Source organism: Erythrolamprus reginae, chromosome 8, assembly GCF_031021105.1.
Source record: "Erythrolamprus reginae isolate rEryReg1 chromosome 8, rEryReg1.hap1, whole genome shotgun sequence".
Taxonomy (NCBI): domain Eukaryota; kingdom Metazoa; phylum Chordata; class Lepidosauria; order Squamata; family Dipsadidae; genus Erythrolamprus; species Erythrolamprus reginae.
In genome coordinates, this window is record NC_091957.1 from 16,394,013 (window position 1) to 16,454,960 (window position 60,948).

General features: G+C 45.0%; 3 protein-coding genes across 6 annotated transcripts in view; 1 reads left to right on the forward strand and 2 right to left on the reverse strand.

Annotated features, from left to right (window-relative positions):
* PLEKHG5 (pleckstrin homology and RhoGEF domain containing G5) overlaps nt 1-1,894 on the reverse strand; it is a 40,458-nt gene extending 38,564 nt beyond the window's left edge. The window contains exon 1 of the mRNA XM_070759033.1: nt 1,672-1,894. The gene's annotated coding sequence lies outside the window, so the exon portion shown is untranslated. The remainder of the gene's footprint in view (nt 1-1,671) is intronic.
* Nucleotides 1,895-19,556: 17,662 nt separating this feature from the next.
* On the reverse strand, nt 19,557-41,885 carry NOL9 (nucleolar protein 9). The gene is made up of 12 exons (XM_070759040.1): nt 41,608-41,885; nt 39,429-39,657; nt 37,739-37,866; nt 36,285-36,423; nt 34,493-34,589; nt 34,114-34,211; nt 32,504-32,665; nt 31,079-31,361; nt 28,553-28,664; nt 24,791-24,974; nt 23,258-23,391; nt 19,557-19,853 (listed from the first exon to the last, which is right to left on the reverse strand). The coding sequence occupies exons 1-12, from the start codon at nt 41,773-41,775 to the stop codon at nt 19,737-19,739; spliced, it is 1,851 nt and encodes a 616-aa protein (XP_070615141.1). The 5' UTR covers nt 41,776-41,885; the 3' UTR covers nt 19,557-19,736.
* Nucleotides 41,886-45,107: 3,222 nt separating this feature from the next.
* ZBTB48 (zinc finger and BTB domain containing 48) lies at nt 45,108-59,623 on the forward strand. Of its 4 annotated transcripts, none has more exons than XM_070759036.1 (11): nt 45,108-45,262; nt 47,089-47,745; nt 48,820-49,106; nt 50,242-50,353; nt 50,617-50,709; nt 52,196-52,282; nt 54,282-54,436; nt 54,522-54,658; nt 56,216-56,380; nt 57,247-57,335; nt 59,295-59,623. In XM_070759036.1, the coding sequence occupies exons 2-11, from the start codon at nt 47,095-47,097 to the stop codon at nt 59,586-59,588; spliced, it is 2,070 nt and encodes a 689-aa protein (XP_070615137.1). In that variant the 5' UTR covers nt 45,108-45,262; nt 47,089-47,094; the 3' UTR covers nt 59,589-59,623. The 4 variants fall into 4 exon arrangements, with proteins under 4 accessions (XP_070615137.1, XP_070615140.1, XP_070615136.1 ...); XM_070759039.1 differs by having other exon boundaries at nt 57,247-57,331; XM_070759035.1 differs by having other exon boundaries at nt 45,170-45,262; nt 48,817-49,106.
* Nucleotides 59,624-60,948: the final 1,325 nt, after the last annotated feature.

A 60,948-nucleotide genomic window follows, 5' to 3' on the forward strand; every position in this document is an offset into this window, starting at 1 on the left:
TCCTTCCCAATAGCATTTAGACTTATCTACCACTCCATAATGCTTTTCCAGCCCTCTCTAAGCAGCTGACAGAATCAGCCTCTTGCTCCCAACAAACTGAGTCCTCATTTGACCCACCTTGGATGGACGGAAGGCTGAGTCGACCTTCAACCGGTGGTGGGATTTGAACTGCTGAACTACAGCTAGCAGTTAGATGAAGGAGCCTGCAGTGCTGCACTCTAACCACTGCGCCACCCCGGCTCTTAAAGCTTATAGCATAACAGAGCAGAACAAAATAACATAGCATAGCATAACATAACATAATATAACATAAAACATAACATAACATAACATACATAACACAACACCACAACACAACACAAAGGCCCCAAATACTTTGCTCAAATTTCCATGGAGATTCTCAGTCATCCAGGCCATAGTAAACACCTTGGCCAACATTCCAACATATGACCCCCTTCTCCAATTTCAAAATTCAGTTTTTTCCCAGCCAATCCAGATCAGACAGCCTCCCCCCCCCATTTTTCCAAACTTAAAAAGACCCTCCCAACCCCCCCCCCCCCCAGAACATTCCTCCACATCCCCTGGTAAAATTGGAAACAAAATCTTCTTCCTTCTTGGTTGATGGTTCCAATTTTGATTCCCTTGGCTGTTTCCTTTGGAAAGAGATTTTATGGGGGGGTTTTCTTTCCAAACCAGCCTGGGCAGAATTCCCAAATCCCATTCTGCCAGAAAGAGGGAGGGGGGGTTGTCTGCTCTCTTTAGCTGCCAATAAAATATGATAGGAACACACACAACGGGCTTTAACTGGGTGGAGGCTGGGCACCCCTAATTCTGCCATCTGCCCAGCCAGACTCTGGTGGGTTATACTACCTACCTACCTTCCTTCCCTCCTTCCTTTCTTTTTCTAGCCCTCCTTCCTTCCTTCCTTTTTCTAACCTACTTTCCTTCCTTCCTTCTTTCCTGCCTGCCTGCCAGTTGCCAGCCTTGAGAGATCCATCTGCACCCCCTCCTCATTTCAAACCCAATCCATGCACAGATTGGGGGGGTTGAGAGATGGATTGAGGCGTCCAGAAGGAGACCCCCCCTCCTTTCCCAGCACCCCAAAATCCCCCCATCTGCTTTATTGGGAACCTTAGGTAGCACCCGGGCCCAGCTAAACAGAAGATCCGTACTCTCTCCACGACCCCACTACCCCTGCCCTCTCCCGGCTGGGGTGAGGAGACCTCTGACTCCCCCAACCTGTCCAGACAACCTCTGGGGACGCTGCCTTCTTTCCTTGCCCACCTACCCTCTTCATCCTTTCAAAACATAAAAAGTCCAATGAATAAAACCCCAGCCGTGTCTAGGAAAATCCAGGTTTATTTGGGAAGGGGGGGAGAGACGGGGTTCAGAAGAGAGACCCCCTCCCCTCTCTCTCTCAGGACCCCCTCCCCAACTGCTTTCTTGCGAGCCCTGAATCGCTTCTCCCCGGCTGACCCGCGTTTCCACCAACGCGCCCGATCTTGGAAGACCCCCGATTCATCTCCACCACCCTTTCCCTCCTCCCCTCTCGGCTTTCAGCGCCGGCGAGACTGGCAGGCCGCAGGCAGGCGAACAAAGGCCGGAGGGGGGGGGGAGAAGGCGGAAAGCAGCAACCCCTCCCCCCCCCCCCTCCCCCCATCCAAGACTCACCTGGCTGGAGCTTGGCGAGCCGCGCGCGGGTCGCAGCGCTTTGGATGCGGCGGCTTGCAGCAGCTCCGGGGATGCCCGCGGCTCGGTTCAACGGCGGCGATTGGGACCGTGGGGGGGGGGGGAGGTAGCCAGGAAGGGCAGCCGACAGCTGAGCCCGGCGGATCTCCGCCTGCCCGAGCTTGCAGCCCGTCCTGGCCGGGTGCCTTAAATCGCACCCGGCCCTGAATGCGTTTTTACGCGCCGGCTTGGCTGGCTTCTGTGTCTCTCTCTGGTGCTCCCCCAGCGGCCGGCTTGGGAAGCCGCCCCCCCTCCCGCTGGCTGGCAAGGCGAGCGGAGAGAGGCTGGAAGCTTGGCTCCGGGGCTTAGCAGGGATTTTAACCGGGGTGGGGGGAGAGAAGCTTCCGGGAGAGGCTAGCCAGCCGTGGGGAGGCGCTGCGCAATGGTGCCAGCTACAGCTGGAGGAGGTAGTGAGACCGTCTGCATTGTGCCCTTGCAAGCCAAGGCTGGGTTATTTGGGCGGGGGTGACTCAGAGATAGAGAAATACCCCGGGAGTTTTTAATTTCTTGCCCCCCCCCCCTCACTCACACACACAACACACACCTTCCCCAGGAAGCGAGTGTGGTTTTGCATTCCCAGAAACAAACACTGCCCAAAACGCTCCAAGGAGACGGGCTTGGGCAGCGAGTGGAAAACGGGAAATACAGAAGGTGTGGGGGGGGGGGGGTAGAATACGGATGAGGGGATGGAAACCCAAAAGACTGGGAATTGCAAGACCCCCGAACTAGGTTTGGGGGAGGCGGGTATGTGTGTGTGTGTAGAAATGAGACAAAGGGGGAAATAAAATAAAATTTATCTCTCTTTCTAAAGGGGGGTTTAAATATTTTTAAGGGGGGGATTGGAAAAGATAGTATTTTAACTTTAAAAAAAATGCCAAAAGAAGGAATTATATTTTTAAAAAAATATAGATTGTGTAGAAATGGACATGCCAACAAGGAAATCACAAGGGGAAAGAGGATTTGGATTATTTATATAAGACAGGATAAATTTTACAATTGGTTAAAAGAAAGAAATGACAAAGGAAGTGAAATTAGATAGAAATATAAGCCCCAAAGACTAGCAATACTGTACATCTAAAGAAAACTTGATTTGAAGTTGAAATAAAAATGGGCAAGCATAAACATTAACAAAATAATTTTAAAATGTACATACTATCCCTGTCCTACTGTCTTTTTTATCAATAATTTCTGTGTTGTGTTTATATAAATAAAATAAAAATAAAATGAAATGAAAAATCTCCATTTGAACTTTTGATAGAAATGGGGATGTGTAAGTATCCCAAATGTATGTTTTTGTGTTTTCTATGTGTGTATGTTTTAAAAATTTGTTAAGATTATTATTATTATTATTATTTATTTATTTATTTATTTATTTATTTATTAGATTTCTATGCTGCCCCTCTCGGCAGACTCGGGGCGGCTCACATTTTAAAAGGTTTCTTTTAAAAGGGAGGTTTTACATTTGTTTTGAGAAGGTTTCTTTAAAAGATACAGATGGTCCTTGATTTCATTCAGTGACCATTCAAAGTTACGACAGCGCTGCCAAAAGGCCTGTTTTTCACACTTACAACCATCGCAACGTCCCAGCAGTCGCGTGATCAACGTTCGGATGGCTTGGTGACCGACTCAGATTTATGACGGTTTGCAAAAACCAGGAGATGGTGAAATATACTTCTAGCCTCAGGCACAAAAGTATATCTTGTTGTGAGCCTCCCCGAGTCCTCGGAGAGGGATGGCATAGATATTGAATTAATAAATAAGTAAAATAAATTTCATAGTTAGACTTTTGTAGGTCCCAGGGTCAAGTGTGAACCTTGTGACCAGCAAAAGAAGATGCACTCAAGGGCCATGTGACTATCTTAACAACTGCAGTGATTTTCTGCAGTGATACTCAAAATGGGGCAAACTCATAAGAACCTAAGAAGAGCCCTGCTGAATCGGACCCAAGCCCATCAAGTCCAGCATTCTGTGTCCCACAGAGGCCTACCAATTGTCCTTGGGGATCTTGAGCAGAAAGAGAAGGCAAGGCCCTCCCTTTCCCCTGACCCCCAACAAATGGGACCCAAGAGAGCCCTGCCTGCCTCAACCAACATAGAGGCGGCAGATGGACATCCGTTTCAATCATCACCTATGGTACCCTTGGCATCCATGAATCTGTCTCATCCTGCCTTGAAGCTATCAAGGCTGATAGCTGTCATGACCTCTTCTGGAAGTGAATTCCATAAACCAACGACCCTCTGGGTGAAGAAATATTTCCCCTTTTTTTAATCTTCACTTTCTTACCTATGAGCTTTAAGGAGGGCCCCCTCGTCCTAGTATTGTGTGATAGAGAAAATAATTTTTCCCTATCCACCTTTTCTATCCCATGCATGATTTTATACACTTCGATCAATGCTGTCTTTCAAGGCTGAAGAGTTCAAGGTGTTGCAACCTGGTTTCATAAGGGTGGGGCTCCATTTCCTTGATCATACGTGTGGCCCTTTTTGGCACCTTTTCCGGTTCCATTCTAGAAACATAGAAACATAGAAGATTGAAGGCAGAAAAAGACCTCCTGGTCCATCTAATCTGCTCTTAGACTATTTCCTGTATTTTATCCTAGGATGGATCTCTGTTTATCCCAGGCATGTTTCAATTCAGTTCCTGTGGATTTACCCACCACGTCTGCTGGAAGTTTGTTCCAAGGATCTACTACTCTTTTAGTAAAATAATATTTTCTCACGTTGCTTCTGATCTTTCCCCCAACTCACCTCAGGTTGTGCCCCCTTGTTCTTGTGTTCACTTTCCTATTAAAAACACTTCCCTCCTGAACCTTATTGAACCCTTGAACATATTTCAATGTTTCGATCGTGTCCCCCCTTTTCCTTCTGTCCTCCAGACTAGACGGATGGAGTTCATTAAGTCTTTCCTGATATGTTTGATGCTTAAGACCTTCCACCATTTTTAAGCATAAAACTTATAACTTATTCTATCCTTCTTGAGGTGCGGGGACCAGAACTGTACACAGGACTCCAAATGTGGTCAAATTAACTGGTGTCTTGCTTAATGACAGAAATGCTGGGCTCCATTGCGGTCATTTGTTGAGGACTAGCTGCATTTAGGAAAAGCCCATCCCTGTGGGACCCGGAAAGAGACGAGATGAGTAAATATGACCAGCTGAACCGATTAAAAAAAAACCCAGAACAGTGACTCATACAGTGACAACAGGCACTCCCTTCCTAAAAAAGCCTGTCGGGTCATGATCAGTCTACACCTGGCTCCTCTGTTGTTCTTTGTTGCCACGGTAACATTTCAAAAAGGGGGGGAGGCCTGTAAAGCTCCATTTCGGAAACAGCTGTCAAGGGCTGAGATGCCAGCTTGAGATTTTCCCACAATCCTTTGCGCCTGGGAGATGCGGGAGTGACAAACACACAGCGCCACCTGTGGGCGCCAGGAGGGAAACGCAGCTCTGGGTCATTGAGGAGGAAGACCAGAATTATGTCGTGAAATTATCCTGGTGTAATGATGCCCCATGTATTTACATTAATGTAATCTATACATGTACATACATGTATAGATTACATTATACATGTGACATATAATTATTTATTTTTATTTATTTATTATTTGACTTCGGCAGCTTACAAAATAATAATAATAATAATAATAATAATAATAATAATAATAATAATAATAATGTACAAAAGATACAAAGCAATAAGAGAAGTCGAACATAATATCTAATATATCTGTATACATATATCACTGATTTCTTTGACTATGTCACAAAGGTGTTGGATGAAGGTGGTGTTGTGGATATTGCCTATCTGGACTTCAGCAAAGCTTTTGATACGATTCCACATAAAGAGCTGATAGATAAGCTAGTGAAGATTGGACTTAATCTCTGGATAGTTCAATGGATTTGCAGCTGGCTGAAGAGTAGATATCAGAGGGTTGTTGTTAATGGCGAGAATTCTGAGTAGAGACTGGTTACAAGCGGTGTGCCACAAAGGTCTGTTCTGGGTCCTATTCTTTTTAATATCTTTGTGAGTAACAGAGGGGAAGGGTTAGTAGGGAAGGTTTGCCTATTTGCTGATGACTCTAAAGTGTGCAATAGGGCTGATATGTCTGGAGGCGGCTGTAATATGGCAAATGATTTAGCTTTACTAGAACAGTGGTCAAAGCAATGGAAACTGCAGTTGAATGTTTACAAATGTAAAATAATGCACTTGGGGAAAAGGAATCCTCAATCTGAGTGTTGTATTGACAGTTCTGGGTTAGCCAAAACTTCAGAAGAGAAAGATTTATGGGCAGTGATTTCTCAAAATGGGTGAACAGTGCGGTCAGGCGATAGAGAAAGTGAGTAGAAGGCTTGGCTGCATAGCTAGAGGTATAACTAGTAGGAAGAGGGAGATTGTGATCCCGCTGTATAGGGTGCTGGTGAGACTCAATTTGGAATAATACTGTGTCCAGTTCTGGAGACCTCACCTACAAAAAGAGATGGATCAAATTGAACGTCTCCAAAGACGGGCTACAAAAATGGTGGAAGGTCTTAAGCATCAAATTTATCAGGAAAGACTTAATGAACTCAATCTGTATAGTCTGGAGGACAGAAGGGAAAGGGGGGACACGATCGAAACATTTAAATATGTTAAAGGGTTAAATAAGGTTCAGGAGGGAAGTGTTTTTAATAGGAAAGTGAACACAAGGACAAGGGGGCACAACCTGAAGTTAGTTGGGGGAAAGATCAGAAGCAACGTGAGAAAATATTGTTTTACTGAAAGAATAGTAGATCCTTGGAACAAACTTCCAGCAGACGTGGTTGGTAAATCCACAGAAACTGAATTTAAACATGCCTGGGGATAAACATAGATCCATCCCAAGATAAAATACAGGAAATAGTATCAGGGCAGACTAGATGGACCAGGAGGTCTTTTTCTGCCTTCAATCTTCTATGTTTCTATGCATGTAATGATGTAATGAATTTATCATGGTGTAAGAGAGAATAAAAATGCAGTTTTTATTCAATTTTATGAAATCTGATTAAAGCAGACAGGGGGGAAGGACAGTCTTCCCCCGCGGCTAATTTGCCGGCAGACACACAAATTACGATCTGGCGGCAGAATCCGCTGGGGAAATTGTGGGTCTCAGCATTGCTGTGCCCAGGTTCTGGCTAAGGGAAGGGCTGGCGTGCAGCCAATTCACACATTACAAGAGAGGGCTGACCTGGGTCAGATCTCTGCCTTTTGGCAGGGCAGGAGTCTCTGCAGACGAGACCGGGGAATTGTTGTGGGGTTTTTTGCGGAAGGCTTCACACAAAATGCCATGTCCCTTTGGGAGGGCATGATGGGCCCTGGCTGGGGAGGATGGGCCCGGGGGTTGGTGGTTGAGAAAAAAAAATCACCCGAAGGAATGCAAGCAGGGAACCATTCAAACATGGGAACGATTCGCTTAAGAACGGCAGAGGGGAAAGGTTGCAAAATGTTATGGCCGGCTGGTGTCCGAAAAGAGTTGGAAGGCTTATAAATCTCAATAAATAAATAGACAAACAAACAAATAAGTATGTAAGTAAGTGAAAAAGTAAATAAATAAGCAAATAAATAAAGTAAGTAAGTAATAAGTAAAATAAAATAAATGAATAAATAAGTAAAATAAATAAGTTAAATAAATAAATAAATAAAATAAAATAAAATAAGTAAGAACATAAGTACGTAAGTAAGTAAATAAGTAATAAGTAAAATAAAATAAAATAAAATAAATAAATGAATAAGTAAATAATAAGTATGTAAGATAAAAGAAAATAAGTAAGTTTTTTATTTTATTTTATTGTATATGGGACTTTAGTAGTATTTTTTAATTAATTAGATTTGTTGTTGTTTTGTTTTTATGTTCTTTTATTTTATTTATTTTATTTATTCTTTGTCCAATGTACAATACATATGGAAGAGAATAGACATTAAATAATATATATAACGATAGAAAGTAAAAAGAAGAGAAGTAGATGGGAGGGAGAGAATATATATGATATAAGAGATAAGGAGAGAATATATATGATATATATATATAATATATATAGATATAGATAAGGAGAGAATATATATGATAAATGAGATAAGGAAAGACAATTGGACAGGGGACGATAGGCACATCAGTGCACTTATATACGCCCCTTCTTGTGAGCCGCCCCGAGTCTACGGAGAAGGGCGGCAAACAAATCTAAATAATAATAATAATAATAATAATAATAATAATAATAATAATAATAATAATAATAATAAGTAAGCAAGCAAGTAAAAATAAGTAAAAAGTAAATAAGTAAATAAATAAGTAATAAATAAAATAAATTAATTAATTAATTAAATTAAACAAACAAACAAACAAATATAACATGGGGGAAGTTAGCTTAACAAAGGCCTCCCTTGAGCAGTATGATTTTTACGCATAAGAGGAGGGGGTCCACTTATTTTCCAAAGCGACCTGAAGGCAGAACAAGAAGCAACGGATGGAATCTAATCAAGGAGACGAGCAAATCTGGAATGAAAGAGAAACTTCTCAACAGTGAGGACAATTAACCTGTGGACCGGCTTGCCACCAGAAGCTGTGAATGCTCCATCGTTGGAGGTTTTTAAGGAGAGACTGGGCAGCCACGTGTCTGGAATGGTGTGGGGTTTCCTGCTCGAGCAAGGGGTCAGACTAGAAGGGCCCCGGGGTCCCTTCCAACTCTGCATTTGTTGACTTGTGTGGCAAGCACTAATGTTTAGAATCCCCATCTGGCCAGGATAGATCCCAAAGCCCATGGGGCACATTACCTTGACGGCCCTCTGGGTCTCAGCACAGCTGGGATTTTGGCACTGGGGCTCGGCCTCCTCCGCCAGGGCTTCTTCGTCTGGAAGGAAAAACGAGACACAGCTTAATAGAAACATAGAAACCTAGAAGATTGACAGCAGAAAAAGACCTCCTGGTCCATCTAGTCTGCCCTTAGACTATTTCCTGTATTTGATCTTAGGATGGATCTATCTTTATCCCAGACATGTTTAGATTCAGTTCCTGCGGATTTACCAACCACGTCTGCTGGAAGTTTATTCCAAGCCTCTACTACTCTTTCAATCAAATAATATTTTCTCACGCTACTTCTAACCTCAGATTGTGCCCCCCTTGTTCTTGGGTTCACTTAATCGGTCTGAGACGGCTGGGGGATGCAGGGAGTCCTGGACTTGTGGCCAAAACTGTCCTCCCAAAAATTTCTGTTGCTAAGCGAGACCGTTAAATTGGAGTTTTGCTCCGTTTTGCGAGAGAAAGGGGGCGTGTGTGAGAGAGAGAGAGACCAAGAGGGAGAGAAAGAGGGAGGGAGGGTAGGAGGAGAAAGAGATGGAGAAAGAATGAGGAAGAAAGAGAGAGAGGAGGAGGAGAAAAGGTCAGAGAGGGGGAGAGAAAGAAGGAAAGATGGAGAGAGAGAAAGAAAGAAGGAGGAAGGGAGAGAGAGATACAGGGAGATAGAAGGAGAGAGAGAGAAAGAAGAGAGAGGGAGGGAGGAGGAAAAAGAGAAGGAGAGAGATGGAGAAAGAGAGAGAAAGAGGGAGAGTAGGTGAGAAAGAGGGAGAAGGAGAGAGAGAGATGGAGAGAAAGGAGAGAGGGAGAGAGAAACAGAATGAGGAAGGGAGAGAGGGAAGGAGAGAGAGAGGGAGGATGAAAAAGAGAAGGAGAGGAAGAAAGAGAGAAGGAGAGAGAGAGTAGGTGAGAATAATAAAGGGAGAAAGCAAGAGAGATGGAGGGAAAGGAGAGAGAGATGGAGGGAGAGAAAGAAAGGGAGGAAGGGAGAAAGAGATAGAGAAAGAGAGGAGAGAGAGGGAGGGAGGAAGAGAGAGAAGGAGAGAGGGAGGGAGGAGGAAAAAGAGGAGAGAGTATGAAAGAAAAAAGGGAGAAAGAGAGAGATGGAGAGAAAGAAAGGAGGAAGGGAGAGAGAAAGAGAGATGGAGGAGGAAAAGGAGAATATGCAAGAAAAAAGGGTAGAGAGAGAGATAGAGAGAAAGAAGGGGAGAGATGGAGAAAGAAAGAAAGAGAAAGAAAGAAAGAAAGAAAGAAAGAAAACAAGAAAGAAAGAATGGAAAGAGGAAGGGAGGGAGACAGAAAAGAGAGATGGAGAAAGAGAGAGAGAGACGGGCTGCCCACGCTTCCAAATTTTTCTGGCCAGACCCCCCCCTCGCCCCCTTTAAAACAAAGGCCCCCTCTGTCTCCCTGTCTATCCTCCAGCACTTAGTGACAGCCCCGCTATTGGCCAAGCAGTCGGGCAAAATTATTTCTGCTCGACCATCTATTATGAATAACAAGGAAAGTGGAAACGAGACTTCGTTCAGCCAAGAAAAAGGCCACCGAGTAAGGAAATCCCAGTTGCAACACTGGGATAAACTGGGGGGGGGGGGAACAATAGGAAGGGAAGAAAGACCCCTAAATTGTAGCCAACAAGGGGGTGTATAGTGTGTTTGAACTGCTTCTCAGTACTATTGTGAATTTATATACTGCTCAAAAAAATAATAAAGGGAACACTTCAACAACACAATAGAACTCCAAGTCAATCAAACTTCTGTGAAATCAAACTGTCCACTTAGGAAGCAACACTGATTGACAGTCAATTTCATTTTGTTCTCAGCACCTTCAACTTTGTACAGAACAAAGTCTTCAATGAGGATATTTCATTCATGCAGATCTAGGATGTGCCCTTTGAGTGTTCCCTTTGTTTTTGTTGAGCAGTGTATTTTTTTTTTTTTAAAACCCTTGAGGTCATCTAGTCCAGCCCCGTCAGCATACAGGCCGAAGTGTATGAATGCAGCCACAACCACTATGTATAAAATACAATTAGGGTAGGGCAACTTTGTAGCTGCATTGAGCAGAAAAAAACTAAGTTAATTTGGATTTATTTTTTTTGACAGACAAAAGATGGATGGATTTGTTCTTCCCCTTTGGCGCATCAAGGTGGGGGGTTTGTTGCTTTTTTTAAGTGAAATTGACAGGTCAATTTCCTCAGATGGGGTCAATTTCATTCAGATCAGTTTTCTCAACTTTTTAAAACAGAGGCGACCAGTCAACTTCACCATCTCTTCCTCTCGCAATTCTAGGTGAATACAGATAGTTCTTGATTTACAACGGTTGCTTTGTCACCCACCTGGTTTTCTTGACTATGATGGGACTTGAACTCACCGTCACCTGATGATTGGCCCAAAGTTACCTACCTGGCTTTCATGCCTAAGACAGGAACTAGAACTCACTGTCTCCTGGTGATTGGCTGAAAGTTACCCAATCGACTTTCATGGCTCAGGCGGGACTAGAACTCATTGTCTCCTGGTGATTGGGCCAAAGTCACTCAGCTGATTTCATGACCAAGGTAAGACAGGAACTCGAACTCACAGTCACCTGGTGATTGGCTGAAAGTTATCTAATCGACTTTCATGGCTCAGGTGGGACTAGAACTCATTGTCTCCTGGTGATTGGGCCAAAGTCACTCAGCTGATTTCATGGTCAAGGTAAGACAGGAACTAGAACTCACAGTCACCTGGTGATTGGATGAAAGTTATCCAATCGACTTTCATGGCTCTGGCAGGACTAGAACTCACAGTCTCCTGGTGATTGGGCCAAAGTCACTCAGCTGATTTCATGGCCAAGGTAAGACAGGAACTAGAACTCACAGTCACCTGGTGATTGGTCCAAAATCACCCAGCTGGCTTTCATGCCTAAATCAGGACTAGAACTCACAGTCACCTGGTGTTTGTCCCCAAATCAGCTGCTTTCATGCCCAAGGAAGAACTAGAATTCACAGTTTCCTAGTGATTGGCCTATAGTCACCCAGCCAGCTTTCATGCCTAAAGTAGGACTAGAACTCACCGTCACCTGGTGATTGGCCCAAGTCACCCAGCCGGCTTTCACACCTAAGACAAGGACTAGAACTCACCATCTCCTGGTTTCTATAGCCTGGCGCCTTTAACCGTCAGTTCAAACCAGGCGCATGAAAATGCATATTTTATTATTTTATTTTATTTTATTTTTTAATTTTTTTTATTTATTAATTAGATTTGTATGCCGCCCCTCTCCGTAGACTCGGGGCGGCTAACAACAATAATAAGACAATATAAACAAATCTAATATTTAAGTTAATTTAAAAGACCCTAATTTAAGAGACCAATCATACATACAGACATACCATGCATAAATTTTATAAGCCAAGGGGGAAGGGAATATCTCAGTTAAATTAGTCGAAGACCGAACCCTACTTGCTTTAATCTTACAACTGCACCTCTTTTCCTTGTGAAAAAAACCCACCAGAATCTCAAAAAGTTTCGCATGTCAACCCTCCCACAACTTGGATCGCATAATTACGCCATTGTGCCTTCCTCAAAGGAGGAGGAGGAAGAGGACGATAATATAATTTTGCAAAAGAGAAATGACCCCCCAGCTGGGCTGAAATGCATGAAAGGGGGGGGGTGGCCATCCCATCCTTTCCATCACCCGTCTCCCGTCCTCTTCCGACGCAGCAACAAAAGAGGTTTTGTGAACTGCCGTCGTCTGGAGCAGAGCAACAAAACGTACAGAATTCTATGGAATGGGGAGGTCATTTAGACTGACCCCCCTGCCTCGGGCGGGAGAGCCAATCGCGAGAGAAGCGTTTTGCACTCTCTCATTGGCCAAAGAGAGTGAGAGAGAGATCCAGCCATTGGTTAAGGTGGGGTGGAACGTCTTGCAACGTTGCCTCGGAAAACGCCTTGCAAGCGCCCGGTGGCCACCTTGACTTTTTTGACCTCTCTCCCCTCAGCAAGGAGAGTTCCGATCCCGCACAACCGCTTTCCAAACCCTGCAAGAATCAGACAATTGTGCACACACACCAACCCACACACTCGTGCACAATTCTCACCATGAATAAGCTCATCCCATAGGATTTCTTCCCATGCCGCTGGTAGTCCCCGACTTACAACGCTTCACTTAGTGACCATTGGCAGTTACAACAGCACGGAGAAAAAAGGGATGAAGGGCCGTTTTCCACACTTACAACTGTTTGAGGGTCATGCCGTGAAAATTCGGACGCTGGCCTTATAAAGCGAGCCGCGTCAATATTTTTTCCAACACTGTTGAACAGTCACTCAACGTATCGTTGTCATTCAAGTACAATCTATAGTCTCTCTCCCCACCCTCACTGGAGAAGGGGGTTGGACTAGATGACCCCTCGAGGTCTCATCCTACACTGTTAATTCTGTAATTGCAGATCCATTAAGCAGTGGAACTGCCTGCTACTAGAAGTTGCAACTGCTCCCATCCCTGGAGGTTTTGCAAGAAGAGATTGGATGACCCTTTGGTCTGGAATGATGTAGGGTCTCCTTGCTTGAGGAAGGGGGTTGGACTAGATGACCTCAAAGGTCCCTTTAAACTCCATTGTTAATTAATCTTAGATTAATTAACGATTGGAAGTGTTTGCCTCCGGAAGTTTGTGTCTGCTCCAATCCCTGGAGGCTTTTAAGAAGAGATTTGTCTAAAAATTTTGATTTTTTTTTCTCCCCCCTCGCTCCCCAATTGATGTACTCTTGATCCCTGTAACAGTTAGATAAAATTTAGGATTTAGTTGATCAGTTTGGGAATTTTTGTTTCTTTGTTAAAGGGCAACTGTCATAAAAATAAGGTTAAGAAATATACATGAAATTGATATTAAGAAATATACATGAAATTGATATTAAGAAATTATATATGAAATTGATATTAAGAAATTATACATGAAATTGATATAGGGAGAAGATTGAAGCACTACAGCCTAAATGAGTAGGTGTGATTAGAAAAAGAAGCAGACTAAAAACTGTATTAGCTAATTGCTTTTTAAATACATGTAAGAAACTTGAGTAACTATTCTTGCCCAGATATCAAATGTAAAAAGGAAGCAGCACTGCATAGATTATGATTACTGTACCGATTTTTAAAAAAAATGAATTATTGTAATATATTTCAAGATCGATGGTATGTTATTTTGCATAGGTGATTGGACTGAAAACATAAAATAAATATAAATTAATAATAATAATAATAATAATAATAATAATAATAATAATAATAATAATAATAGAAACATAGAAGACTGACGGCAGAAAAAGACCTCATGGTCCATCTAGTCTGCCCTTATACTATTTTCTGTATTTTATGTTAGGATGGATATATGTTTATCCCAGGCATGTTTAAATTCAGTTACTGTGGATTTACCAACCACGTCTGCTGGAAGTTTGTTCCAAGGATCTACTACTCTTTCAGTAAAATAATATTTTCTCATGTTGCCTTTGATCTTTCCCCCAACTAACTTCAGATTGTGTCCCCTTGTTCTTGTGTTCACTCTCCTATTAAAAACACTTCCCTCCTGAACACTATTTAACCCTTTAACATATTTAAATGTTTCGATCATGTCCCCCCTTTCCCTTCTGTCCTCCAGACTGTACAGATTGAGTTCATTAAGTCTTTCCTGATACGTTTTATACTTAAGACCTTCCACCATTCTTGTAGCCCGTCTTTGGACCCTTTCAGTTTTGTCAATATCTTTTTGTAGGTGAGGTCTCCAGAACTGAACACAGTACTCCAAATGTGGTCTCACCAGCGCTCTATATAAGGGGATCACAATCTCCCTCTTCCTGATTGTTATACCTCTAGCTATGCAGCCAAGCATCCTACTTGCTTTTCCTACCGCCCGACCACACTGCTCACCCATTTTGAGACTGTCAGAAATCACTACCCCTAAATCCTTCTCTTCTGAAGTTTTTGCTAACACAGAACTGCCAATGCAATTCTTTGCCAAAAAAAAAAAAGTTTTAATCTGAAATGGTTGGAGTAGAAGGGGGGTTGGACTAGATGACCTCCTGGGGACCCTTCCGATTCTTTGTCAGAGTGTCCAGTTCTAGCCATCTCCGCCGGACTTACCCTCCAAATCCTGGGCAATGTTGAGGGTCGAATTCCAGGAGAATCTTTCCACCGTGCCTGCCTCCAGCTCCATCAATTCGGGGGGCAGCGCCTCCAACTCATAAGCCCCCCGTTTCTTCCAGTAAAGAAACATTTTGGGGAAATTGGAAGGAAAGCAACAGCCTCCCACTTGATCCCGAAAAATCTGTTTTCTCCTCCTTCTCGCGATCGTCCGAAGTGCCTTTCTCGCTAACCACTTAGGGAGGTCATTCCCACCCACCCCAAAAAGGCGAGAAACCAGGGGGGGTTGTGGCCAAGGTTTTGGGGGTACAAGGACCCCCCTCGCAAGCTGCTGTTTTCTGGGAACCGAGTCGGACTGGTGAAGAAAAGTCCACCAATGTTCAAGTCAACTCGGCTCGGACAAAGAGCTCTTTTCTTCCTTCCTCCTACGACAGCGTCCATCCGTCATGAAAGGGAGCTCAAGGCCGAGACAAGACGGACGGACGGAGGGTGGGGTGGAGGGTCTGGGAGACAGACCAGATGGGGGAGGCCTGATACCACCCCCGCCCTGTCCGAGCCACGTTCATTTGATGGGAGTTTGCACGACAAGCCAAGTTTCCCCCCCAAAAAACCAGACTAAGCCAGAATACAAGCCAGCATATGAACTGAAGACTTTGGAACGACGGGCAAATCTGAGAAGAGGCAGTCCTTTATTTTAACGACCACGGCTTTCATGACAAGTCACTGAGCTCCCCCAAAAAATATCCAGTAAAACAGATTAAGCCAGCATACAAGCTGGCATACAAGCCAGCATACTAACTGAAGACTTCATAACGTCGGGCAAATCTGAGAAGAGGTAGTCCTTCACTTTAACGACCATGGCTTTCACGACAAGCCACGGAGCTTCCCCCCAAAATACCCAGTAAAATAGATTAAACCAGCATACAAGCCGACATACAAGCCAGCATACGAACTGAAGACTTTGGAACGATGGGCAAATCTGAGAAGAGGCAGTCCTTCACTTTAACGACTGCGGCTGGCAGCAGGAATTCCCACGTTGCTAAACCCCTGACGGCTAACCGAGTTAGGGGTCATTTTACACGGCGTTTCTTTGCTACCTATATTGCTAAGGTTGTTAAGTGGATCACACAGCTGTGAAGTGAAAATGGTCGCAAAAGGGGATCATGTGATCCCTGTGACACTGCTGACTGCCATAAATGGGAGTCAGCGTTCAAGCATCCAAATTTTGATTACATGTATGGATGCTACGACGGTTGTAAGTAGGGGAAAAAACGGTCCTTTTTTTTCAGTGGTGTCGTAACTTGGAACAGTCGCTAAGTGAGCTGTCGTAACTTGAGGGTTACCTGTACAACTTAAGTTAGAATAATTTTAATATTTAGAGAAACCGGCGTGGATTTTCCTCGATTTTGATCCTTTGACCACTCGATCCATCCCTAGTGAGAGAGAATTTCGCCCTCTGCCTTGACCCCAATTTACGCCTGGCCTTGCACGAGACATGTCGTATGTCGGAGGAAGCAGGAAGCCGCTCGCGAAATCGGAGATTTTGGAACCGGTCCGGCGGGCTGGAAGGAATCAGAGCAGGATCCTGCTAAATTGTTGTCATTGTGAGCTCTCCTGCACCATCAAACTGGAAGAATTTAATCAGGTGGACAGAGAAATATCTCCAGGTCGGTTTAAAGGCGCTGGGGAAAAAACCAGGCGACAGGGAGTTCTAGTTCTGGCTTAGGCGTTAAAGGCATCTGGGTGACTTTGGGCCAATCTCCAGGAGACAGTGAGTTCTGGTTTCACAATTGAAATTAAAAGTGACTGGGAGACTTTGGGCCAATCACCAGGTGACGGAGAATTCTAGTTTCACAATTGGTATTAAATGTGACTGGATAACTTTGGGCGAATCACCAGGTGATGCAGAGTTCTAGTTTCACAATTGGTATTAAAGGCAGCTGAATGACTTTTGGCCAATCACCAGGTGGTGGTGAGTTCAAGTTTCACAATTGGTATTAAAGGTAACTGGGTGACCTTGGGCCAATCAACAGACGATGGAGACTTCTAGTTTCACAATTGGTATTAAAGATGGCTGGGTGACTTTGGGCCAACCACCAGGCAACAGAGAGTTCTAGTTTCACGACTGGGATTAAAGGCAGCTGAATGACTTTGGGCCAATCACCAGGCGTTGGAGAGTTCTAGTTTCACAACTGGGATTAAAGGTGAGTGGGTGACCAAGTGATGGAGTTTTAGTTCTGCAATGGGTATTCAAACTGATGGGGTGACTTTGTGCCCATCACCAGGTTACGGTGAGTTCTAGTCCTGCCTTAGGCATGAAAACCAGCTGGGTGATTTTGGGCCAATGACCAGGTGATGGTGAGTTCTAGTCCTGCTTTAGACATAAAAGCCACCTGGATGACTATGGGCCAATCACCGGGAGACAATGAGTTCTAGTTCCCAATTGAATGGAATAACCCGACTGATGGGCTATCCATGGGATTTCCACCACCCCACCCAAAGGAATGAAGCTGGGGCTAGGGGTCTCACGTGACCCATGGGGGGAGGGCATTGAGCCACCCCCACCACCACTTGGAATGCCTTCCGAGATTAATTTCTCCCGATCTGGCTCGTTTTCCACCTTAATTTTGCTGTTTCTGCTTAATTTTTGTTTCCTTTGCTTCGGCAGCAGACGGCCGGCCGCTGGACATAATCCCCTTTATTTTTCCCCATCGATGGAGAGAATAAAAAAGGGATTATACGTTTATATAAACACCCAGCGTGGCGCTATTGTTCCTGGCGTCGCGCACCAAACCCACAACCTCGCGGCTTCCTTAACGAGCACAATTTAGCCGCTGATTGCACAAGGGGAGGGGGGCGTGCTTGGGGGAAAAAGTGCAAATTCCGCAAGATCGACACACTTCTTGCCTGAAGTTTCACACTTGGACGTCCTTGAAGCCTAAAGGCTTTGAAATGGGGGTACCTTTGAAAAATGTTCGGAAACTTCAGATCGTGCAGAATGCAGCTGCGAGAGCAATCATGGGCTTTCCTAAATATGCCCATGTTACACCAACACTCTGCAGTCTGCATTGGTTGCCGATCAGTTTCCGATCACAATTCAAAGTGTTGGTTATGACCTATAAAGCCCTTCATGGCATCGGACCAGATTATCTCAGGGACTGCCTTCTGCTGCACGAATCCCAGCGACCAGTTAGGTCCCACAGAGTGGATCTTCTCCGGGTCCCGTGAACTAAACAATGTCGCTTGGCGGGACCCAGGGGAAGAGCCTTCTCTGTGGCAGCCCCGGCCCTCTGGAATCAACTCCCCCCAGAGATTAGAATTGCCCCCACACTCCTTGCCTTTCATAAGCTACTTAAAACCCACCTCTGCCGTCAGGCATGGGGGAATTGAGATCCTCTTTCCCCCTAGGCCTTTACAATTCTATGCATGGTATATATGTATGTATGTTTGGTTTTTATATTAATGGGTTTTTAGTATTAGATTACTATTGTACACTGTTTTATTGTTGCTGTTAGCCGCTCCGAGTCTCCAGAGAGGGGCGGCATACAAATCCAATCAAGCATCAATCAATCAATCAATCAATCAATCAATCAATAAATAAATGGTGCCAAAGAGGGGTTACTTGTGTCTTTCGGGGTGCTCAAGAATCCCCCATGTATTGATTTGCACCCCGATTGTGCCCTGGGGGTTTAAAAACACAGGCGGTCCTCGGTTTACGGCCATTGGGATCAAAATTTGGATGCTTGGCAACTGACTTGTACTCACAAGAGTTGCAGAGTCTGGGGTCAGCCTTCTGACAAAGTAATGTCAATGGGGAAGCCCTATTCATTTAACAACCAACGTTATTAATTTAACAACTGCGGGGATTCACTTAACAACGGTGACAAGAATAGGGGGGAAACTACAAATGTTTTGTTTAAGAACAGAAACGTTGGGGCTCCATTATTGTCATTTGGTTGAGGACTGACTGTATATAAGTCTCCGACGAGGGGTATAATGTATGTACAGGTGTTTGTCTCCTTTTTTAATGCACGTTTTTTTAACCTCTTGTTGGTTTTCGCTTCTGTAAAAAACTCGGTTTGGAATTTTCGTACTTTAACTTGTTTTTAAAAAAAACTTCTTAAAATATTTAAAAATGTTTTTTAAAAAAATATTTAAAAATGTTTTTTAAAAAAATACAGTGCTCCCTCGATTTTCGCGGGGGATGCGTTCTGAGACCGCCCGCGAAAGTCGAATTTCCGCGAAGTAGAGATGCGGAAGTAAATACACCATTTTTGGCTATGGACAGTATCACAAACCATCCCTTAACACTTTAAACCCCTAAATTACCATTTCCCATTCCCTTAACAACAACTTACTCACCATTATTACTGGTATTCACCACTGAATAAGACACTTAGTCATCCTGATATTTATAAACATAATTTTTTATTAACAATAATTGGTTTTTTTGTTATTTATTTGCAAAAATTATTAATTTGGTGATGATGCATGATGTCATCGGGCGGGAAAAACCGTGGTATAGAAAAAAAACCGTGAAGTATTTTTTAATTAATATTTTTTGAAAAACCGTGGTATATGCTATTCGCGAAGTTTGAACCTGTGAAAATCGAGGCAACACTGTATTTTAAAATGTTTTTTTAAAAAAGGTTTGTTTAAAAATTAAAAATACATCTTTAAAAAATATAAAAACTTCAAAAAATAAAAAAAAATTAAAGAGTAAAACATGTTTTTTAAAAAGTAAAAGATACGTTATTTAAAAAATAAGAAATGTTTTTTTAAAAAAATTAAGATGTTTTTAAAGAAAATTTAAAAACACTCTTTTAAAAAATAAAGAAGTAAGTTTTTTCCAATGCTTGATTTCGCAGCCTGCACAACTTCATTCAAAGTCGACGCGGAGAGTCAAATACTTGCCAGGGTTATACAAAATGGTTTTAATGTGAATATTGTGATTATTATTTTTTTAAAGGAAAAAAACCGCAAATTGTAGAAGGAAGGATGGCACATTTCGCAGAAAGAAGGCAGGCAGGCACCACGCCGGCTCACACGACGGAAACGTCTGCTGGGTTTCCGGAGACGCATTCTTCCGAAGGAGGAATTTACAGGCAACGGTGCTCTCTCCTCTGTATATGCTTCTTGATTTTTAATTTCCCCGCACCGGAGACCTCATAGTTGTAATCCGAGGTGACGTAGGGGATCTCCCCATCGGTCGTGGCCTGGAAACATAGAAAGGTAGGGAGAGAATGGACCGGAGGCTGTTAAGGGATGCTCGTCCTAAGGAGACGCATCGAGAGGATGAAAATCCAGGATACGGATTACCAAATGATGCTTTCGACCCTTGGAGGCTCCTTTATCTATTTTATTTTATCTATTTGTTTTGTCAAGTACGTACTGCTGGTATACAAAGGTATAACAATACAGTTGGTACCTCTACTTAAGAACTTTTTTAGATAAGAACCGGGTGTCCAAGATTTTTTTTTGCCTCTTCTCAAGGAACTATTTTCTACTTAAGAAACCGAGTCCAGAAACATTTCCCAGGAAATTTGAGAGTGGAACGAAGGGCTGGCCAGTTTCCTGCCATTCCCCCTTTAATCCCGGCCATCTCTGGCTTTTCTGGGCTGCCAGAGGAGCCTTTCGGTGGCGCTTAAGGAGGCTTTGGCAGTCCAGAGCGAACAAAGCGTTTTCCTTTCTCTGGGCACTTGGAGAGGGAATAAACCACTTTGTTGTGATGACTCCCTCACATTGCCTCCCATAAACCCGGCGCAAGGTTGCCTCCCGGAGCATCTGGGCATGGAAAGGCAAAAGGGGGCACTTTGTCCTGGCCAGATCAACTTGGCTTCAGCCAAACCGAGGAGTCACCACAGTGAAGGAAAGGCGCCGGCTACAAAGCGAGCGAGCAAGAGGAGAGCCCGTCAGCATGGGAGGGAAGAGGAAGCAGGTAGCAGCAGCAGCAACCATCTTTCGGTCAAAGGAGCGGGAGGTTCCCCCCTCTCGCCTGCCTGGGTTTCTCTCTCTGGCGCAGTGTATGGGAGCAGCCTGGCGCCAGGTGTATGGCAGGCGCGTGCTCCTCCTCGCCACCTCAGAGTCCCTGGGTTTTTTTTTTAAGCCTTAAAGTTTTGGATTTTTTTGAGTCCACTCACCTCACCTTCTTCCTTCAGCAGCGACTGTCCTCCTCCTCCTCTTCTTCCTCATCCCCCCCCCCAAATTCCGAGCTTTTATTTCTTTCCTAATGGGTTTGCACACATTACAGTAGTCCCTCACCTATCGCTGGTGTTACGTTCCAGACCGGGCCGCGATAGGTGAAATCCGCGATGGGGAATTTATCGACTGATAGTACTTATTTAAGTATTTATATTGTAATTGTTTGGTAAGTTTTCATTGTTTTAAGTGTTTATAAACCCTTCCCACATAGTATTTATTTTAGATACAGTATTTAAATACAGTATTTACAATTTTAGATTTTTTTTTTTTTTTAAAAACCTGCCGATCGAGTTCGGCGGGCAGTTTAAATCTGCCGATCGACTTCCTCAGAAACCCGCAATGAAGTGAAGCCGCAGTAGGTGAAGCGCGGTATGAGCGAGGGACTGTATTTGCTTTTACGTTGATTCCTATGGGAAAAATTGCTTCTACTTAAGAACATTTCTACTTAAGAACCTGGTCAGGGTACCACTGTATTTATATACATCAACGTTTAAGAATTGAAGATTTAAAATAATTGATTAATTTCTATACTGTTATAGTAATAGAGTTTGGGGTTTTTTTTCTTTCTTCTTTTTCTTTCCTTTCTTATTTTGATCTATAATTTTTAATGAATAAAGTCTTTTTTTTTTCCTTGCAAGGGTTTTGGAGAATACATAAGAAGGAGGAGTAGGCACGATGGCATGCCTGAATTAGTAAATGGATAATGCTTAATTTAAGAAGATTTAAAGGAAATCAAGGTTGAATTCAATTAGAAGAAAATTAGATATCTACATGACAAAAATTAGAAGCCAAGGTTGGTGGGTTTGATGAATACCGGAAGTAATTAATTGGGAACTAATAATTTTGGGGGGGGGGGGCGATTATAATTGGCTTACTAACTCAATACTGTTTTTATTATATTATGGAAGTGTTTTGTAATGTATTGAAAAAGTTTGTATGGAGAAAAATTTAAAAAAAAATTACTCCCACCCAAAATATTCATATACTGTACATGATACTAGTAAGAGACAAACATAAGGACAGGGGACGGAAGGCACGCTGGTGCACTTATGCATGCCCCTTACTGACCTCTGAGAAATCGGGAGAGGTCAACAGTGGATAATGTAAGGGTAAAGTTTTAGGGAGTTAGGAGATGATACTACAGAGTCAGGTCGTAGAATTCTCCTCCTCCTACGGGACCACACACTCCCATTCAGGGCCTCCTCGTCATTCTTCCTCTACATTGAAAGTTGTGCCCCTTTTACAAACAGGAATTACACCCTTGGCTTTGATCTTCTGCGTGGCTGCGTGGCACGCTGGATGTTTGAGTTTTGCCCCGGCCAAGGAGCCGCATCCTATCGTGCATAAAGAAAAGCGCAGCGAGAGGGATTAAAAGAGATCAGCGCCGGCCACAGGGATTAAAGGAGATCAGCCCTTCGCTGCCCGTGGACATTTATATTATATTATTTACTACTGAGTCCGCAAGGAGTTAATAATAATAACATCAGAGTTGGAAGGGACCTTGGAGGTCTTCTAGTCCAACCCCCTACTTAGGCAGGAAACCCTACACTGTTTCACACAGATGGTTATCTAACATCTGCTCTAAAACCGCCAGTGTTTTCAAAACTTCTGGTGGCAGGCTGTTCCACTGATCAACTGTTCTAACTGTCAGGAACTTTCTCTTTGGTTCTAAGTTGCTTCTCTCCTTATTTAGTTTCCACCCATTGCTTCTTGTTCTGCCCTCAGGTGCTTTGAAGAATAGCTTGACTCCCTCTTCTTTGTGGCAACCCCTGAGATATTGGAAGGCTGCTATCATGTCCCCCCTGGTCCTTCTTTTCATTAAACTAGACATTTACCCAGTTCCTGCAACCGTTCTTCATATGTTTTAGCCTCCAGCCCCCTAATCTTCTTGATTGCTCTTCTCTGCACTTTTTCTAGAGTCTCAACATCCTTTTTGCATCGTGGCGACCAAAACTGAATGCAGTTTTACAGGTGTGGCCTTACCAAGGCCTTATAAAGTGGTATTAATCCTTCACGTCACCTTGATTCTATCCCTCTGTTAATGCAGCCCAGAACTGTGTTTATTTATTTATTTGTTTGTTTGTTTGTTTATTTATTTATTTATTATTTATTTAGATTTATATGCCGCCCCTCTCCGCAGACTCGGGGCGGCTCACAACAAAGTGAAAACAATTTACAACAAATCTAAATTACTGTTTAAAAATATTTAAAAACCCCATTTTCTAAATAATAACAACAACAGAGTTGGAAGGGACCTTGGAGGTCTTCTAGTCCAACCCCCTGCTTAGGCAGGAAACCCTACACTACTTCAGACAGATGGTTATCCAACACCTTCTTAAAAGCTTCCAGTTGGGCGGCTTAAAAGTCAAATATATTAAATTAAATTAAATCCAAGGCGGTCTGTCGTTGTCCCCCTTACTTGGTTCAAAAAGATGCAGTTGGGGATGGCGATGTTGCCTATCAGCAAACAGTTCACGTGGCACAAGTCCTCTGGAGCCACAGGCGTCAGGATGTAGTAAAGTTTCTGGGCCATGTCCACTCCTCGGACAATCCCTGTTTTAAAAAAGAATTTTTAAAAAAATTCAGCTTCCAACCTTCTGGTGGCTTTAGCAAAGGAGGCAGTTAAGATTCAAAAAGGGTCTTTAAAAAAAAAGAGAAGTGTCCAACTATGGCGGGTTTAAAACTCGTGGACTTCGACTCCCAGAATCCCCCGGGCAGCCAGGTGGAATTGTGGGAGTCAAAGTCTACAAGCCTTAAAGCCTCTGTTGTATTATTTATTGTTGTAAGCCACCCTGAGTGCCCTGGGATTGGGCGCCATCAATGTCAAATAATAAATAAAAAATAAAATAAAATAAAATAAAATAAAATAAAATAAATAAATAAAATAATAAAATAAAATAATAAAATAAAATAAAATAATAAAATAAAATAAAATAAAATACAATAAATAAAATAAAATAAATAAAGCAAAATAAAATAAAATAAAATAAAATAAATAAAATAAAATAAATAAAATAAAATTTCCTTATGGTTGGACCCTTCCGGTCTAAAGAAAAAAAATATATACTGCTCAAAAAAATGACGGGAACACTCAAAGAACACATCCTAGATCCGAATGAATGAAATATTCTCATTGAATATTTCATTTGCACAACTATTCCGTTTGCACAGCAGCAATGTGAAATTGACTGTCCATCAGTGTTGCTTCCCAAGTGGACAGTTTGATTTCACAGAAGTTTGATTTACTTGGAGTTTGGTGTTGCTTAAGTGTTCCCTTTATTATTATTATTTTTGAGCAGTGCATATCAGGATTTAAAGCAGGAAGTTGGCAGATTTAATTTTCAGCGGAGAGACGTTGGCTCGGAAGTGGGAAGGTTTTTTTTGAAGTGAATATATTGCATATAGGTTTGTAAACAAGATTAACAATGAAATGGGTTATGATCTGTAAAGGACCAGTGAGATGTTGTACACTGCTCAAAAAATAAAGGGAACACTTAAACCACAGAATATAACTCCAAGTAATCAATGAGAATATTTCATTCATTCAGATCTAGGATGTGTTTATACTTAAGGATGTGTTTATACCTAAGGGAACACTTAAGCAACACAATATAACTTCCAAGTAAATCAAACTTCTGTGAAATCAAACTGTCCACTTAGGAAGCAACACCGATTGACAGTCAATTTCACCTGCTGTTGTGCACATTCAGCTTTGTACAGAGCGAAGTATTGAATGAGAATATTTCATTCATTCAGATCTAGGATGGGTTTATTTGACTGTTCCCTTTATTTTGGGTTGGCAGTATATATTATTTTCTTTTTCTTTTATTCTGTAAAAACTTAATAAATAAACTTTAAAAAGAAAAAGAAAAGAGCGAAAATTGTGACGAGATGCGCTCTCTTGGCTTCGCTCCGATTTGGATCACCCGCGTTTGTGCCCACGCCCGCTTACCGAAGCCCAGGCAGTCGCAAAGGGGCGCCTGCGACTGTGACATCACCACCGGTCCCTCCGCTTTGCGGGGCACCCAATCCGGCAGGTGACACAGGCCGACCCAGCTGGCGTTGAGGGAACAGAGGATGTGGGTGGGGGCCACATCCACATAAATCACCTTGAGGGCAGCGGCACTGAAGGGCACCTGGGCGGGGACAAAACAACGGGGTCATTTGGGGGTTGTTGTTTTTTCATTGGGGTGACGGGCGAACGACATCATTGAGCCGAGGTTTGGTGCCACGGCAAAAAATAAGACCTTTGAGGTCTTCTAGTCCAACCCCCTGCTTAGGCAAGAAACCCTCCACCACTTCAGACACAAGGTTATCCAACATGTGCTTAAAAACTTCCAGTGTTGGAGCATTCACAACTTCTGGTGGCAAGCTGTTCCACCAATCAACCCTTCTGACTGTCAGGAAATTTCTCCTTAGTTCTAAGTTGCTTCTCTCCTGGTTTAGTTTCCACCCATTGCTTCTTGTTCTACCCTGAGGGGCTTTGGAGAATTTTCTCACCCTAATTTTATAATAATTGCTCTTTAACAAAAAAAGAAAAGAAAAAAACCCCAAATTACGTATCTTCAAATATTCCCGTTCGTATCAATCCCGTTCAATCCTAAATTTTATCTAACCATAACAGGGGGGCAGGGGGAAGTCAAAACGAATCTATGGAGAGGGGCGGCATACAAATCTAATTAATAATAATAATAATAATAATAATAATACAGTGATCCCCCGCTCGTTGCGAGGGTTCCGTTCCAGGAGCCCCCGCAACGAGCGGGTTTTCGCGAAGTAGCGATGCGGAAGTAAAAACACCGTCTGCGCATGTGCAGACGGTGTTTTTACTCCCACAGCGCTAGCGAGGAGCCGAAGATTGAGGACTCAGCTCGGAAGCTGCACGGGTGTTTTAAAAGGTCTCCGCCGGCATGGGGGGCTTCTTAGCACCCCCCCAAACCCGAGTTGGGGGTTCGGGAGGTGGTAGGAAGCCCCCCATGCCGGCGGAGACCTTTTAAAACACCCGTGCAGCTTCCGAGCTGAGTCCTCAAGCCAAGCGCAGAAGTTAGCCTTGAATCCCTTTGAATCCCGCCGCTTCTGCTGGATACGGGCGATGGGGGGGCGAGCTGCCACAGCCCCTGGCTTCCGCGTTGCTCGTCCCACCCACCGCCCGTATCCAGCAGAAGCTGCTGGATTCAAAGTGCTGCTGGGAGCCGCAGGCGAAAGGAGCTCGGGCATCGGAGCGCGGCGCCAGGCATTGTTCTCCGGACCCCGCCCGCTCAGCCCCGCGGCGGCCCTTTCCCTCTCCAGGCTGCGGGCGGGGTCCGGAGAACAATGCCCGAGCTCCTTTCGCCTGCGGCTCCCAGCCCACCGCCTGTCTCCTGCTGCCCGGTTTAGCCAGGACACGAGCGGCGAAATGACTTGGAGGAATGTGAAGATGAAACCGGCCGGTTTCAGCTTCACATTCCTCCAAGTCATTTCGCCGCTCGTGTCCTGGCTAAACCGGGCAGCAGGAGACAGGCTTTGAGTTTTGGCTGCGGGGGGAGAAGTAGGACTTTCCTAACTCCCTCGCCCCGCAGCCAAAACTCAAAGCCTGTCTCCAACGCGCGCTACGATTTTCCGGGCGAGCCAGGCTCAGCGGATCAAGGCAGCCGCTTGGGCCGAGAGGAGCCGGCCTTGATCCGCTGAGCCTGGCTGGCCCGGAAGATCGTAGCGCGCGTTGGCGGATCAAGGCCGGCTCCTCTCGGCCCAAGCGGCTGCCTTCCGTCACTGAGCCTGGGGTCCCGCGCCCCGGATCGGGCGGCTGCTGCTTTGCAAAGAGGCGCTTTTTTCCCTCCCAGCCCCGCGTGCAGATCCCGCGCGGCTTTTGTGTGTGTGTGTTTGTGATCTTTCCACGCGCTTTTGCGAGTTGTGCAAATTGGCGCTTTCGCTTCTTCCCCGCGCTCGGCTTCCTCCTTTTTTATTCCTTTGTTTGCCGGCGGCTCCAGGGCGCCCGCCGGGCCCGGCTTGCTTTGACCTCTCCCGGGCGGCCTCGGCATCCTTGGCGGCGAGCGGGGATCTTCCCCCCGCGAACGCAGGCAGGTGGTTGCGCGTGGCGCCCCGGGCTTTTTTAGGGGTGGTGGTTTTTATCCCCGTCTGCACCGGCTTTGCCAGGCTGCGATCGGGCGCTTGGAAGGGGAAGAGAAGCGTTGACAGACGCGGCGAACTTCCAGGGCTGGGGGTTTTTTATTTGCGCCCCGAGGGAGGAAGAGCCCCCGAAGTGACCCGCAGGAGCCGGGCGAAGCGGGCAGGCGGCGATCGCAAGACGCCGGCTTGGCTGCCGGGCTTTTCCGCCGGCACCTGAAGTGGAGCCCCCTTGGCCAAGCGCTCTGGGCGGCCGTCGCATCGGGCAGCCCGGGAGACCCCCGTCCGGCGCGCTACGATCTGGTCCCGCCCGATCCTCCTCCCTGAGGCAGCTCGCCCTCCCATGGCCGCTTCCTCCACCCTCTATTGCAAGTCCTCGCCACCGCAGCCAACGCGCGCTGCGATCTTCAAGCTGCCTTCCGTGACTGAGCCTGGCTGGCCCGGAAGATCGTAGCGCGCGTTGGCTGCAGCGGCGAGCGAAGCCAAGCCGGCAGCAATGTCGCCGCCGGTGCAGCCAACGCGCGCTACGATCTTCCGGGCCAGCCAGGCTCAGTCACGGAAGGCAGCTGCTTGGCCCGGGATGCTGGGCCGAAAGGAGCCGGGCTTGAAGATCGCAGCGCGCGTTGGCTGCGGTGGCGAGGGCTTGCAATAGAGGGTGGAGGAAGCGGCCATGGGAGGGCGAGCTGCCTCAGGGAGGAGGATCGGGCGGGACCAGGTGGGGGCTGGAATTTCTCCGCCAGGGCGAAGGGCGGGCGAGCGGGTGCTGGGGAGGGCTTCTCGCCCTCCCGACAGCAAGAGGGGGGAGCGAACGGCGTGGGCAGGCGAAGGGCGGGCGAGCGGCAGCGAGGAGTTTGCGTGGGCGGTGGGGAAACTCCTCGCTGACGCCAGCAAGAGGGGGAAGACCCAGGGAAGCCGCTGCCATCTACGCATGCGTGCAGGGCACGCATGCGTAGATGGTATTTTTGACTTCCGGGTTGAAAAATAGCGAAGTACCCTGTTCGCAATGGTTGGGGACGCAATAAACGGGGGATCACTGTAATAATAATAACAACAACAACAACAACAACAATAATAACTACTATATCAATTCAAAGGCATAAATCCAATTACTTTATCCCGTACTAATTAAAATATTCAAATCTCAATTAGCCTAATTAATAACAAGTCCTTTTGGTAGGTAAGAAAAAATTTAGTCTCCCACTCTATTTGTGTCTTCCACAGTAATTAGATGGTGTTTGTTGCTCTTGTCAACTTGGTGGGTTTTCTTTGCAGACGTTTCGTGACCCAGCTAGGTTACATTGTCAGTGCAGCGAAGGGATTTGGTGGGGTGGGGTGGAGAAAAGGGGGACGGAGTGAAAAAAAAGGTGGGGAAGAAAAGGAAGAGGAAAAGGAGGAAGGAGAAGGCTGTGGGTTCCTGGAGCTCGCTAAGCTCGATCGTTTACCCTGCAGGTGTCTCACAACCCAACTAGGTTACATCATCAGTGTTAGGCTATATATGCAGCGATTGCTAAATAAAGTACTTTTTAAAACTTTCTTGGGATTAAAATATTTCAGCTACTTGCTCAGCCTCGATTCTTTCGGCCTGCCCATTGTAAACCAGGCAGGGCCTTACCTGATAGGGCACCAGGCTGGGTAGGGGGACCGCCGACTCCACGTTGGGGGGCTGCAGCTGGCCCAGATAGCCCACGATGGTGACGTTCCTCAGGGTGCTGCTGTGCGTTCGCCTGCAGGGACCGAAGCGGAGGTACATCAACGACGGGAGTTCTCGGCTTACAACCACAACCCAAAATCTCCGTCACTAAGTGAGGCGTCCATTAAATGAGGTTAAAGTAGAAGATTGATGGCAGAAAAAGACCTCTGCCCTTATACTATTTCCTGTATTTTATCTTAGGATGGATCTATGTTTATCCCAGGCATGTTTCAATTCAGTTCCTGTGGATTGACCAACTACATCTGCTGGAAGTTTGTCCCAAGCATCTACTACTCTTTCAGTCAAATATTTTCTCACGTTGCTTCTGAACTTTCCTCTAACTAACTTCAGATTGTGCCCCCTTGTTCTTGGGTTCACTTTCCTATTAGAAACACTTCCCTCCTGAACCTTATTGAACCCTTTAACATATTTAAATGTTTCGATCATGTCCCCCCCCCCCCATTTCCCTTCTGTCCTCCAGACCAGTGTTTCCCAACCGGTGTGCCGCGGCACACTGGTGTGCCACGAGACATGGCCAGGTGTGCCGCCAAGCTTCAGCTGGGCGGGGCGCTGCCGGTACTTCCGTCCTGGGGCTCCCGCTCGCAGCTGTCTCCTGCTCGATGCCGCGGTTTTCGGCGCTCTCCTGCTGGGCCCCAAAGAAGGAAGGCAGGAAGAAGGAGAGCTCCATTCTTCGCACCTTTTTCCCGCCTTCTTTCTTTGGGGCCCAGCAGGAGAGCGCCGAAAACCGCGGCATCGAGCAGGAGGCGGGGGACAGCTGCGAGCGGGAGCCCCAGGACGGAAGTACCGGCAACGCCCCGCCCAGCTGGAGCTCCTCTTTCGTCGACGGCAAGTGTCCGATGGGAGCGGGGGGGGGTGGCCGCAGCGGCCGCAGGCAGTCGGGGGAGATGGCGGCGGCGAGAGGGATCGCTCTCTCTCTCTCTCTCAGCTGACTGCAAGTGGGAGCCCTGACGGTGGCGGTTGGACGTTCTGCTGGACGTCGTACATGCTGGCGCTGCGTGCCTGGCATATACGGTGTCCAGCACCACGTCCAGCTGCCGCCGTCAGGGCTCCCGCTTGCAGTCAGCTGAGAGAGAGAAAGAGAGACATATAAGAGGCAGAGAGAGAGAGAAAGAGCAAGAGAGGCAGAGAAAGAGAGACAGAGCAAGAAAGAGAGACAGCAAGAGGCAGAGAAAGAGAGATAGAGAAAGAGAGAGAGAAAGAGAGACATAGCAAGAGAAGCAGAGAGAGAGAAAAAGAAAGAGAGACATAGCAAGAGAAAAAGAGAGACTTAGCAAGAGAGGCACAGAGAGAGAGAGAAAGAGAAAGAAAGAGAGACATAGCAAGAGAGACAGAGAGAGAAAGAGAGATAGCAAGAGAGGCAAAGAGAAAGAAAGAGACATATAGCAAGACAGTGAAAGAGAGAGAGAGAGCAAGAGAGAGAGAAAAAAGCAAGAAAGAGATAGCAAGAGAGACAGAGAGAGAGAGCAAGGGAGAGAGAAAGACATAGAGGAAGGGAAGGAGGGAGAGAGAAAGAGAGCAAAAAAGAGAGGAAGAAAGAAAGAAAGAGGGATGGAGAGAGAGAATGAAGGGAAGGAAAAGAGAGAAAGAGGGAGAAATAGAGCGAAAGGGAGGAAGAGAGAGGTTTTTTTTGTCCAAACTTTTCTTTAGCCCGCCCCCCCCCCCTTTCAGTGTTCCCCAGGATTTTGAAAATACGAATAATGTGCCGCGGCTCAAAAAAGGTTGGGAAACACTGCTCCAGACTATTCAGAATGAGTTCACGAAGTCTTTCCTGATAACTTTTATGCTCAAGACCTTCCACCGTTTTTGTAGCCCGTCTTTGTAGCCGTTCAATTTGATCCATCTCTTTTTGTAGGTGAAGTCTCCAGAACTGGACACAGTATTATTCCAAATGTGGTCCCACCAGCGCTCTATACAGCGGGATCACAATCTTCCTCTTCCTGTTTGTTATACCTCTAGCTATGCAGCCAAGCATTTAGCTTGCTTTCCCTACCACCTGACAGTACTGCTCAGCCATTTAGAGACGGCCAGAAATCACGACCTCTCAATTCTTCTCTTCTGAACTCTTTTCTAACCCAGAACTGCCAATACAATACTCAGATTGAGGATTCCTTTCCCCCAAGTGCATTATTTTACATTTGGAAACATTCAACTGGAGTTTCCATTGCTTTGACCATTTCTCTAGTAAAGCTAAATCCTTTGCCATATTACAGACACCTCCGGGAATATCAACCCTATTGTACACTTTAGAGTCATCGGCAAATAGGCAAACCTTCCCTATCAAACCTTCCCCATTGTCACTCACAAACCAGAACAGACCCTGGGGGAGGGGGGGGGGAAATGGGTGAGATGAGAACAGCCGAAAGAAAACTTATTTATAATCTGAATTATTTCCTCCTGTCCCTCCTCTCTCTCAAGGCTGATACATACCCTACACCAGGGATTCCGGCGCCCGGAAATTCGGCCTGGACACATAGCAACTGATGCCCAGGCTGTGGAGCACGGGTGCCATTGTGGTCCCGGCAGTGTTGCTGGCTTCCGTCGGGATGTTTCCTTTTGAGGGAGGGTCTCCCGCGGGTGTGCAGGCCGGCGGCGCTGCGGATGTAGTCGGCGGAGAGCTGAGGCAGCTCCGTGAGATCCTCGGCGCCGAGCTGGACGACATGGGTAGGCGAGAGCGAGCGGATGACGTCGATCAGGAGCAGCAAGCCGGCCCCTGGGAGATGTTGGGGGGGGGGAGGAGGAAGAGGTTACCTGAGCAGATCTGAGGTTGGTGGGGTTTTCTTGGGGAGGTTGCGTGACCTGACTAGGTTACCTCATCAGCACTTGTAGAAAGGAGGGGGAGGAGGGCTGTAGGGTCCTTGGTGTTCTCTGACGATAGTTTTTCTTGCAGACCTTTCATGACCCAACTAGATAACGTCATCAATGCTAGTGATGTTAACTATTTTTATTTTATTTATTTTAATATTTAGATAGATAGACAGACAGACAGACAGACAGACAGACAGACAGACAGACAGACAGATATAGAAGACAGACAGACAAACAGATACCAAATATTGATGATAGATAGATGGATGGATAGATGGATAGACAGAAAATCAATAGATATTGGTGGTAGGTAGATAGGTAGGTAGGTAGGTAGGTAGGTAGGTAGGTAGGTAGGTATCTAGGTCACCTTCTCCGGAGACTCAGGGCAGCTTACAACATAAAGATACATAAACACAACACAATAGAAATAGAAGTTAGACTAAACCAATTTAAAACTAAAATCCTAAAAAAATAACATTACACGTACTAAAATCCAAATTAGCAGACCTAAAAACCGTCCTGTCCTGTTACCGCAGCACTGATGGAGTTACCTACATGGGTCACGAAATGTTTGCCAAGAGAAACAATCCAGCTCGGAGAACCAAGGAGCCTATAGTCCACCTCCTACTCACCTTCTCCTTCTCATCTACTCTTTTTTTAAAAAAAAACACCACTTTCTTAACACTGATTATATTCCCTAGCTGGGTCATGGGAATGTCTGCAAGGGAAGAATCCGGCCCAGAAGGGACCAAGGACACGGCTGTTGAATCCCGAGTTACAAAATGTTGCCTTTGGCTCAGCTTCTCCCTCGGAAACCGGGGGAGCCAAGGACAGGAGGAAGGACCCATCATCCCCTACCCCAGTGAAGTAAACCACACACGGACGTTCTATCTTTCCCACCAAACTGGAAGCCAATTCCACATTCTTATTATTCGAAACCCTGATTTCAAATTCCTCCGGAGCCATTAGAAGATCCCCTCCCCATTATTTAAAAAATAAAACCAGACGTGGGGAAAGGGGAGCCAACAAGGAGAAGACCACCCCCACCTTTCACCCATCCCATGGTGTTGACCAGCAGAGGGACGTCTCTCTCGTAGCCTCCGAAGACGTATTTTAGGGTGTCGAGGTAGCGCTCCGTGTCGTGCTCGCAAGAGGAGTCCCCGTAGTAGGCCGTTTTGCGAGGGGGGCGCTGGTGGGAGAACGGCGGACCTGGGAGCGAAAAAAAGGGAGCGGTCCAAGGATTAATAGGTTGGGGCTGGTGGGAAGATGAAACTCAGATCAGCCCCTTCCAATGATTGAGAACAGTTGCGATGGAGCCTGGTGTTTCCGTTGCTAAGCGAGGACGTTGTTGAACCTCATCCTGTTTTATGACTTTTCAGTGGAATGAAAGCAGCCGTTAAGCAGACTGGGCTTCCTCTGTGGTCGGAAGCCAGCTGGGAGGTGGTCGCTTGACAAGGGCAGTTAAGTTAAAGTCACTTAACTGTGGTACAAAAGATTGTAAAATCAGGTGAAATTCATCCCATCCATCCATCCATCCAGAGTTCTCCGGGTCCCGTCGACTAAACAATGGCGGGACCCAGGGGAAGATCCTTCTCTGTGGTGGCTCCAACCCTCTGGAACCAGCTCCCCCCAGAGATTAGGATTGCCCCCACCCTCCCTGCCTTTCGTAAACTCCTTAAAACCCACCTCTGACGTCAGGCATGGGGGAATTGAAACATCTCTCCCTTGCCCATGTAGTTTTGGTCTATGATTGATTGTGTGCTTGTTTTTTATATATATTGGGGTTGCTTTTATGGACTTTTTAACTTAAAACTGTAAATTAGATTGCTAAATATTAGATTTGTCACTATGTACTGTTTTTGCCATTGTTGTGAGCCGCCCCGAGTCTGCGGAGAGGGGCGGCATATAAATCCAATAAATCTAATCTAATCTAATCCATCTTCTATCCATCCACCCAACCATCCATTTCCTGTACATACATTCACCCATCCATCCAACCATTCATCCACCTCCTATCCATCCATCTAACCAACCAACCATCCATCCTCCCATCCAATCATCCAACCATCTCCTATCCATCCATCCACTCATCCATCTTCTACCCCTCCATCCTCCCATCCATCCATCCATTCATCCATCTAACCATCTCCTATCCATCCATCCATTTCTCTCATCTCTCTCTCTCTCTCTCTCTCTCTCTCTCTTATATATATATATATATATATACACACACACACACACACACACACATACATATATACATATACATATACTGTACGTACATACATACATATATATCTATATATATGTATATATCTTAAGTGTCCATCCCCTTCCCTTAATAATCAACTTGCTTAGCAACAGAAATTCTAGATCCAAGTGTGGTCTTAAGTGGAAAACTAAGCGTAGACGGCTGTAGGGTGAAAGAATAATAATAATAATAATAATAATAATAATAATAATAATAATAATAATAATAATAATAATATATTAGATTTGTATGCCGCCCCTCTCCGCAGACTCGGGGCGGCTCACAAATTATTTTTCTCCTCGTTTTCCTCTGCTGCTCCTCATCCTAATGTCAAAAGTTCCTCCGGTTGTTTATTCACTTTTGCAAAACCTTTTTTTTAAAAAAAAATGTTCTGCAAGACACTTACCCAAAAGAGGTTCTTGCACGTTCACCAGGGAAATGCAGCCTGGTGGGGTAAACTCCGGCTGCCCCAAATCGCATTCCAAGTATTCGAGGCAGGGAAGGCTGGAATTTAAAGAGAGAGAGAGAGAGAGAGAGAGAATTATTCGGGAATAATTCAAGAAAAATACAAAATGACAGACAGAACTTAAGGGAGCCAGAGAGGACATTTGAAAAACACACCAAATTTAAAGCATTCCTTTCTGTGGAAAAACTCAGAATGCCACTACTGTTATAGTTAGCAGTAAGGATTGATAGCTGAGCAAAGCACCAATAATTGGATTATAAAATTCTTTAGTAAAAATTCTTTAAACATTGGGGGGGGGGGGAACACACACACCACTCACCGGTTTAGTAATAGATTCATCAGGTATCTGTTGAACGTTGATTTTCCGATACTTTTTGGACCGCAAACTAAGATAACCGGGCAACCCTCGTCTTCCACTAAAGAAGCAAGCAAAGAACTTGGAAGGTGAGATTCCAGAATTTGGCATGGGGAGGGGATTCAGAGCAGGAGGAGTCCTCGACTTACGACTGAAAGGAAATGGCCCGAGAGAAGTTTATTTATTTATTTATTGGATTTGTATGCTGCCCCTCTCCGGAGACTCGGGGCGGCTAACAGCAATAATAAAACAGCCTACAATAATAATCCAATACTAAAAACGATTAAAAACCCATTAATATAAAAACCAAACATACATACAGACATACCATGCATAAAATTGTAAAGGCCTAGGGGGAAAGAGTATCTCAATTCCCCCATGCCTGGCAGCAGAGGTGGGTTTTAAGTAGCTTACGAAAGGCAAGGAGGGTGGGGGCAATTCTAATTTCTGGGGGGAGTTGGTTCCAGAGGGCCGGGGCCGCCACAGAGAAGGCTCTTCCCCTGGGTCCCGCCAAGTAGCATTGTTTAGTTGACGGGACCCAGAGAAGACCCACTCTGTGGGACCTAATTGGTCGCTGGGATTCGTGCAGCAGAGGGCGGTCCCTGAGATGGAAGTCCAAGGTTTCCCCCGACCGCCCCGTCCCCTGCTCCTTTCTCCTCTTTCCTTTTTCACTCCACTTTTCCTCTTTTTTGTTTCTTTGCGTTCCTATGTCTTGTGGTTTGGTCAACTAATTCAATGTTTCCCAACCTTGGCAACTTGAAGATATCTGGACTTCAACTCCCAGAAGTCCCAAGCCAGCATTCGCTGGCTGGGGAATTCTGGGAGTTGAAGTCCAAATATCTTCAAGTTGCCAAGGTTTGGAAACACTGAACTAATTCACGAGTGGTGTTTTGTTTTGTTTTTAAAAAATTGGGGTTTAAAATTTTGTATTTGATTTATTTTTTATATGAGTCTGTCAGAAGATGGGTGGCCTATAAATTGAAGTAATAAATAATAAGTAAATTAATTTAAAATATTTGGACGAGCAGAACCCCACCCAAGAGAAAGGGGTATTTCTTTTCTTTTTTAAAATCTTTATTGCGGTTATAAACAGACCACATATAAACAAGATATACAAGAAATACATGGAATATAAACCAATAAAGTAAATACTAACCACTTTTGCAACTATTTCATTTCCAAATATACACTGCTCAAAACATAAAGGGAACCCTTAAAGAACACAATATAACTCCCAAGTAAATCAAACTGTCCACTCAGGAAGCAACACTGATTGACCATCAATTTCACAAGCTGTTGTGCAAATGGAATAGTTGTGCAAATGAAATATTCGATGAGAATATTTCATTCATTCAGATCTAGGATGTGTTATTTGAGTGCTCCCTTTATTGTTTTGAGCAGTATATTTTCACTTCACAATATTATTTCTTCTAGCTTTACACACACACACATATATACATGTATGTACATATATCCAGACTTCTCCATCCTACATCTATATTATTTACTATTTTCATTACATTTGTTGATCACATTTTAACAATTTCCCCCCTTGTTTCTTTAACTTGTTTATATTATCTCTTCTAATTTCTAGCCACTTGTCAAAGTTTTCCCTTTTCTCTTCCTTTTTTGTTTTGCAAGTCATAAGTAATAAGCCTGGTCATTTCAGCACAATCCATTATTGTGAGAAAGAGCTATGTCTAAAGAGAAAAACAACCACAACCACCACCACAACAACGCAACCACTGTTACTCACCCTGGCAAGCGTGGATCAGCTCCTTGATTGTCGAACGCATGCTTTGGGATACCAGCAAGCCGCTGTCGGGATCCAGGCGCCCAAGGCCGGCAGAAGCCAGCACTGGATCCTCTGGGATCCCAAGGAAAGGATCTTGTCTCTAGAGAGAGAAAGAGAAGCAGAAAGGACCTTGGGAGGAGGGGAAGCAGACAGGACTCAAGAGGCAAAAATCAGAAGGTGGCGTGCAGTGGTTTTGCTCTTCTGCATAGAGCAACGGTCGCTCTGGACACAATTTTTTTCTTCTTTCTTTCTTTCTCTTTCCTTCTTTCTTTCTTCTTTTTTTCTTTTCTTTCCCTCTTTTTTCTTCTTTCTTTCTTTTCTTTTTTCTTTCTTTTCTTTCCCTATTTCCTCTCTTTCTCTTTCCTTTCTTTCTTTCTTCCTCTTTTTTTTTTCTTTCCCTTTTTCTTTTTCTCTCTTTCTTTCCTTTCTTTTTCTTTCCATTCTTTCTTTCCTTCTTTCTTTTTTTATTTCCCTTTTACCTTCCTTCCTTTCCTTCCTCCCCCTTTCTTTACTTTCCCTTCCTTCCTTCCTTCCTCCCCCATTTCTTTCCTTTCCCTTTTTTCTTTTCCTATTTTCTTTCTTTCCTTCTTTTCTTTCCCCCTCTTTTTTCCTTTCTCTCTTTCTTTTTCTTTCTCTTCTCTCCCTTTCTCCATTTATTTACTTATCATTTTCTACAGCCAAATACAGTTGCTTTTCCCCCCCAAAAAAAGACAACTGAACTTTCTTGCTTTTTTCTTTCTTCTCCTTTTTGGAAAACGTTTTGCTTCTCAGTCAAGAAGCTTCAATTGTTTCAGTGGACATTCGTTTAAAGTGAACATTCACAATTACAACAGCACCAAAAAAAATTTCCCCAATTCTTTTAAAAAAAATTCTCCGCAAATTCCATTTTTACAACAAAACGCATACGCCTTAAAATATATATCAATGAGAAACATACAGTAATCCCTCGCTATTTTGCGGTTCATCTTTCGCTGATTTGCTACTTCAGGGGTTTTCAAAGGGGTCTTAAATCCATTAAATCCATTGAAAATTTTAAATCCATAAAATTCTTCTACAGTACTACTGTACTCTGTTAAAGAAACTGGTAGGATATCGCATGTAGTTCCAGCTGAGAAATATTATAGAACGACTGTTTAATGCAAAGGGTGGGTTTTAAAAGTCCAAATACTCGTTAAATACATTAAAAAAAATCTTTCCTCTACTTCACGGAAATTCATTTTGCACAGGTGATCTTGGAACGCATCCCCCGCGAAAAACGAGGGATCACTGTATGCATTTTCAATATTTCATAAACACCAAAATATGTTACATTTTATGAGCACTATTTTACAAGGCCCGAAAGTTCAGCAATCATTTCAACTGCAGGTAGTTCAGTGCTCAAGACGAGCTGGGCTTTAGGCAAGCGTGGAACTCACTTTCGCTTTGAAGGTCTGGGCGAATTCCGGGTGGCTGAGAATGAATTTGGTGACCGGCGTGTCCAGCTGTTCCAACAAAAATATGGAGCAGTCTGGCCGAAAGCTTTTGAGCAGTCGGCTTCTGGCCTCTGGAAGACAAAAGAAGAAGACAGATTACAGTGGTACCTCTACTTAAGAACTGAATTTGTTCCGTGACCAGGTTCTTAAGTAGAAATGTTCTTAAGTAGAAGCAATTTTTCCCATAGGAATCAATGTAAAAGCAAATAATGCGTGCAAACCCATTAGGAAAGAAATAAAAGCTCGGAATTTGGGTGGGGGCAGGAGGAGGAGGAAGAAGAGGAGGAGGACAGTCGCTGCCGAAGGAAGAAGGGGAGGGGAATTTTTAAAAATCCAAAAATTTAAGGCTAAAAAAAAAAAAAGAGGGGCTCTGAGACAGCGAGGAGGAGCACGTGCCTCCCAAAAACCCATGCGAGGCTGCCTCCCATACACTGCGCCAGAGAGAGAAACCCAGGGGGAATGGCAGGAAACTGGCCAGGCCTTCGTGCTGCTCTCAGATTTCCTGGGAAATTTTCCCGAGTAGAAAATGGTTCTTAAGTAGAGGCAAAAAAATCGGTTCTTATCTGTTTTGCCGGGCTTCTCGACAAAAGCCCCCAATTAAATTCACAAGTAGGAATTCAGACACACACAGTTGTAAAGTCAGTAACACTGTTTTATCGAAAGGAAAATATGAGCCAAACACACTTTTAGTCAAAGTGCTTTCCAACAAAGCAACAGCCTTGAATGCTGTGAAGAACAATAAACAAACACAAAGCAGATAAAAGGCAGCTGTAAAGACGTCACAGCCACCCTCCTTCAAGAGTTCTCAAGTCACAAACTTAACTATGATTAGTTCAAAAGTCCTGGAAACAGTTCAAAGAGTCCTTGTAGAATCCTGATGCAAAGCAAACGTCTCTCCTTCACCAAACTGATAAACTTCCATGTCCAGAGGCAAGAACGCTGACAATTTAACAGCAGCCCCATTAGCCTAATTACCCCCCGCCACAGGTGAACTCCCTTATTTCCTGTAGTATTTACGCAGTTGCTCTTTCCTAGGCATTGCCCTGCGTCTGCGCACATCAATGAATGTCTCCTCTTCTGAATCCAGTGATGATAATGATGATGACTCACTCACGGGGCGACTGTCTAATGGGCTGCCTGCAATTACCTCCTCTGAGGATCCCACTTCACTTTCACTATCTGCTACAGACGCTTCGCTGCCGGAAGCAGCGTCAGTAAAACTGGCCTCGGACAATGGGAGGATTCACCCACATCCATCCCCACAGTCCTTGGAGCAGGAGCTGGCCCAGAGCCAACCACAACATTATCTAGAAAAGTTCTTAAGTAGAGGCGTTCTTAAGTAGAGGTACCACTGTATTTCATTTCATTAATTCCACTTAGGAACCAATACTGATTGACAATCAATTTCACATGCTATACAATAATCTCATTGAATACTTTGTTCTGTACAAAGTTGAATGTGTGCAACAGCAGGTGAAATTGACTGTCAATCAGTGTTGCTTCCTAAGGGGACAGTTTGATTTCACAGACGTTTGATTGACTTGGAGTTATATTGTGTTGTTTAAGTGTCTCCTGTATTTTTTGGAGCAGTGTATGTAGGATTGAATGAACCTGGTCGGCTCACATTCTTTACCTTGGGGTACAAAGTGTGCTCGCAGACGGGCTTTGGCCTTCAATTTCATCTCCTTCTTCGATTTTTCTGGATCCTTGATGCCGGCGGCAGCAGCTTCAATGGTGAGGGCGCAATAGGTGTGGGGGGAGTAGAGGTCATAGTGGGGCTGATCCGGAGTGATGGTGAACCCCAAAACCCGCACGGATCCGTACAGGCACGTCAGCCGACACTTGCCCGTGAAGGTCAGAGTCTGGAGGGGAGACAAAAAAAATTGGAGACATGAAGGTGTCATTACGGGCCATCCTTGATTTATGACAATTCATTTATGTTAAGTAGACCGACTAGCCCCAGCCCAAGAAGTATGAATGTTTGTTAAATGACTGTTGTATTTTGGGTTTTTTTAAACAGTTTTATACTGCTATTGTTTCTTATTATTATCATCATCATCATCATCTATTATTATTATATTATTATCCGTGGCTTGCACTGGCTGTCGATCAGTTTCCAGTCACCTATAAAGCCCTACATGGCATTGGACCAGAATACCTATGGGACCGCCTTCTGCCGCACGAATCCCAGCGACTAGTTAGGTCCCACAGAGTTGGCCTTCTCCGGGTCCCGTCGACTAAACAATGCCGTCTGGCGGGACCCAGGGGAAGAGCCTTCTCTGTGGCGGCCCCGGCCCTCTGGAATCAATTCCCCCTGGAGATTCGAACTGCCTCTACCCTCCTTGCCTTCCGCAAAATGCTAAAGACCCATCTCTGCTGCCAGGTGTGGGGGGATTAACCTCCCCCCCTTTTTCTCTGACCTCTGTATTGATCAGTTGGACTGAGTGTGTATGACTATGTGGTTAATGGGGTTTTTATACATGTATTTTAATTTAGTTTAAATTTTAACGTTAGATTTGTATTGTATTGTATTACTGTCTTGTTGTGAGCCGCCCTAAGTCTTCGGAGAGGGGCGGCATACAAATCTAATAAATTCTAATTCTAATTCTAATTATTATTATTATTATTATCTACAGGACCGTCTCTTGCCGCATACCTCCCAGAGGCCAATAAGATCACACAGAGTTGGCCTCCTCCAGGTCCCGTCGACTAAGTAATGCAGGTCGGCAGGACCATGGGGGAGGACCTTCTCTGTGGCAGCCCTGGCTCTATGGAACCAATTACTGCCTGATGTCTGTACTGCTCCCACCCTGCTGGCCTTTCGTAAGACCACAAAGACCTGGCTATGTCAGCAGGCCTGGGGGGCCATGAATTTACATCCTTGATGGCCAACCCTATGAATGGTACGCATGTGTATGATTGTGACTGTCTTTTTAAACAACTTTTTAAATGAGGTTTTAGTTTTAGATAATGTTCAACTTTTTATCGCTTTGTATCTATTTACATTGTATTTTTATTATTGTTGTAAGCCGCCCTGGGTTCTTTGGGATTGGGTGGCATAGAAGCCAAATAACTAACTAAATAAGTACATAAAATAATAATAATAATTTATTAGATTTGTATGCGGCCCCTCTCCGAAGACTCGGGGCGGCTCACAACATCATCATTATTATTATTATTATTATTATTATTATTATTATTGATTCGACTTCCATGCCGCCCTTCTCAAATGACTCAGGGCGGCAAAGAAGTCTAACAAATAAAAATCATCATCATCATACCATTTATCTTGTTTTATATCGCTTTTATACCGTATTATTTTATTACTATACACGGCCCAGACTCCCCAAGGAGTTGGGCAGGTTAAAAGTCTAATAAATTAATTTAAATTAAATCTAGTGACGATGCTTAAAACAAGCAACTTTGTACTGGGTCCCCTGTGGTCTCACGGGATCAAAATTTAGGCCCTTGGCGACCGATTCATACTTATGACGGTTGTTGTATCTCGGGGTCCCCAACATCCCGTTCCCCCCCCCCAAAAAAACAAGTCATTGGAAAAGCCATTCGCTTCACAGCCGTGTTGCTAGCTTAAAAAAACAGCAGCGATTCACTTAACAACCAAGGTTGTAAAACGAGGCAAAACTCATTTTGGGGCTCCATTGTGGTCGTAAGTAAGCCCCCCAAAAGGGAAGGACCCCCCAAAGATCTACCCACAATGACCTGCCATTCAAATAGCAGCCAGACGCGGAAGTAGCTTATAAACGAATTCTAGGCCCCGCCCACTTCGTTTGCATGGCCCCGCCCGCGCTCACTTGGTCCGCGGGGAGGAGCACCGCCGCACGGCCTTCGCGGGCTTCGGCGGCCCTCAGTGTAACTGGTTCAGCCGGGGGCTCCGGCGGGGGCGTCTTTTCTCGTCGAGGTGCCCCGTTTAGGAGCCGCTTCGGGCCGGCCGTGCGGCGCCGACGACGGCGGCTCGCCATCCGGCGCAGCGTGTAGGTCTCCACATTTACGGCCGGGACCGTAAATCTCGGGGACAATCGCGAGAGGACGGCTCGCCCTCCTTCCTCCTCCTCCTTTTGTGAAGATGGAGCTACGAAAATTAGAGGAGCCGCTTCTACACTTCTATTCCAGCTTCCGGGAATGCTTTAACAAGTTAAATAAAAAGTAGCCCCCCTCCCCAACTATATGCAAAGAGCAAAATGAGGACTTTATTTTTTTTTTTATTTGGGGAGATGATGGGAGAGGGGAGAGACCCTTTCCTAAATATTCATTTCCCACTTTTTCAGTTTCAATCCAAAAAGATGAAACCCCCTAGGGCAGGAGTAGGGCAAGTTGACTCTTCTATGACATGTGGACTTCAACTCCCAGAATTCCTGAAGTCACATGATTGGCTAGAAGAGCCAACTTTGCCTATCCCTGGCACTAGAAGACCTCCAAGGTCCCTTCCAGCCCTGAGACTCTATGATCTTGGGCAGAGGGTTGGACTAGTCACTAGAACAAGGATAAGCAAAATTGGCTCTTCTATGACATGCGGACCAATTCCCAGAATTCCTGAGCTAGCATGGTTGGGTCAGGAATTCTGGGAGTTGAAGTCTGCAAGTCATAAAAGAGCCAACTTGGCCTATCCCTGCGCCTAGGGGAGGATATTAGGGATTTTGAAGATGGGTGGGTTTTTTAGCTCCCCAGAATTCTTCGCAAAAAGTTCATGCTTATTGTATCTTATTAAGAATGAATATAAATATCAAAAATAGCATAAAAACTCAAAACATTGAACTTTTAAGCTATTTAATCTAGCTTAAAACCGTTTAAAAATATTTTTTTAAAAAAAAAAAAAGAGGGCAAAAAACACACCTCTCCCCAAATCAATTCCCAATTCCTGGGATTACTAATTTAATTTATTTAATTTAATTATTTTAACTAATTTAATTTAATTTATTTATTTGATTTATATGCCGCCCAGTCCCGTGGGACTCAGGGCAGCTTGCAACAAGAAATGTATGGGGGAATTAAGATACGCCCAGGCATATATAGTTTACGCATGGAATGATTGTGTTGCATGGTTTTAATGCTGGGGTTGTTCTGTTCGGGTCGTATGTGACCCGAAGCCAAGTTTGAGTCCCTGTAAAAAATTTTCCCTGCATATCTGAAACTTGAAATTTCATGACTATTTATCATTTCAGGGGTTCTCTCTATCAGAATTTTTTTGGGGGGGGTGGGGGGCTTAGTTTTTGCTGGGCAAAAAAAGTTACAAATCTTATGTTCCCGGGTCACCCTGACCCGGACCGAAAACTCTTCATTTGCAGTGCTTATGTTTGGTCTTTTTGAAAGCTTTTTTCACTTGGAAAGTAGTCTGAACATTTCTGCACACAATGATATGAAAATTGAAATGAAAAAAGTAAATCTTATTGGTTTATTTTGCGGATATAATGCACGCCCCCCCCCCCCCGTTTTTGTGAAATTTTTTTCAATTTATGGATAGTTTTGCTTGCAAAATGCATTCTATTTTACTAAAGTTGGTGTGAGATTGGTAGCTTGAACATTTCTGAATATAAGAAAAATATAAAGGAACTGAAAAAAATGATTCTTATTGGTTTTTTAACATCAGAAATAAGGCCTCCCCCCCCCCCCCTTGGCTGCTTGCAACCATTTTCACTTTTTATTTTTTTATGCTCCAAATCCGAAATATTCTTTAAAATCTTAGGCATTCATTTACTCAATTTAACAATGCTGATCCTGAAAAAATATTTTTGGGGTGGTGGCTAATTGTTTTCTGGGCAAAAAAAAATCATAACTTTGAATCTGTTTCTGTTCGTATGTGACCGGACCAAAAATAATTTTTTTAGGTACTTGAATTTGATCTTTTTGAAAACTTTTTCAACTGGAAAACTAGTTTGAACATTTATGAACATAATGATATGAAAATTGAACTGGAAAAATTGAGACTTATATTTTTATTTTGATCAAAAAGCCCCTCCCCCCATCCTTTTTTAATTTCGTGTCAATTTCTATTTTTTAAGGCTACAAATCCCTAAGGAATTTTCCCCCAAAAGGTTTGATATACTAAATTGAACATTTCTGAATATAAGAAAAATATAAATGAACTGAAAAAAATGGTTCTTATTGGTTTATTTTTGCCACAAAAGGGCCCCCTCGGCCTTGCTGTGTGCCATTATTGTCACTGTTTATACATATTTGTCTAGAAATATTTGGAATATCCTTTTGAAAATCAACCACATTGTAGCCAGAGAACTAATTTTATGAAACAAATCCATTTTACTAAAAAAAAGTATGTAAGTTTGAAATTAACAGCATAATTTTTATATAAATTGAAATAATTGAGGCATACTTTATGTGCAAAATAAACCAATATGCATCAATTTTTCCAGTTCAATTTTCATATCATTATGTTCAGAAATGTTCAAGCTACCAATCCCACACCAACTTTAGTAAAATAGAATGTATTTTGCTAGCAAAACTATCCATAAAGTGAAGACTATTTAAAAAAAACGGGGGGGCGTGCATTTCATCAACAAAATAAACCAATATGCATCAATTTTTCCAGTTCAATTTTCATATCATTATGTTCAGAAATGTTCAAGCTACCAATCCCATAGCAACTTTAGTAAAATAGAATGCATTTTGCAAGCAAAACTATCCATAAATTGAAAAAAAATTCACAAAAACAGGGGGGGCGTGCATTATATCCGCAAAATAAACCAATAAGATTTACTTTTTTCATTTCAATTTTCATATCATTGTGTGCAGAAATGTTCAGACTACTTTCCAAGTGAAAAAAGCTTTCAAAAAGACCAAACATAAGCACTGCAAATGAAGAGTTTTCGGTCCGGGTCAGGGTGACCCGGGAACATAAGATTTGTTATTTTTCTTAAACAGAACAGCAGGGTTAAAATATTTGTTTTAATATTAGATTTGTTATACTGTGTTATTTTGTTGTGAGCCGCTCGGAGTCCATGGAGAGGGGTGGCATACAAATCTAATTTATTATTATTATTATTATTATTATTATTATTATTATTATTATTATTATTATTATTATTATTATTATTATTATTATTATTATTATTACAGTTTTATGCCGCCCCTCTCAGGACTCAGCGCGGCTTGCAACATATAATAAAACAATATATAACATATTGATTAAATTTAAAATCTAAAAACCACTAAGATTAATACAATACAGTAGAAGTCAAATATAAACAGTAAAAAAGCACCAGGCCCATCTATAGTGGTGGCTGGGAAGCATGGGCTACATGGTTGCACCGCCTTTGCAAATAAGCCACAATCCGCACGTGGAACCTGGAGGGCGTGGTCCGCCTCTATATTAGCATGCGCACCCCGCCCCTCCGAGGGTGACGTCACTCGCGTTTTCTGCCCGGACCAAGATGGCGGCCCTCCGCTTGTTTGGCCGGCGGCCGCTGTGAGCGGGACGGGGGGCGCGCAGGCGAGGTAAGCCGGGGGTCACTGGGGGGGGGGGAGTTGGGTGGGTTTACCGGCTGACCGGGCTGGGAAGGGGGCCGGGGGAGCCTTTCTGGGCCGGGCAGGGGATGATAGGTCCATCCCTGCAGACAGGGGCTGGTTTGCAAGAAGTGGGGAGGGGGGTGAGACTCCAGGACCCATGCGGCTCTGCCGGCCCTTGCACGCCCAAGGGGACGGGGACCACCTTTGGAAAGGTTCTGTCATACACACACACCCGACCCAGCTGCAGTTTGCATCAAGATGGTTGGTGGTGGGTGGGACTCCAAGACCCATGCGCCACTTCTGGCCCCTGCATGCCCGTTGTGTACCTTTTATTTATTTATTAGATTTGTATGCCGCCCCTCTCCGTAGACTCCGTAGACTTGCACGCCCGTTGCATGCTCATTGAACCAGGGCCAGTTTTGCAAAGACACCCCCCCACCCACCCGCCTTCCCAAGCTGGAGTTTGCACCAAGGCTGGTGGGGACAGTTGACTCCAAGACCCATGCACCTCTTCAGGACCTTGAACACCTGTTGCACCCTAATTGAACCAGGACCACTTTTGCAAAGACAACCCCCTACCCACCTGCTTGAGCTGGCGTTTGCACCAGGTTTGGGGGTGGGAGGTTCGACTGCAAGACCCATGTGCCTCTTCTGGCCCTTGCACGCCCGTTGCATACCTTTTGCACACTCATTGAACCAGGACCACTTTTGCAAAGACAACCCCCTGCCTAAGCTGAGCTCAAGTTGCTCTAAGGTTAGTGAGGGGAGGATGGGATTCCAAGACCCATGCGCCACTTCTGGCCCTTGGGGAGCGTTGCATACCTTTTGCACACCTGTTGCACGCTCATTGAACCAGGGCCACTTTTTCAAACCCCGAGCTGTTCTTCTCCCGGTCCTTGGGTAGCATTGAAACCCGTTTGCACACTCATTGCACACCCTATACACCCAGGACCCTCTTCCTCTCTTTGCAACAGAGCCCCAGGCTGTGCTACATACTGTTGTGGTTGGCTCTGGGCCAGCTCCTGCCCCAAGGACTGTGGGGGTTGATGGAGAATCCTCCCATAGTCAGAGGCCAGTTTTACTGCCGACTGCTTCCGACAGCGAAGCGTCTGTAGCAGATAGTGAAAGTGAAGTGGGATCCACAGACGAAGGAATTATAGGCAGCCCATTAGACAGTCGCCCTATGAGTGATTCATCATCATTATCATCATTGGATTCGGAAGGGGAGACATTCATTGATGTGCGCAGATGCAGGGCAATGTCACTAAAACAGCAACTGCGCAAATACTACAGGAAAAAGAGTTCATCTGTGGCTGGGGGTAATTAGGCTAAAGGGGCTGCTGTTAAATTGTCAGCGTTCTTGCCTCTGGGCATGGAAGTTTATCCATTCGGTGAAGGAGAGACCTGTGCTTTGCATCAGGATTCTACAAGGACTCTTTGAACTGTTTCCAGGACTTTTGAACTAATCATAGTTAAGTTTGTGACTTGAGAACTCTTGAAGGAGGGTGGCTGTGACGTCTTTACAGCTGCCTTCTATCTGCTTTGTGTTTGTTTGTTGTTCTTCACAGCATTCAAGGCTGTTGCTTTGTGGGAGAGCACTTTGACTAAACGTGTGTTTGGCTCGTATTTTCCTTTCGACAAAACAGTGTTATTGGCTTTACAACTTTGTGTGTCTGAATTCCTACTTGTGAACTTAATTGGGGGCTCGTGTGGAGAAGCCCGGCAGAACACACACAAATGGGGGAAATTGTTGCTTTGGAGAAAGTCTGGCCCCTCCTTCCCCAAATAATGCTGCCCCCTCCCCTCTCTTTCAGCTTGCCATGGAGGGTGTCTTCGCCCAGCACAGCGTGAGGGTCCTTCAGGAGCTCAACCGCCAACGGCAGACGGGCCAGTTCTGCGATGCCACCCTAGCGGTGGGCGGGCTGGTTTTCAAGGCCCACTGGAATGTCCTGGCCTGCTGCAGCTCCTTCTTCCAAACCACGTACGGCAACACCGACGGCGGCAAAATCACCCTCCCGGAGACCTTCGCAGAGGCCTTCACTCTCCTCCTCGACTTCTTCTACACCGGACACTTAGCTGTCACCTCGGACAACTGCGACAAGCTGCTACATGCGGCCGAGGGGCTCTGCGTCCCCGAGGCCGTTCGGCTTTGCCGGGAGTTTCGATCCGCGCTCGGGCAGAACGGCGAAGTTCCGGGAGAGGATATTCCCGAGGTCCCCTCGCCCGCGGCAGAAGAGTCGACTTGTGAGGCCGAGCTCCCCCGACCTCTGGAAAGTCCCCGGACTCGGGGTGCCAAAGGCGGTCAGGGGCTACAGGACGGCCCTGCCCTCCCTCGGGGGAAGTTGCAAAGGGTCCCCAAAAGTAACGTTGTAAGCCACGCAGGCGCCGTTTTAAAGGACACCCCGGAATGTAAGGAACTTAAACGGCCCCTGAAAAACGAAGCCGCCGAGGACCCGGGCGCCAGTCACGAGGTGGCGTGCGGAGTATAACGTGCTCTCTAGGAATTGCCCTTGTCTGCTCCTGAGCCAGAATATTTGGTTATGGGGGGAGACAGGGAGGGGCAGGGAAGCAAGGAAAATTGCTTGGAGAAGGGCGGCGTAAAGATCCAATAAATTATTTGAATAAATAATAAATACAGTGGTATCTCTACCCATGAATGCCTCTACTTAAGAACTTTTCTAGATACGAACCGGGCGTTCAAGATTTTTTTGCCTCTTCTCAAGTTTGCCACTTACAAACCCGAGACTCCGAAACTGTAACCGGAAAAGGCAGGGAGAAGCCTCCGTGGGGCCTCTCTAGGAATCTCCTGGGAGGAAACAGGGCTGGAAAAGACTGGGAGAAGCCTCTGTGAGGCCTCTCTAGAAATCTCCTGGGAGGAAACAGGGCCAGAAAAGGTGGGAAGAAACCTCCGTGGGGCCTCTGTAGGAATCTCCTGGGAGGAAACAGCCGGAAAAGGTGGGGAACAGCTTCCGTGGGGCCTCTCTAGGAATCTCCTGGGAGGAAACAGCCGGAAAATGGGGAGAAGCCTCCGTGGGGCCTCTCTAGGAATCTTCTGGGAGGAAACAAGCCCGGAAAAGGTGGGGAGAAGCCTCTGTGGGGCCTCTCTAGCAATCTGGGAGGAAACAGGGCCGGAAAAGGCAGGGAGAAGCCTCCATGGGGCCTCTCTAGGAATCTCCTAGGAGGAAACAGGGCCTCCACCCTCCCTGTGGTTTCCCCAATCGCACACATTATTTGCTTTTACATTGATTCCTATGGGAAAAATTGCTTCTTACAAACCTTTCTACCTGGTCACTGAACGAATGAAGTTCATAAGTAGAGGCACCCTTATAATAAATAAAATTACAGGGGTCTTGAAAAGTCGCAAGCCCGAGAGTGGGGAATTTGGGGTACCGCTAGTGTATTTTTGTATTTTTTTTTTTAAAAAAATTACGTGTTTTGGACTGCGTAAGGAACTAGCCCTCATTGAGGTCTTGGGACAATCCAGTGCGATTTTGCCTTTTTGGGGTGGGATTCTACAAGCAGCCATATTTGTTCTTTCCTAGCAGGAGACCCCAGAGGCCTTGGGATCGAGCGATCTCCCTTCCGAGGATCACAGCGGAGGGAGGGATAAAGACGACACGGATGAAGATTATGTTCCCGATCCGAAAAGTGCCCAGACGAGAAAAAGACCGCCTTTAAACAGAGCCTCTCTCAGTGCCTCCAAAAGCACTGGAAACAGCCGCCATCCCAAGTCTGCTGCCCTCAGACCCCGTCGGGGCTCGGCTGAAGCTGTGGAATGTCCCACCTGCCATAAGTCTTTCCTCAGCAAATACTACCTGAAGGTCCACAACAGGTAAAAAAAGTTTGGGGTGCCTGCGGAGGGAGCAAAGTAGGCAGGAGGAAGAAGAGGAGGAGGTGGAAAGGGGAAGAGAAGGAAAAGAAAGGAGGAAGAGAGGAGAGAAGGAAAGAGAAAGAAAGGAGAAGTAAAAGAAAGGAAAGGAGGAGGAAGAGAAGGAAAGGGAAAGAAAGGAAGGAAGAGAAGGAAAGAGGAAGAGAAGGAAAGGGAAAGAAAGGAAGAGAAGAGAAGGAAAGGAGGAAGAGAGAAGAGAAGGAAGGAAGGAAAGAGGAAGAGAAGGAAAGGAGGAAAACGAGAAGGAAGGGACGAGGAAGAGAAGGGAAGGAAAAGAAAGGAAGGAAACAAATGGAGGAAGAGAAGGAAAGGGAAAGGAAGAGAAGAGAAGGAAAGGAGGAAGAGAGAAGAGAAGGAAGGAAGGAAGGAAAGAGGAAGAGAAGGAAAGGAGGAAAATGAGAAGGAAGGGATGAGGAAGAGAAGGGAAGGAAAAGAAAGGAAGGAAACAAATGGAGGAAGAGAAGGAAAGGGAAAGAAAGGAAGAGAAGGAAAGGAGGAAGAGAGAAGGGAAGGAAGGAAGGAAGGAAAGAGGATGAGAAGGGAAGGAGGAAGAGAGAAGAGAAGGAAGGAAAGAGGAAGAGAAGGAAAGGAAAAGAAAGGAAGAGAAGGAAAGGAGGAAGACAAGAGAAGGAAGGGATGAGGAAGAGAAGGGAAGGAAACGAATGGAGGAAGAGAAGGAAAGGGAAAGAAAGGAAGAGAAGGAAAGGAGGAGGAGAGAAGGGAAGGAAGGAAAGAGGATGAGAAGGAAAGGAGGAAGAGAGAAGAGAAGGAAGGAAAGAGGAAGAGAAGGAAAGGAAAAGAAAGGAAGAGAAGGAAAGGAGGAAGACAAGAGAAGGAAGGGATGAGGAAGAGAAGGGAAGGAAACGAATGGAGGAAGAGAAGGAAGGGGAAAGAAAGGAAGAGGAAAAGAAGAAAGGAGGAAGAACAGAAGGAAAAGAAAGAAAGGAAAGGAAGAAGAGAAGGAAAGGGAAAGGAAGAGAAGGAAAAGAATCTTCTAGGAATGAGCAAACCCCCAACGTTACTCATCCGATCCCTTTTTAAAATTCAATTTTGGATGTTTTCTTCCAACTCTTTGCAGGAAGCACACTGGGGAGAAGCCCTTCGAATGCGCCAAGTGTGGAAAATGCTACTTCCGCAAGGAAAACCTCCTGGATCACGAAGCCAGGAACTGCGTGAGCCGGACGGAGCAGGTATTTGGGAAGAGCGAGGCCCTTCTGGGTCGGAGGCTTGGAGAGTCGTGGGTTTTGGGGGCCACCAAGTTGAGGCCCTGTGCCCAACCTTTGGCCGAGTAGTTAGCTTGGGGGGAAAAAATATGGCTTAAGGTTGCAGAGCTGATCCCAGAAGTTCTCCAGAACCTCCTAAAGAGAAAACCAGCCACTTCACAGGGCTGGAAAAGTGGGTCCAGCTTTGACTCACCTGTCTTTGTCTTCTCCCCCCCCCCTCACCTGGGCAGGTGCACACCTGCTCTGTGTGCCAAGAGGTCTTCAAGAAGCGAGTGGAGCTCCGGCTGCACATGGTGAGCCACACGGGCGAGATGCCTTACAAGGTGAGCCTCGCTTTGTGCCTGGAGCGTGTGGCAAGTCGGGTGGCGCACAAAGAGAGACATGGCTCCCATAAGGCACCGACAAGCCCGGCTGTGGCGGGATCCCATGCTTCCCAGCCCTTCAACAGCTGAATGTGGAAACTGACATGTGTGTTTGTTTGTTTGTTTGTTTGTTTATTTAATTTATCTGTCTATCTATCTCTGTCTGTCTCCTATCTATCTTCTATCTATCATCTATGTCTGTCTGTCTATATATGTCTATCTTTGGTTGTTATCACCTCTCTTCTATCATCTCTCTACCTGTCATCTGTATCTGCCTGTCTGTGTCTGTCTGTCTATCTTTGGCTATCACCTGTCTGTCTGTCTGTCTGTCTGTCTATCTTCTGTATCTATCATTGTATCTATCTTATTTATCTTCTATCATCTGTCTGTCTATCTGTATCTTTGGCTATCTAACACCTATCTACTATCATCTATCTATCTATCTTCTGTATCTATCTATCATCTTTACCTATCTTACCTGTCTATCTTTGGCTATCTATCTTCTATCATCTATCTGTCTATCATCTGTAGATCTATCTATTTTCTCTATCATCTATATCTTATCTATCTATCTATCTGTCATCTGTATCTATCTATCTATCATCTGTATCTATCCATCCATCCATCTATCTATCTATCTATCATCTGTATCTCTGTCTGTCTGTCTGTCTATCTATCTATCTATCTATCTATCTATCTATATGTCACATGTTTTTTTGCTGAATTTGAAAATTAAGGGAGACTAGGATAGATCTATTTCGGCCTTATTTTGGCCTCATCAGCTAGCCATACCCACTGGGATTTGAACCTGCAACCTTTGCCTTGTAAGGCAGAGAATTATCCTCTAGGTTCCAGTATCCAATCCCTTCAGCTCTTGTATATATATATTGTATATATATATATATAAGATATATGTTGTTGTTGTTTTTGGTTTTTTTTTATGTCGGATCACCCTGGTATATTGAAGGAACGTCGCAGCTCCTTTTTGCCTCTAGGTCCAACCCAGGACCATTACAAGGCAGTTAATTTTTATTTATAGTCGACAACTATATTCTGTATGTGTCAAATGTAAAAAAAACAAAACAAAAAACATTTGACATATAAGATATATATATATATCTTATATGCCCCCCTTCTCTGAAGACCCAGGGAGGCTCACCGCATAAATACAAAAGTAATTCCAAAGCCCAATTATAAACTGATCTAAAAACCCAGTAATAAAACCATGGAATCACACTCACATTGTCGAATTCAGCTTCTATTTTTGTGGTGTTCTGCCTCTTTTTGTGAGTGTGTGTGTCCTGCTCTTACAACTTCCTCCCCAGCCCATCCCGATTGAAGCCCGCTGGGGAGTTGTGCGCGCGTGTGGGAGAGAAACGGCTCCAGTTGTTCAACCTCGCTCGGTGGGCCCTTTGTGGCGCTGAGCGACGGCCGCCTCTCTTTGCAGTGCTGTTCCTGCCTCCAGCAATTCATGCAGAAGAAGGAGCTGCAGAGCCATCTCATTAAGCTGCACGGCGCCCCCAAACCTCATGCGGTGAGCAAGCATCAGTAGGGTGCCCTACTCCCCCCATCCCACCCGACAAAGCCATCTTAGATTTGGAAGGAATGCTGTTTAGTGTTAAGAAGGTTGCAGTGTGATCTTGGTTAAAGATACACGTACAGAGAGGAAATGGGGAGGTCCAGCAGATATCCGGCCCAGAGATACGAGTAATAATTCAGTAATAAAATCCAGATACATTCAGTGTGTAAAATACTATTTACTTTGGCAGATACCTTAGTCAATAACAGGCCTAGTCATACACAGTTAAATCAATCAATACATACCGTATTTTTTCGGAGTGTACTTTCCTCCTTAGTTTTGGGGAGGAAAATAGTTATAGTTTATTAGATTTGTATGCCGCCCCTCTCCGAAGACTCGGGGCAGCTCACAGCATAGCAATAATACAATACATTACAAATCTAACAATAAAAAATTAGATCCATTTAAAAGACATTAATAACATAATAAAACCCCTAGCTATGCAGTCACACACATTCAACCTAATCTATCATGCAGTAAGGCCAAAAATATAATAAAAAGGGGAAAGATGGTAATTATCCCCATGCCTGGCGACAAAAGTGGGTCTTGAGCATTTTGAGGAGGGCGAGGGCTATTCGAATCTCTGGAGGGAGTTGATTCCAGAGGGCCGGGGCCGCCACAAAGAAGGCTCTTCCCCTGGGTCTCGCCAGCCGACATTGTTTGGTCGACGGGACCCGGAGAAGGCCGCTGGGATTCGTGCGGCAGGAGGCGGTCTCGGAGATATTCTGGTCCAATGCCATGTAGGGCTTTATAGGTCATAACCAACACTTTGAATTGTGACCGGAAACTGGCAGCCAGTGCAGGCCGCGGAGTGTTGGTGAAATGTGGGCCGCGTTCTGCACGATATGAAGTTCCTGAACACTCTTCAAAGGTAGCCCCATGTAGAGAGCATTGCAATAGTCGAACCTCGAAGTGATGGGGTCATGAGTGGCTGTGAGCAGTGACCCCCGGTCCAGGTAGGGCTGCAACTGGTGCACCAGGCGAACCTGGGCAAACGCCCCCCTTGCCACAGTCGAAAGATGTTATTCTAATGTTAGCTGTGGATCGAGGAGGACGCCCAAGTTGCGGACCCTCTATGAGGGGGTCAATAATTCACCCCCCCAGGGTAATGGACAGACAGATAGAATTGTCCTTGGGAGGCAAAACCCAAGCCGCTCCGTCTTGTCAGGGAAAAGAATCTGCTTACCAGGTATTCCTCTGGCTATCGTCCTTAGCCAGCACATTATTTTATCCCCTGGTTAGGGCTTTAAAAAAAACTTTATTCGGAGAGAGTAACATTGAAAGAGCTTGCAAGCCATTAAGACCTGGGAACATCACTAGCACCTGGAAAGAAACATTCAGAGCAAGTAGTAGAGCAATGGAAAAATCCTGCAAAGACTTAGGGCTTGGAAAACATTCTTCGCAGAGAGTAACAATGAAAGAGCCTACAAGGTCAAAGCTGGGAAGATCGTTAGCAACTAGTTATGGCTGAAAAAAAAGTTACATTCAGAGTATAAGACACACCCAGATTATCAGCCTCTTTTAGGGAGGAAAAAGGTGCGTTTTATACTCCGAAAAATACGGTATACAAAATTATAAGTCTTACTTGTTCAGCTTACAAATGCCTAAACCAGCATTTGAACCCACAGTTCTTACTACAACAGTCGTAGAAATAGCAAGGAGAGTCAGAGCGAGAAAAAAACTATGTTTCTGGCGCCCTCTTGTGGCCATCCGTAATGCTAATTCTTAAAGTACTAGTATTTCAATACATACAAGCATATATTTGTTGGTTTGTTTTATATATTGCCAAAACCAACCGGTTATGTACACAGTAGTAACAAAGCCCACCCCTCGACACTGAAGGGATAGAGTCTTCGGAGAGGGGCAGCATACAAATCCAAATAATAAATAAATAAATAAATAGAAGTAGAGGAGCTTCCCTGGGCCCATTCAGTTTTCTTTCTTCCTCCTCCAGTGTCCGTCCTGCTCCAAATGCTTCCTCTCGCGCACGGAGCTCAGCCTCCACGAAGCCTTCAAGCACCGGGGCGAGAAGCTCTTCGTCTGTGAGGAGTGTGGTCACCGTGCCTCCAGCCGGAACGGGTTGCAAATGCACGTCAAGGCCAAGCACAGGTGCCGGAGGGCAAAGGGGGGTGAGAATTCAACTTCCTATGGCGGGACGCTACGGTCTTATCTGATGGGCGCTTCTCTTTGGCAGAAACGAGCGGCCGCACGTCTGCGAGTTTTGCCAGCACGCCTTCACCCAGAAAGCCAACCTCAACATGCACCTGCGGACCCACACGGGGGAGAAACCCTTCCAGTGTCACCTTTGCGGGAAAACCTTCCGCACTCAAGGTACGGGGAGACGTAGTTCTCTGGGCCGCCTCCTCTCTGGTGATCTGGCTGTTAGCACGGGGCGAGGGGTTGGTCTCCATCTTCCGCTGAACGAATAGCTGAGTGTAGGGACCAGAGCAGGATTCTCGACGCAGGTAGTCCTCGAGTTACGGCTACGGTAGACTCCCAGATTTCTGGTTACAAGCGATGTGCCACAAGGGTCTGTTCTGGGTCCTATTCTTTTTAATATGTTTGTGAATGACATAGGGGAAGGTTTGGTAGGGAAGCTTTGCTTATTTTCCGATGACTCTTAAGTGTGCAATAGCGTTGATATTCCTGGAGGCATCTAATATGGCAAAGGATTTAGCTTTACTAGATAAATAGTCAGAGCAATGGAAACTGCAGTTTATTATTTCCAAATGTAAAATAATGCACTTGGGGAAAAGGAATCCTCCATCTGAGTATTGTATTGGCAGTTCTGTGTTAGCAAAAACTTCAGAAGAGAAGGATTTAGGGGTAGTGATTTCTGACCGTCTCCAAATGGGTGAACAGTGCGGTCAGGTGGTAGGGAAAGCGAGTCGAATGCTTGGCTACATAGCTAGAGGTATAACAAGCAGGAAGAGGGAGATTGTGATCCTGCTGTATAGAGCGCTGGTGAGGCCCCATTTGGAATCTCGTGTCCAGTTCTGGAGACCTCACCTACAAAAAGAGATGGATCAAATTGAAGGGGTCCAGAGACAGGCTACAAAAATGGTAGAAGGTCTTAAGCATCAAACTTAATCAGTACAGACTTCATGAACTCCATCTGTATAGTCTGGAGGACAGAAGGGAAGTGGGGGGACACGATGGAAACATTGAAATTCATTAAAGGGTTAAATAAGGTTCAGGAGGGAAGTGTTTTAATAGGAAAGTGAACCCAAGAACAAGGGGGCACAATCTGAGGTTAGTTGGGGGAAAGATCAGAAGCCACGTGAGAAAATATTATTTGACTGAAAGAGTCGTAGATGCTTGGAACAAACTTCCAACAACTTTCCTGGTAAGTCTTATGCTTAAGACCTTCCACCATTTTTGGGCCTGTTCAATTTTATCAATCTCGTTTTGTGGTTGAGGTCTCCGGAACTGAATATATATAAGACTTATAATTCGAGATTATTTTATTGTAGTAAGAATAGAAGGTATCTTATTTTGGTATCTTGTTGTATGTGGAGAGAAAAATAAAAAAATTTACCCATATATCTGCTAAAGAAAACTCCGCATTGGTGACAGGAAAGGCCATGGGCCAGTAAAACACTCCGCTAACTCCATTCCATTTGCCCAGATTCTGCCCTGCGAGGGATTATGGGGTCGTTAAAAAAATGATGATTTCTACAAAACCTGGGACACACAGTACGGTTGGCAGAATTAAAAAAAAAATCACCAAAAATTATAAAATAGGCTTAATACAAAGACAAATTATAAACAATTGATGACCGCAATACATTGGTTAGTTACTCCACACAGTTCGGAAGAACGTTGGATGAATGAATAAAGCCGCCTCGTGCAGGTTCATAGCGTCATAATTTTTGCCCTCGCCCGCAGCGAGTCTGGATAAACACAACCGGACCCACACAGGGGAGCGGCCCTTCGGCTGTGAGTTCTGCGCCCAGAGGTTCACCGAGCGAGGCCCCCTCCTCAGGCACGTGGCCAGCCGCCACCAGGAAGGACGACCACACTTCTGCCAGATCTGCGGGAAAACGTTCAAAGGTAAAACGGCCGGAAACCCGATCGTTGCGTTTCTCCCATCGCTGCGAAGGAAGATGCCCTGGCTGCTGATAAAGGAGTCTCTTTGCAGAAATTGGCAGCTTATAAAATGTTTTAATAATAGAAGGCTAATTTAATTTTAAGTTGGGGTAGCAATTTTACGGGCCCAGTTAATGTGGTTTTGGAAGAAAAGATTATTTAAAGGATAAAGATAATTAGTAGCAATAGCCCTTACACTGCAGGCAGCCCTGCACTGGCTGCCGATCAGTTTCCGGTCACAATTCAAAGTGTTGGTAATGACCTTTAAAGCCCTACATGGCATTGGGCCAGAATACATCCGGAACCACCTTCTACCGCACGAATCCCAGCAGCCGATAAGGTCACACAGAGTTGGCCTTCTCCGGGTCCCGTCGACCAAACAATGTCGTTTGGCGAGGCCCAGGGGAAGAGCCTTCTCTGTGGCGGCCCCGGCCCTCTGGAATCAACTCCCCCCAGAGATTAGAACGGCCCCCACCCTCCTTGTCTTTTGCAAACTACTCAAGACCCACCTTTGTCGCCAGGCATGGGGGAGTTAAGATATTCCTTCCCCTAGGCCATTACAAGTTATGCATGGTATGTTTGTGTGTATGTTTGTTTTTTTATAATTAGGGTTTTTAGTTGTTTTATTAAATTGGATTGTTACATATTGTCTTTTACCATTGTTGTTAGCCGCCCCAAGTCTGCGGAGAGGGGCGGCATACAAATCCAATAAATAAATAAGATGCTCACCCAGTGGTGCCCTTTCCTCGGAGGGAGCAGGGAAGGCCTTCTTTGTGGGGATTAAAAGGTGTGGGATCCTTCCGCGGCTTAACCAGTTTTTGTCCCCATAGCGGTGGAACAGTTGCGAGTCCACGTCCGTCGACACAAAGGGATGCGGAAGTTTGAGTGTACGGAGTGCGGGTACAAATTCACACGGCAGGTATTTTTGTGTGTATGTGGGTTGCTTTCTACGAGCCACGCAGTGGTTAGAGTGCGGTACTGCAGCCCATTTCTGCCCACTGCCTGCAATTTGGCAGTTCGAATCTCACAAGGCTCAAGGTGGGCTCAGCCTTCCGTCCTTCCAAGGACACTAAAATGAGAACCTGGATTGTTGCCGACTCTGTTAAACCCCCTTTAGGGCTGTAGGATGCTTGGCTGCATAGCTAGAGGTATAACAAGCAGGAAGAGGGAGATTGTGATCCCGCTTTATGGAGCGCTGGTGGAACCACATTTGGAATAATACTGTGTCCAGTTCTGGAGACCTCACCTACAAAAAGATATTGATCAAATTGAAGGGGTCCAAAGACTGGCTACAAAAATGGTGGAAGGTCTTAAGCATCAAACTGATCAGGAAAGACTTCATGAACTCCATCTGTGTAGTCTGGAGGGCAGAAGGGAAAAGGGGACATGATTGAAACATTGAAATATGTGAAAGGGTTAAATAAGGTTCAGGAGGGAAGTATTTTTAATAGGAAAGTGAACCCAAGAACAAGGGGGCACAATCTGAGGTTAGTTGGGGGAAAGATCAGAAGCAACATGAGAAAATATTATTTTACTGAAAGAGCAGTAGATGCTTTGAATAAACTTCCAGCAGACGTGGTTGGTCAATCCACAGGAACTGAATTTAAACATGCCTGGGATAAACATAGATCCATCCTAAGATAAAATACAGGAAATAGTATAAGGGCAGACTAGATGGACTTCTATGTTTCTATGTAAAGATATATATAAGTATAGCACTATTGCTATTCTTTGTTATCAGTTTGAGGTGAGAAGGCGTCATCTAAAACATCCCTGTTCTTCTCCACTTCCTTGGAAGTTGCAATAATAACAACAGAGTTGGAAGGGACTTTGGAGGTCTTCTAGTCCAACCCCCTGCCAAGGCAGCAAAACCTTTGCTACTTCAGACAGATGGTTGTCCAACATTTTGTTTAAAACACTGGGTTGAAATGTCGGAACTAAGTTTAGTTAAGTTCCTTTAGCTTAAAAAAGTGATCCTGTCTTGTCTCATTGATCATCTACTCTTCCAGTAGAACATCTGTTGCGTCATTCCTGTGTGATGTATAGCACATTTCCATTAAAGCAACTCTCTTTTATCCTGTTTGGCAATATATAAAAGAACCCAACCATGTATGCTTAAATGTATTGAAACGCTATGGCTTTAAGAGTTAGTGTTACCGACAGCCATAAGAGGGCGCCAGAGGTGCAGTTCTCTCTGCTATTTCTTTTATGTTCTCAGTGACTGCTGTAGTAAGAACTGTGTATTCAAATGCTAGTTTGTGTATTTGTAAGCTGAACAAGTAAGACTTAGTTTTGTATGTGTATTGACTGGTTTAACTGTGTATGACTAGGACTGTTCTTGATTAAGATATTTGCCAAAGTAAATACTATTTTACACACTGAATATATCAGGACTGTATTACTGAATTATTACTCATATTTCTGCGTTATCTGCTACAATTCCACATTTCCTCTGTGTACATGTGTATCTTTCACAACTCAGAAGATCCTTCTGCACACTCCTTAACAATAATATAGGATCCCTTGCTTGAGTAGGGGGCTGGACTAGAAGACCTCCAAGGCCCCTTCCAATCACAGTAATTGTGTCCTGAAGGCAACGATGGAGGATCTTGAATTTAGGGACCTTCTAAAAACAATGTACGCTTAAATGTTTTGAAACACTATTGCTTTAAGAGTTAATGTTACGGACTGCCACAAGAGGGCGCCAAAAGCATGATTCTTTCTCTGCTCTTTCTCTTATGCTCTGTGTGACTGCTGTAGTAAGAACTGTGTTTTCAAAGGCTGGTTTATGTTATTTGTAAACTGAACAAGTAGACTATTCTATTCTATTCTATTCTATGGACCGTGACTTTCTCCCCGTTGTTTTCCCTCCGCTCAGGCTCACCTGAGACGTCACATGGAAATCCACGACCGCGTCAAGAACTACAACCCGCGGCAGAGGAAGCTGCGCAACCTGGTGATCGAAGACGAGAAAGTCGTGGTGGTGGCTTTGCAGGCCCCCAACGTCTTGGAGGTGGGCTCGGCAGAGGTGATCGTGGAGGCCTTGGCCCAGAGCGGCTCCAACCTCGAACTCCAGGCCGGACAGAAACTTTGTGCCGACGACAATATGGTCGGTGCGGAAGTCACGGAGCAGGCTTTCCTCATAACGATCCCGAACGACTGTGGGATGTAGCGGCGCGATTCCCATAATAAAAAGATTTAGCCCAATCTGGGGTTTTTTCCAGTCTGGAATAGTTTAGGGCAGTGAGGGCTGTTCTGGGCAAGGCTACTGAATCCCTACAAATCTTCCCAAAGGTTTAATCTTCAAAACAAACAAACTTTCTTTCCTCTTCAACCGTTCAAAAGACACACAGGATTTATTCTAGTAGTAGACAAGCTGGCAGCAGGACTGGAATTTCTTCCAGTGGCAGGGAGTTGATGGCTTTATGAGGCAATTAACATTCTATTTGAAATAGCTGGGAGGCAGAGGCTATAAATCTCTATTTAAGCAGAAATCTTACCAGTACAAATGGAGCACTCAGCAAAACTACTCGTCTTACAAACTTTTTGAGATACAAACCGGGGTTTAAGATTTTTTTGCCCCTTCTTACAAACTATTTTCACCTTACAAACCCACCGCCGCCGCTTGGATGCCCCGCCTCCGGACTTCCGTTGCCAGAAAAGCACCCGTTTTTGCGCTGCTGGGATTCCCCTGAGGCTCCCCTCCATGGGAAACCCCACCTCTGGACTTCCATGTTTTTGTAATGCTGCAGGGAAATCCCAGCAGCACAAAAACAGGTGCTTCGCTGGCAACGGAAGTCCGGAGGTGGGGTTTCCCAGCGAGGGGAGCCTCAGTGAAATCGCAGCATCGCAAAAACACAGAGGTCCGGAGGTGGGGTTTCGAGGACTTCAGTGTTTTTGCGATGCTGCAGTTTCGCTGAGGCTCCCCTCGCTGGGAAACCCCACCTCCGGACTTCTGTTGCCAGTGAAGTGCTCGTTTTTGCGATGCTGGGATTGCCCTGCAGCATCACAAAAACACAGAAGTCTGGAGGTGGGGTTTCCCATGGAGGGGACCCTCAGGGGAATCCCAGCAGCGCAAAAACAGGCGTTTCGGCTGGCAAAAGGGGTGAATTTTGGGCTTGCACGCATTAATCGCTTTTCCATTGATTCCTTGGGAAACATTGCTTCGTTTTACAAACTTTTCACTTTAAGAACCTCGTCCCGGAACCAATTAAATTTGTAAGACAAGGTATCACTGCACTTCTGTCTCATTTGCACAGTCTTTCATGATTTATCTATAGCTTTCTTTTCAAGGAGCTAACGAAACATAGGCCATATTTTATCAAGCAGTTTGTCCGAACGCAGCCTTCTTTTTCCGATTTCTCCTGGAAGTGATGTATACGAATGCACAGAGCTACTTATTGCAGATTTACAACCCTTACCCTGCACTTCTCTTCTTTTTATTATCCTTTTGTCCAATAAAGCTTTCTTGCTGGAAACTGGGTTGCACTAGATGACACCCCCCCCCCCCGAGATTCCTTCCAGCTCTTTTT

Coding starts and splice junctions, on each gene's coding strand:
- NOL9 (XM_070759040.1), bottom strand. CDS start 41,775: ATGGCGAGCCGCCGTCGTCGGCGCCGCACGGCCGGCCCGAAGCGGCTC. Junction 28,665..31,078: donor GCCGGAATCCCTGGTGTAGG/GTATGTATCAGC, acceptor CGGTCCCTGCAG/GCGAACGCACAGCAGCACCC. Junction 23,392..24,790: donor TTGCGACTGCCTGGGCTTCG/GTAAGCGGGCGT, acceptor TTTTTAAAACAG/GGATTGTCCGAGGAGTGGAC.
- ZBTB48 (XM_070759035.1), top strand. CDS start 47,095: ATGGAGGGTGTCTTCGCCCAGCACAGCGTGAGGGTCCTTCAGGAGCTC. Junction 49,107..50,241: donor TACCTGAAGGTCCACAACAG/GTAAAAAAAGTT, acceptor AACTCTTTGCAG/GAAGCACACTGGGGAGAAGC. Junction 56,381..57,246: donor CTGCGGGAAAACGTTCAAAG/GTAAAACGGCCG, acceptor TTGTCCCCATAG/CGGTGGAACAGTTGCGAGTC.